The sequence below is a fragment of the Oncorhynchus keta genome, chromosome 6 (assembly GCF_023373465.1).
Source record: "Oncorhynchus keta strain PuntledgeMale-10-30-2019 chromosome 6, Oket_V2, whole genome shotgun sequence".
NCBI classification, from domain to species: Eukaryota; Metazoa; Chordata; class Actinopteri; order Salmoniformes; family Salmonidae; genus Oncorhynchus; species Oncorhynchus keta.
In genome coordinates this window covers 33,331,452-33,403,540 of record NC_068426.1, presented here as the reverse complement: position 1 = coordinate 33,403,540, position 72,089 = coordinate 33,331,452, and the positions used below count along the sequence as shown (strand labels likewise).

General features: G+C 42.3%; 1 protein-coding gene across 1 annotated transcript; it reads right to left on the bottom strand.

Moving 5' to 3' along the window:
- Positions 1–25,910: 25,910 nt before the first annotated feature.
- Positions 25,911–45,796, bottom strand: LOC118385409 (protein CutA homolog). Its single transcript, XM_035772533.2, has 7 exons — positions 45,662–45,796; positions 45,344–45,508; positions 40,222–40,370; positions 34,237–34,296; positions 27,053–27,098; positions 26,895–26,944; positions 25,911–26,733 (listed from the first exon to the last, which is right to left on the bottom strand). The coding sequence occupies exons 2-7, from the start codon at positions 45,422–45,424 to the stop codon at positions 26,631–26,633; spliced, it is 489 nt and encodes a 162-aa protein (XP_035628426.1). The 5' UTR covers positions 45,425–45,508; positions 45,662–45,796; the 3' UTR covers positions 25,911–26,630.
- Between the last annotated feature and the right edge of the window lie 26,293 nt (positions 45,797–72,089).

Below are 72,089 nucleotides of genomic sequence, written 5' to 3'. Positions count from 1 at the left end.
GGACGCAAAGGACGGAATTCAGATGCGCTGATGAAGCCTTAATTATTAAGCTGTAAGAAACCTTTCCACTTGAAGGCTTACAAACATTACGAGTAATGGAGATCTCCGCTGACAGAATTGAACCCCCTGTACTGAGAAGAAGACAAAGCAATGAACACAGTGTGCGCTAGACGTACACTGTAGGCTGGATACAGTGATACCTAAAGACTTGCTTGTCGTAAGTTGTAACAATATTAATTTACCTTACCCTCAGTAGAATTCTATACTCTACTTTCCCCAAGTAACATTTATTTTCTATGAGGTAATGATAGAAGTAGTCGATGCCAACGGGCTACAAGTACACTGATAAGACAATTCAAAGGGGGAAATACATATAACAGCGATATAAAACGTAACATGTAAAGTGTCGGTCCTGTGTTTCACGAGCTGAAATAAAAGATCCCAGAAAAGTTGCATACGCACAAAGAGCTTATTTCTGGTTTACATCCCTGTGAGTGAGCATTTCTCCTTTGCCAAGATAATCCATCCATCTAACAGGTGTGGCATTTCAAATGAAAATCAAATTATATATGTCACATGCGCCGAATACAACAGGTATTACCATGAAATGGTTACTTACAAGCCCTTAACCATCAATGCAGTTCAAGAAATAGAGTTGAAAATATTTACTAAATGAACTAAAGTAAAAAACAAAATAAAAAGTAACACAATAAAATAACAATAACGAGGCTATACACATGGAGTACCGGTACCAAGTCAATGTGCGGGGGTACAGGTTAGTCGTGGTAATTTGTAAATGTAGGTTGGGGAAAAGTGACTATGCATAGATAAAAAAACAGTGAATAGCAGCAGTGAAAAACAAAGGGGGAGGGGTGTCAAGAAGCTGATTAAATAAAAGGATCATTACACAGGTTCACCTTGTGCTGGGGACAATGAAAGGCCACCCTAAAATGTGTAGTTTTGTCCCACAACACAATACCACAGATGTCTCAAGTTTTGAGGGAGCGTGCAGTTGGCATGCTGACTGCAGAAATGTCCACCTAAGCTGTTGCCAGAGAATTCTATGTTAATTTATCTACCTTATTGGGAATGATGTTACAAGCTTGGCACATCTATATTTGTGGAGTTTCTCCAATTATTATCTTAAGCTCTGTCAGGTTGGATGGGGAGCGTGGCTGCACAGCTATTTTCAGGTCTCTCCAGAGATGTTCGATCGGGTTCAAGTCCGGGCTATTGCTGGGCCACTCAAGGACATTCAGAGACTTGGCACGAAGCCACTCCTGAAATTCCTTGGCTGTGTGCTTAGGATTGTTGTCCAATTGGGAGTTGAACCCTCACCCCAGTCTGAGGCCCTGAAAGCTCTGGAGCAGAGTTGGAAAAAGTCCTCAATTGTAATACTAGAGTAAATGTAAAGATGCCTTAAAACTTCTTTGGGGTGGGGGGCAGTATTTTTACGTCTGGATGAAAAGAGTAAACTGCCTGCAACTCAGGCCCAGATATAAGGATATGCATATTATTTGGATAGAAAACACTCTGAAGTTTCAAAAACTGTTTGAATGATGTATGTGAGTATAACAGAACTCATATGGCAGGCACAAACCTGAGAAAAAAAATCCAACCAGGAAGTGGGAAATGTGAGGTTTGTAGGTTTTCAAGTCTTAGCCTATCCAATATACAGTGTCTGTGGGGTCATATTGGACTTCCTAATGTCCACTAGATGTCAACAGTCTTTAGAACCTTGTTTTAGGCTTCTACTGTGAAGTGGGAGAGAATGAGAGCTGATTGAGTCATGGGTCTGCCAGAAGGCCATGTGCTCAGTCAGGCGCGCACCGTGAGAGTTAGCTCCGTTCCCTTTAATTTCTAAAGACAAAGGAATTCTCCGGTTGAAACATTATTGAAGATTTATGATAAAAACATCCTAAAGATTGATTATATACATCGTTTGACATGTTTCCACGAACTGTAATATAACTTTTATGACTTTGTCTGGACCTAGTGTGTCACGTCCTGACCTTAGAGATCCTTATTTATTCTCTATGTTTGGTTAGGTTAGGGTGTGACTCGGGTGGGAGAATCTATGTTTTCGATTTCTTTGTTGTTTTTGCCTACTGTGGTTCCCAATCAGAGGCAGCTGTCTATCATTGTCTCTGATTGGGGATCATATATTAGTTGTGATTTTCCATTTGGGTTTTGTGGGAGTTATTTTCTGTTTAGCTGTTTTGCTGCCTGACAGAACTGTGCGCTTTCGTTTTTATAATTTGTTACTTTCTTGCGGTGTTCAGTTTTATTAAAAATCATGAACGCCTACCACGCTGCACCTTGATCTCCTTCTTCAACCCACGAGAGCCGTTACATAGTGCTTGCGCATTTGGATTACTGCACTAAATGCGCGAACAAAAAGGAGTTATTTGGACATAAACTTTATCGAACAAAACTATAATTTATTGTGGAACTGGGATTCCTAGGAGTGCATTCTGATGAAAATCATCAAAGGTAAGTGAATATTTATAATGCTATTTCTGACTTTTGTTGACTCCATAACATGGCAGGTATCTGGTTGCTTGTTTTGGTCTCTGAGCGCTGTACTCAGATTATTCCATGGTGTACTTTTTCCGTAAAGCTTTTTTGAAATCTGACACAGCGGTTGCATTAAGGAGAAGTATATATTTAATTCCATGCATAACAGTTGTATTTTCAACATTTATCAAACAAAACATGTATTGTGTAACATGAAGTCCTATGAGTGCCATCTGATGAAGATCATCAAAGGTTAGTGATGAATTTTATCTCTATTTCTCTTTGGCTTGAAAAATGGCTGTTTTTTGTGACTAGGTACTGACCTAACATAATCGCATGGTATGCATTTGTCGTAAAGCCTTTTTGAAATCGGACACTGTGGTGGGATTAACAACAAGTTTATCTTTAAAATGGTGTATAATACATGTATGGTTGAGGAATTTTAATTACGAGATTTCTGTTTGAATTTGGCGCCCTGCACTTTCACTGGATGTTGGTCAGGTGGGGGGTTAGCGTCCCACGTACCCTAGAGAGGTTAATAGAAAATAATACTTGAGTAAAAGTCTAAAAGCATCTAGTTTTAAATGTACAGTGGTGTATTTAAATATACAGTGGTGCAAAAAGGACTTAATTGTCATCAAATAAATGCTATGAATCAAATTCCTTATATTAAGCAAACCAGATGACACAATTTCCTTATTGTTATTTGACAGCCAGGGACACATTCCAACACTCAGACATAATTTACAAACTAAGCATTTACAGTTGAAGTCGGAAGTTTACATAGTTAGGTTGGAGTCATTAAAACTAGTTTTTCAACAACTCCACAAATAACTTGTTAAAAAACTATAGTTTGGCAACTCAGTTAGGACATCTACTTGGTGCATGACACAAGTAATTTTTCTGTCAATTGTTTACAGATAGATTATTTCACTTATAATTCACTGTATCACAATTCCAGTGGGTCAGAAGTTTACATACACTTAGTTGACTGTGCCTTAAACAGCTTGGAAAATTCCAGAAAACGATGTCATGGCTTTAGAAGCTTCTGATATTGAAGCAACATCACAAGACATAAATCAGGAAGTTAAAGCTTGGTCGCAAAATGGGTCTTCCAAATGGACAATGGCCCCAAGCATACTTCCAAAGTTGTGGGAAAATGGCTTAAGGACAACAAAGTCAAGGTATTGGAATGGCCATCACAAAGCCCTGACCTCCATCCTATAGAAAGGCGAATAAATAAAATAACAAGTAATTAAAGAGCAGCAATAAAATAACAATTGCGAGACTATATACAGATGGTACCGGTACAAAGTCAATGTGCGGGGGCACCGGTTAGTGGAGGTAGTATGGACATGTAGGTAGAGTTATTAACGACATCACGCTACCACGTTCCCCAAGGGCACCCCCCCCCCCACACTCAACTCAAAAGGTGGCGCACAGAATGCAAAAATATTCTTAGAAATATTTAACCTCCACACATTAACAAGTCCAATAGCTCAAATGAAAGATAAGATAAAATCAGATTTCTAAAATGTTTTACGGCGAAAACATAGCACATATTTATGTCAAACCACCACCAAAGACACAGCTAATTTAAATAGCCATTTTGTCGAACAAAAGATGTAATCACAAACGCAGGATTAAAAGAAAAATAATTCACTAACCTTTTGAAAATCTTCATCGGATGACAGTAATAGGACATGTTACACAGTACATTTATGTTTTTTTCAATAATATATCATTTATATCCATAAATCTCTGTTTACAATGACGACATGTTCAAAAACTGCTACGAAAATGTCCGGAGAAATTATGATAACTCCACCAGATAACAGCAATACACATCATAAACTTTGACTAAATATACATGTTCTACATATAGTTAGAAAGATACACTGCTTCTTAATGCAACCGCTGTGTTACATTTATTTTTAACGTTACAGAATTCGTTCACGAGGCAATAATCTGAGACGGCGCTTAGACATTAGCAATATTTCTCCGCTATGTTGGGGTCAACAGAAACACAAAATTACCACATAAATATTCCCTTACCTTTGATGGTCTTCGATCAGAAGTAATGGAAGGAGTCATACTTACCAAAAACAGCGTTTGGCTTTCAAGTCTGTGTCTTTGGGTTAACAAACGCAACAAATTCCGGCTGAAATGCAGCCAAAATTCGAGGAGTTGCGCATCAAAACTTCAAAATTACATATTATATGTCGACTAAACTGGTCAAACTAAGTGCAGAATCAAGCTTTAGGATGTTCTAAACGTGCAAAACAATTCTCAACTCGAACAGACAAACTCACATCGTGTAATGATTCCTGGAAGAAAGGGAACTTCAGGCACGACGCGCGCATGAGAGTGCATGTATTTTCGGTGACCCGAAGGGTTTTGCCCGCCAAAGGGTGATCCCAGATCCATAGCTGGTTGGGAAGGGTGGAGCGATGACGTAAAAGTTGGCCCAACTTTCCTGATGACAGAGAGAGTTTGGGAGAATGGCTGCCCTGTGAGTTCTGCTTTACATACAGACATAATTTGAACGGTTTTAGAAGCTTTAGAGTGTTTTCTATTCAATTATTATTATTATATGCATATATTAGCAATTTTGGACAGATTTGTTTTCTGTTTACAATGGGCACGCAATTACTCCAAAGGGGGCAGTATTGTACATAGCCTTAACAGGTTAAGAGGGGGGGGGGGGGGGCAATGCAAATAGTCCGGGAAGCTATATGATTTGATGTTCAAGAGTCTTACGGCTTGTGGGTAGAAGCTGTTTAGAAGCTTCTTGGAGCTTGTCGTGGAAATTTCCTTAATTACCAAATGATGAGAGAGCAAATCACACGAGTCAGAGTTATGCTTAATCTTCACCTTTAATAATAATGAAGCTTTTGCAATAGCATTTTGACTTTCAACAGTTAAGTATCTCTAATGAAAAGTTGAGAGTGCTCAACATAATGGCAAATGGGATCCTTTATAGCAAAGATCCACCCCCTCCTAGACGACATGACAAAACACAGGTCTTAGGAACTTACACAAAGAAAAACCTTACTTCAGAGAGAATATCCCCGAGTCAGACAGGGTGGGCTATAAATTATCGTTCAGTTTGGTCTCCTAAACAAAGCTCTTATCTCGTCCTTGGTACAAAATGGTACCAAGACATTACCCCCACCCTATGATATATATCAAATTGTCATTTAGATAGAACCAATTCTAAATACAACCAATCCTGGACAAACTCACGGAGAGGAGAGTGACCCTATAGGTCAACAAAGAGGGAGCATAGAATGATTCCAGACACTGCCACCCTCCTTTCCCCGATGAAAAAAGTAGGGAGTCACTGGCACACAGAAAAGATATGTTTACACATGATGACCCCTTGACCTCTCCCTTCTCTGCGGCCCATGCAACTTAGTCTTGACATAGAACAGAACTGCCTATGGCCACCACTATAGTACAACAAAATACATTCTTATGAGAAATAACTCATATCATGAAAATAAAACATCTTATCTATGTTACCCAACTAATTCTGATCATTCCACAACAAGCTAGACTTGGCGCTCCGGTAATGCCTGCGTGTGGTAGCAGAGAGCACAGTCTATGACTAGGGTGGCTGGAGTCTTCGACAATTTTTAGGTCCTTCGACGCCGCCTGGTATAGAGGTCCTGGATGGCAGGAAGCTTGGCCCTTGTGATGTACTGGGCCGTTTGCACTACCCTCTGCAGTGCCTTCCAGTCGGAGGCTGAGCCGTTACCATACCAAGCAGTGATGAAACCAGTCAGTATGCTCTCGATGGTGCAGCTGAAGAACCTTTTGAGGATCTGAGGACCCATGCCAAATATTTTCAGTCTCCTGAGGGGGAGTAGGTTTTGTCTTACCTTCTTCACGACTGTCTTGGTGTTCTTGGACCATGTCAGTTTGTTGGTGATGTGGACACCAAGGAACTTGAAGCTCTCAACCTGCTCCACTGAGAATGGGGGCGTGCACTGTCCTCTTTTTCCTGTTTCCATTGATCTTAAGGATGGTGCCAGGTTTTCTCCAGACGTGACGATTGGCATTCAGGCCAAAGATATCAATCTTGGTTTCATCAGATCAGAGAATCTTGATACTTATGGTCTGAGTGTCCTTTACGTGCCTCTTGGCATATGATGCATTTCTTGCATATTTCTAGTACTTCTTCTCTAGTATAGAAAATGCCCTCGTTTGTTAGCCTTTTCATGAATATTCGGGACCCCAAGTGGCCCCAATCCTCATGGAGTGCTCTCAGTTTGTCTGTTTCACGTTTATAGAGAACTATTCTTCCCATCTGAATTAGTTAATCTACTTCTCTGTTTCCTAGTTGGTTAAAGTCTGATTCTGCCGGCAGTGTGAGCCTTTTGGTGACTTACCACTATATCCATTTTATCCATTAACTCATGGATTTTCCTCCATTCTCCCTCATTGTATTGGCTTATTTTTGGCACCTCTGTACCTGATATTTTACCAAATATTTTTGTCTGAGGTCATGGCTTGTGCACAATAATAACTATCCGTTATTACTTCAATCCTTTTTAGGTTAGACCCTATGCAGTGTAGGAGTGCTTCCAGTACTGCCATCACTTCTGCTTTCTGGGCTGTTCCTATGATTGTTCGACTTTGTTTGGTCAGGGTGTCCCCCGTGGCTTTATTTTTTGCAATAAAGCCCCATCTTGTCTTTTCCGTTTTTTCACTACCATCCGTGAACACAACTATGTCCCTAGGCTTTTCTGTGGGTTTTTTATGTTTCATTTTCTCCAATTTTGGGGGTTCACCTTCCGGATCCCAACCTTTATCCGCAACAAAAAGTACTCCCTTATTTCCCACTACGTTCCTCCATTTGACCCATGTAGTGGTGGTTACTCCTAACATTTTTTTTGTGTTGTTGGCTGCCCATAGTTTGTTGAACTCATCATCTTTAACGATAATTTCCTGGCCTTGGGCCAAAGCTACTATCTTGTTCCAGTATATTTCCAGCAGCGCCATCTTCGCTCCTTCTGAAGAGTATTTCATTACTGGGCCCTTTAACTGTTTACTGTAGCACTTTACTGTCCTTTCTGCGCTCTCATTGGATACCCATAGGTACCCATCTCTGTCTACTTCCTCTCCTTCTAGCTTTATACAAATCCATAGGGGTAGGTCTGGGTTCCTTGGCTCATTTGTTTGTGCTTGGCCTGCCATATCTTTAAGTTTTCCCCAAGAACTTTCCATTTTATCCGTCCAGACTATCGGTTCTCTTCCAAACTGTTTATGGGATAAACCTATCTGATCCTCTCTTCTTGTGATACCCTTATAGCAGTGTTTTGCCACTCTGCTATAGCCTGGTATATGATTTTTAATGTAGCCTAGTTTGTCCAGGCCCTTCTGCACTTCGTTCACAGTCTGTGGTTTCTCCATTTTTTGCAACTTTTCTAAGTACCCCTTTCTTGCTGTTATTCCGTCACTGATTGTGAAACCTAGAAAGCTGACTTCCTTCTAGCCTATCTGGCTTTTGGTCAGATTCAGTTTCCTGCCTGCAGTATTCAACTTGGTTAAGGCCTCTTTTGTGTCAGGCTATTTTGCATTGCTTCCCTGGCTTATGTACTCCTCCAATTATTTTATGTGTGTTCTCACTCTCTCTATTTGGTCTGGAACAAAAAATGGTGACTCCCCTTACTTAAAATAATTTAGCGTCCGATAACCTGAGGAGATTTTCTTCTCCTTGTAGCATATTTATCCCGAAGTGGTTTATTATTTTCACATCTTTTTTAAAGTCCATCCTGAAATTGTACCCTGAGGTGTCCACTCTTTGCATTATTTACTTCCCTGTAAAGTCCCATTCCCCTACTCCTGTGTCAGTGTCTAACTGACCTAATACATATGCACATGGGTCACTATCTGTCTCAGCTCTTTCAATGTAGTTATGTCTATGTTTAACGTCCTCTTAACTGCTGCTTTAATGGCTGTGGTTCAAAACCGGCCTTTTTCGCCCCCGCATCTGCTTCCTGTTGCCGCAGCTAATACTGTCAGTACCAGATATGGTCTCTGTTTCCAAATATTGACTGACTGTCTCACTGTCTCCCTGTTTACACCAATGAATTTTATAGAACTCAACATTTCTATGTAGTAACCTATAAGATAATTATATAGTTCAACTTAATTAACCCGATACTCTCAATGACCCGGGGTCACAACAGATGCCATATATTCTTGCCATCTTTCTACTATTTGAAGACAAACCTTCAAATGATTAGATAAGGCCAAAACGCTGCTAAACATAGCATATGTTTTCTGTACTAATGAAATCTCTCTTTCGGGAGTCCACTGTATTTTATCTAACAATAATCTGGGTTAATCTTAACTCAGTCTCTTCAATAATTGTATATATGTTGCATAGTATGGGATCCATTACCTACAGTACTTTATTATCCATAAGAACTGCAACATATTTATTTTCAAAATTACATTTAATGCTTTTATAAAATCACTCTATTTCTACCTTCATCTTTTCTCTGCCCTGTTGGCTTAAAATATATCCTAAATATTTAACATAAGTCTTCCTGCATGGCTCTCAACATTACACTAGTGTCTCTTAGATTCATTGGAGTCCCGTCTTGTAGCAGGGCCATTGCCATGGGGTACCAGGGCTGTGCATAGAAGGCCACTTTGCCACAATACACACTTACATCCTCTGGTCCCCCTTCTTTTTCTGGGATGACTTTTATTAGAACCCAATTTCGTATTACTACGAGGTCTGCCTGCCTTGACGGCGTTGAAAATAATTCACTCCCGTTGCCATATCTTCACCTTGAGGTTTTGTATAAATGTCATATTTTAGTTATAAACTCTATAGTATTTTCTAGTTTCCTCTGGGAAACTAGACTCTTACCCGCCATTGCTCTTTACCTTGAGATTTTATTTAGATTTCCTATTTAGTTATAAACTCTATAGTACTTTTTTTATTTCTCAGGAATTTTTTTCTCATACAACGCCCATAGTGACACTTACGCACTATGTTATCTTTACTTTCCCAAGGAAATAATACAATTTCAAAGTAGTTCTACACTTTGAATAGAGACTGGTGTTCCTTAATCATTTAATAATGAATTTCCACCTGTTCCAACAATTTCTAGTGAAGTTGATCAGTCTTCACGTCAAATTCTTAGGATTCAGGGCTATTTGCCTAATCCTGTTATTGGAGGGGCCGTCTGTTCCCTCTTGGTCGGCGGCCCCAGGGTATTCCTGGTACGCACATTGCCAGCCTAGTGCTGTGTAGGCCTGCCTTTTGCCTGCGTATCATTTCCTGTTCTGTACCATTATTTTCTACCCTACTTTGCTCCTCATGAGCTGCCGTAGTATATATGGTAGTTGCCATGGTTTTCTTTCTCTGGGTATATAGGTCCTTAACTTATTTAGTTTTCAAAGTCTTATTACTATCGGTGCCCCACGTTGGGCGCCAAGTGTCACGGGTTCACAAGATTCAACCAGCTTCTTCAGAGTATGACCCAATAAGTACTTAAGCACAAATATCCGGTTCTCAAAATATTGTTTTACTCTATCAAAAAGCGTATAGTGCAATAGTAAATTTACCTATGATGATTCTCCATATGAAGTCTGTTTCATATGTTAGTGAGGATCATGCTGTCTTATGATCTCTGTTCTCTTTATATATCTTTTTAAAGGGGAAGTTCCCACTGGGGCTGTAGACCTACGTAATCTTAGGCCTGTGTGTTAAACGGAAGCTTCCTATTATTACCCTTTAAGGTCATGCACTACTGACTCTCACATTGCTGCTTCCGTGTTACTGTTGGCTGATTCCACTCAATCATACCAGCTGGTTGTTTCTACCACTGGAGGTGGCGTAGGTGGTATGTCAAGCGTCAGCTGGGAGAAGTCTATGATAGGTATCTCCTCTGCTTCTCCCTGTTGTCCAGTTTCTGCAGGTGCGGTCCATGGTTCCATGAGGTCCCGTGGATGCCCTGTGTTGTTGCCCCCACTGCTTGATGGAGTGGGCAGATTATTTTCATCTCTTGTCACACCTCTTATGTTTTGTATTGAAGTCAATGTACCTAGAGGAGGACGGAAGCTAGCTGTCCTCTGGCTACACCATGGTGCTAACCTACAGAGTGCTGTTGAGGCTACAGTAGACCTTCTTTGCAAAATAGTGTGTTTTAATCAGTTATTAGGGTGACGTGATTATATTTAGTATAGTTTACTCTAAAATGGATAATTTACATTACAATTTCAATTTGTATGAAATTCACTGAGGAGAATGGTCTTCCCCTTCCTCCTCTGAGGAGCCTCCACTGATCCTCTGTGATTTATGTTTCATTCCTGTGGTACATTTGTAGAAATGGTTGAGCAGAGTAATCATTTGGTAAAGCTTCAGCTTCAAGCACCTCAGTGAGAGTCACTACTACATAACCCGCAGCATTTGAGCCATCTGGGTTCTTTCTGGAAGACCCATCAACAAACAGTTATTTCAGCATCTGGCAAAGGCAGATCAGTTAGATCTGGTCTGGGGAGAACTACTTTCTCCGTCTCTGCTACACAATCATGGGGACATCCATCGTTAGCTATAGAAATTAGAGTGGTAGGGTTCAAGGTAGTACATCGCTCAATTGTTATATTTGGCATATTGAAGGTATACGGGACGCTTGCGTCCCATTTGGCCAAAAGCCAAGGAAAATGCAGCACAGCAAATTCAAATAAAATGATGTAAAAATCAAACTTTCATTAAATCACACATGTAAGATACTAAATTAAAGCTGAATCCAGCCACTTGTAAGATTTTAAAAAGGCTTTTCGGCGAAAGCATAAGAAGCTATTATCTGATGATAGCACAACAGTAAACGAAGAGTAGCATATTTCAACCCTGCAGGCGCTACACAAAACGCAGAAATAAAATATGCCTTACCTTTGACGAGCTTCTTTTGTTGGCACTCCAATATGTCCCATAAACATCACAATTGGTCCTTTTGTTCGATTAATTCCGTCCATATATATCCAAAATGTTCATTTATTTGGCGCGTTTGATCCAGGAAAAAAACAGCTACCAATTTACGCAACGTCACTACAAAATATCTCAAGTTGCCTGTAAACTTTGCCAAAACATTTAAAACTACTTTTGTGATACAACTGTAGGTATTTTTAAACATTAATAATCAATCAAATTGAAGACTGGTCTATCTGTGTTCAATACAGGAAGACAACAAACCAATGCTACTTTTCAAGTCTTGCGCAACTCTCAACAGTGTTACCCATTTCCTAGATGACCGTACTTCTTCATTGCACAAAGGAATAACCTCAACTAAATTCCAAAGACCGGTGACATCCAGTGGAAGCGGTAGGAACTGAAAACAAGTGACTAAGAAATATCGTTTCCCAATGAGAAATCACTGAACAGACGGAGACCTCAAAAGAAAAACATCTGAACTGTTAGTCCTCTGGGTTTTACCTGCTACATAAGTTCTGTTATACTCACAGACATGATTCAAACAGTTTTAGAATCTTCAGAGTGTTTTCTATCCAAATCTACTAATAATATGCATAACTTATATTCATGGCATAAGTAGCAGGAAGTTGAAATTGGGCACGCTATTTATCCAAAAGTGAAAATGCTGCCCCCTATATCTTAAGAAGTTAACAGAATGATCATACAAGACAAGTGTCTAGCTGGTAACATGTATGCCATTTTACGTTCCAATAACGAGATTGAGACTGCACGTGGTACCCTCAAAGTCAAATCATGGTAAAGTACTACAGACGCAGAGTCCTCCACAGCCCGTGCTGCAGCCACCACTGACTGCAAACACAGGGGCATTGCTTGCGCCACCTCATCGAGACGGGAGGAATAATAGACCAACGGCTTATTCTTCCCTCCATGTCTCTGGGTTAACACTGATGTCATGAACCCCTCCCTGCAATCCACAGTCTGTGTGAATTCACGGCCATACCTAGGGAATGCCAGAACAGTGTCAGATATCAATAGCTGTTTAATAGCCACAAACTGTTTCTCCGCCTCTTTTGTCCATACAATTTTGTATTTTGCTGTCATAGCCTTACCATAGAGCAAATCACTAAGTAACCCTGTATAAAATGCTAAGTGTGGGACCCATGCCCTACAATAGTTAATAATTCCCAAAAAACTCATCTGTTTTTTGTTAAGTGGTTTGGGTGCTTCTAAGATAGCTGTCTTTCTGGTTGAATTAAGCGATCTCCCTTCCTGAGTTATGATGTGTCCTAAATTGATGACCTGTTCCTGCCAGAGATGTAATTTCCTCTTATTAACTTTGTGACCGTGGTCTGCTAAGAAGAGGAACAGAGCAAGAGTATCTGCTTTACAGGCCTCCCGTGAGAAATTTGACAACAGAATATCATCAACGTATATCAAAATTTGACTCCCCTGGGGACGGTCAAATTTTCCAAGATTCCTGGTAATAGCCTGACTATAGATTGTTGGACTTTCCAAATAGCCTTGAGCTAAATGGCTATACGTCCATTTTTGTCCTAAAAAGGTGAACCCGAACCACCCCTGGCTGTCTGGGTGTATCGGAATACTAAAGAAAGCATTAACAAGGTCTATCACAGTAAAGTAAGCATTCTCAGGCTTCAACTGGTTTAACAGAGTGTGCGGATCCGGTACATAATGTGTTCTTGGTATCACACTGTTATTGACCCCCTGTAGGTCCATTACCATTCTCCAGTCAGTGCTAGGAAACGCCTTCTTTACTGGAAAAAGAGGAGAGTTACAGAAAGCTCTGTCCCCAGGGGCTTTAATGGGTACTGTTTTTGGTAAGGTCCATAATTTGATTTTGGAACTACTTGCACCGGAGTTACTCCTTTAAGCCTACATTAGCGGGGCCCTGAGACCAGAAATATTCAGGTATCCATTTTAAATCTTCCTCCTGTTCTATGGTTAAGAGGTACTCTGCCTCTCAAAAATCCCCCCCACTCTCACCCATGTGCACTGTGGGGGTACAGTTAGCCCGACCACAGACAGACACAGATGCAAACTGAACTGGAGAGCAATGTTGCAAACCTCCCTCCCCCGTTACCCAGTCCGTTAGCCTTTTCCCCTTTGTCACTCAATATCCCATATCCTTCCACTGCCCAGATGGCTCTTTAGCTAGGGACACACGGGGGCTTGATTTTTCTCTGTAAAGAGCCTGCATATGAGTAGGCAGTTCTGCTTCCACGGCTGCATGAGTAGAGTCATAGTGAAGCCATTTCAGACCGATGGTTCGTTCAGTGGTTTTTAGAAGTGCCCTCTCATATACAGGGTCAGGGCCGGGGTGTCTGTTATAAACCACAGAGTACAGTGCAAGTCATCTGGAGACATTTTAGTGGGTCCTGGTATGACATCATCTGTTAGTTCCATCAATGCTTTGGGTATGTCTGTCAAACCTCCCCTCTACATCTTGACTATACCAGTAATACGGCTCCCCTTCCCCACAGATTACCATGTTATATTTAACAACCTGGGCTTTCATACCTTTGTCTGTCGGTGTTATGGCAATATTCAAGAGTTTCATTACGTCTCTCCCCAACAGATTCACAGGACACAATTTTGATATGAGTACTGAGACCGTCGCCTCCCCCTCAGTCATTTCATGTCTGAGGGTTATGGGAGTAGAGAGTCTTTCTACACAATGGTTGCCAGACGCAGAACGAACAATATATATTTTTCCCGAAGATTGAATCCCTTTCGGTGCATCCTCACTGCATATAGCTGTCCTACATGCCCCCGCATCACACAGAAATTTGATTATTTTTCCCATAACTGTAAGTGTCAAAAAGGGTTTCTCTTCTTGAGCGAGGGCAAGGTCTACTGTTGCTAATTCAAACACCTCAGTCTCAGAGTCCATCTTATCCAACATATCATGGTATAAATTGTCACTACAGTCACTGTCGTTTTCGCTGTACCAGTCCACTAACTCCTTCCTGACTATCTTAGTGGTATCAGTCTCTCTTCATCATTGTCGCTGCCTGAGTCAGGTTTCGGGCGCCTCTCTCCCTTTTCCTTTTTACCCCACTTTTCATGTGGTTTCTGTTAACAATCGCGGTGATAATGGCCCTTTTTATCGCAATGTACGCAATGTGCTTTACATTCTCTGGCGAAATGTCCTTTTTTGTTACAATTAAAACATACTCTCTCCACTTCTCCCTTCCCCTGACTTCCCCTTTCTGTCTGTCCAAGTCCTGTTCTCCCTGTCCTTATCTCCGGTAGCTCTGTCTTCTAGTCCTGCCATTAACTTCTTTCCGTCGAGCCATCCCGGATCCGGGATCGTGACTACAGCCTCAAGCCCATTACCATAACGCAACGTTAACTATTCATGAAAATCGGAAATGAAATTAAATAAATATGTTAGCTCTTAAGCTTAGCCTTTTGTTAACAACACTGTCATCTCAAATTTTCTAAATATGCTTCTCAACCATAGCAAAACAAGCATTTGTGTAACAGTATTGATAGCTAGCGTAGCATTTAGCATTAGCATTCAGCAGGCAACATTTTCACAAAAACCAGAAAAGCATTCAAATAAAATCATTTACCTTTGAAGAACTTCGGATGTTATCAATGAGGAGACTCTCAGTTAGATAGCAAATGTTCAGTTTTTCCTGAAAGATTATTTGTTTAGGAGAAATCGCTCCGTTTGGTGCGTCACGTTTGGCTACCAAAAAACCCGAAAATTCACAAACTTTTTTCCAAATGAACTCCATAATATCGACTGAAACATGGTAAATGTTGTTTAGAATCAATCCTCAAGGTGTTTTTCAACATATCTCTTCGATGATATATCGTTCGTGGAAGTCTCCTCTCTCCCCTGAATCACATGGATGAGTGCGTGCAGTTTGGGGATTACGCAGCAATTTCGACAAAGGATACCGGGCGGACACCTGGTAAACGTAGTCTCTTATGGCCAATCTTCCAATGATATGCCTACAAATACTTCACAATGCTGCAGACACCTTGGGCAAACGGCAGAAAGCGTAGGTTCGTTCAGGGCACATTCACAGCCATATAAGGAGACAATGGAAAACAGAGCCTCAAAAATTATCCTGTTTGAAGTTTCATATTGGTTTCGCCTGTAGCATCAGTTCTGTGGCACTCACAGATAATATCTTTGCAGTTTTGGAAACGTCAGAGTGTTTTCTTTCCAAAGCTGTCAATTATATGCATAGTGAAGCATCTTTTTGTGACAAAATATTGCGCTTAAAACGGGCACGTTTTTTTTTATCCAATAATGAAATAGCGCCCCCATAGCTTCAAGAGGTTTTAAGAACTCATCCTTCCTATTCTCGCTTTTTCTTTTTTCTGTCTGTCCTTGCTGTTCATGGTGGACAGCATATCTTTTTACCTCCGCTAGGGTTGCCAACCCCCATCCCACTAAGTTCTTTTTTTTTACCTCCTTACTGACTTCAATGCGCATTCCGGTTAAAAAGGGTATTTTTAATTGCTGATGATAAGGGGTATTTTGATCACCCCCAGGGTCTGGTTCTGGTGTACCAATGTTGGCTTTGAATAAATCTTTTAAATGTTCTAGGTACTGACTGACTGTCTCACTTTCTCCCTGTCTACATTCAGTTACCTTAGAGAAGTCTGCATGTCTGTGGTAATATTCCGTTAAGTTAGTGCAGAACTTTTGCTCGGAATTGCTCCCCTGGTCCCGCGCAGCAAACCAGTCCTTCCTACAATAGTTCTAACTGCTCTTTCCACCTCCCCTGTGTTTAGTCTGAAACTGGACTCTAATCTAGTCTTTTGGTGGGGGATTCATTCTACTGCCTTTTCTACGTCTCTCTGCGTCCAGGTCCTATAGGTTCATGATCACCCTCCCCCGCCTGGGGATTGGGTAATTCTATTAGGGGATACTGGTCCTCTCTCTCTCTGCTCTGTTTTTCTTCCCCATTATAATACTGGAAATCTCTCCTAGGCCTCAATCTATTTTTCTCTCCTATATCGGAGATTTTTCTGTCTGATATTTTCCCCTCCCCGATCTATCTATCTCCTTCACTGCCTGAACCTCTGCCCATGCCCTTTCCAACACCGCTTTCCTCAATGAAGTCCTAACCAGTTCCTGCTCCCTCTCCAGGTTTCTTTATCCCTCTGGCCCCACACCATCCGCTCCCAGATCATAAGCTGGGGGAGTCCCAGCACGGCGTGGCAATTGCACTCTTCTTTGAGCCATCACCACCTCATCGTTGGGATTACCTCTGTATGCTTGGTCTATTAGAGAAGGATATCGTTTTTGACCCCCACCCCCGCCCGATTGGCTAACTTCTTCAGCTGCGGGAGCAGAGGGTAGCTTTTCTTGGTTATTCGAAGTAATTTGTACATGTAAAGTTAGTGTAAAAACAAAGGTGAGGGAATTTTTAACTAGGATTAAATGTCAGGGATTGTGAAACTGAGTTTAAATCGACAATTGACGTCTGACGGTTACATACTGTAAACCTTACATACTGTAAGCCAAATACATTTAAAAACTCAGTTTTCACAATTCCTGACATTTAACCCAAGTAAAAATTCCTCGGCTTAGGTCAGTTAGGATCAGAACTTTATTTCAGAACGTGAAATGTCAGACAAATAGTAGAGAAGGATTTTTTTCAGCTTTTATTTCTTTCATCACATTCCCAGTGGGTCAGAACTTTACATACACTCAATTGGTATTTGGAAGCATTGCCTTTAAATTGTTTAACTTGGGTCAAACATTTCAGGTATCCTTCCTCAAGCTTCCCACAATAAGTTGGGTGAATTTTGGCACATTCCTCTTGACAGAGCTGGTGTAACTGAGTCAGGTTTGTAGGCCTCCTTTGCTCGCACACGCTTTTTCAGCACTGCCCACAAATATGCTATAGGATTGAGGTCAGGGCTTTGTGATGGTCACTCCAATACCTTGACTTTGTTGTCCTGAAGCCATTTTGCCACAACTTTGGAAGTATGCTTGGGGTCATTGTCCATTTGGAAGACACATTTGCGACCAAGCTTGAACTTCCTGACAAATGTCTTGAGATGTTTCTTCAATATATCCACATAATTTTCCTACCTCATGATGCCAACTATTTTGAGAAGTACACCAGCCCCTCCTGCAGCAAACCACCCCCACAACATGATGCTGCCACCCCCGTGCTTCAAGGTTGGGATGTTGTTCTTCGGGTTGCAAGCCTCCCCCTTTTTCTTCCAAACATAACGATGGTCATTATGGCCAAACAATTCTATTTTTGTTTCATCAGACTGGAGGACATTTCTCCAAAAAATACCATCTTTGTGCCCATGTGCAGTTGCAAACTGTAGTCTGGCTTTTTTATGGTGGTTTTGGAGCAGTGGCTTCTTCCTTGCTGAGCGGCCTATCAGGTTATGATGATATAGGACTAATTTTACTGTGGATATAGATACTTTTGTACCTGTTTCCTCCAGCATCTTCAAGGTCCTTTGCTGTTGTTCTGGGATTGATTTGCACTTTTTTGCACCAAAATACAGTCATCTCTAGTAGACAGAACGGGTCTCCTTCCTGAGCGGTATGACGGCTTCGTGATCCCATGGTGTTTATACTCGCGTACTATTGTTTGTACAGATGAACGTGGTACCTTCAGGCATTTTGAAATTGCTACCGAGGATGAACCAGACTTGTGGAGGTCTACAATTTTTTTCTGAGGTCTTGGCTGATTTCTTTTGATTTTCCCATGATGTCAAGCAAAGAGGCACTGAGTTTGAAGGTAGGCCTTGAAATACATCCACAGGTACACCTCCAATTGACTCACATTATGTCAATTAGCCTATCAGAAACTTCTAAGGCAATGACATCATTTTCTGGAATTTTCAAGCTGTTTAAAGACACAGTCAACTTAGCGTATGTAAACTTCTGACCCACTGTAATTGTGATACAGTGAATTATAAGTGAAACAATCTCTCTGTAAACAATCGTTGGAAAATGTATTTTACAACAATTGTGCCAAAACTATAGTTTGTTAACAAGAAATTTGTAGAGTGGTTGAAAATGAGTTTTAAAAACTCCAACCTAAGTGTATGTAAACTTCCCACTTCAACTGTATACACTTTGGGAAACGCATGCCTGCATGGTGGTGCGTGACAGACCGTGACAGACCACCGTAGAAAGTTATTGACCATGGCTGCTGTATTCCCCATGCTTGTCCAGCTCATATGGCCTAGGCTACTGGCCTATCTGTTGGCCAGAGAGAAAAACAGGTAGCCTATTAGGTGTGAAAAAACAAAAGAGAAGCATAATTGATAACAACATAGAGAGTTGGAGACAGCTTCAGATAAATACTAAAGGTTGTCGGGCCTCCTGCGATTCCCCTGCGGAGTTTTCTCTGTCTCCACGTGGATTGTAATTGCTCTGTCGCTTTATTTTATCCTATTTTTAACGAACTCAGCGGGAATGCTAAAGGCGCTTAATTACTGTGTTCTATTTCTGCTCACAGAATGTACTTTTATCACACGCAAAGACAAATAACATTGAGCCATATGTCATATGGTTTTATTATTGACAAATGGGTGTTAAAGATAATTCCAGGATTTGAGCATGACAGGGCAAGTGCAAGTATTTTATTAATTTCAAGTAAATTATAAGAAAGTATAGTTGCTCGCAGAGTTGGGTAGGTTAATTTCAAAATGTAATCCGTTGCACTTACTAGTTACCTGTCCAAAATTGTAATCAGTCAATTTTGGATTACCCATTTCAGAAATGTAATCTGATTACCTTCTGTGACTTTTAGATTACTTTTCCCTTAAGCGGCATTAGAAGACAAAAATGTATGTTACCAATTGGACAACATCTATTGCAGCATAAATCAATGTTAAGGTTTACGTAGCTGGCCATATATCGATGTCAAGTGTTACCTTATGGGTTGGTTATGTAGGCTTCTTCTAACCCATCACTTTCTACTAAATATAATAATACGATTAAATTATATCAAAAACAAAGTCTATTAGAATTCCAGTCATTCCAATAACTGGTATACCTCTTGATCTTCAAGAATAGGACTGGGAAATATGGAACTATAGATTAGCCAAATGATTTTACCTGAGCATGTCCCCAAAACTAAGGATTTATTAGCCAGCCCTACTCTGTTGTATATGTTTTTAACCATGTTATGAGACTATACAGTGGTTGTTTACATTTACAGTGTTTACAAACATTGGAGTAAAACAAGCTCATATTTTGGGTTCTCGTGGACTGTGATAGTTGAACTAAGCTCATGGGGCATTTATAAGGTATATTCTTCAAGAATCAATGGAGATATATATGGTACAAGTCGAACTGTTTGGACAAAAATACTACTTCAATAGTTTTTCTTTATTTGTATTATTTTCTATATTTTACAGTGGCTTGTGAACTATTCACTCCCCTTGCCATTTTTCCTATTTTGTTGCCTTACAACCTGGAATTAAAACCATTATTAAACCATTATTGAGTTCAAATACACATTTAGATTTGTGAACAGCCGTCCACACCAACTACAATCCGTAAGACGCAAATAGCTAAATGAGAGAGCAGCAGTGTGATTGTCATCAATGCGCTATGTAACAATCGATAATAAGTGATAGCCGTATGGCCGAATGACTACATCACTGCTGTCATCCTTTATCTCCAAGCGTTTATTCAAGTTGGATAATCTTTGGATGCCGACAGCAGTCGCACTATGTGAAGAAATAGCTTGGACTGTAGCCTAAAAAATTCCATTCCTACTCTTTTCCCGCGATCCATCAAATACATTCGGTGTGTCATATAGTGGTCTCTAACTTGTGGTCAGACTCGCTCAGGTGGAACAAACATTTTCAATGCTCTTTTGATTGTTATTGAGTAAACTGAGTAGTGTGAAAGATATTTTCCATCTCGTTTTTTCAAAAGTATCTGTAATCTGATTGCAATATTTTTGATGGTAACGGATTAGTTACATTTTTGTTGTGATCCATTACTCCCCAGCCCTGTTTGCTAGTAACTGAATGTTGAGATCCTTTATTGAATGTAGTTTGCCAAAATAGAAGGTAGGCCTATCCATCACAATACAATAGTGGTGAACACAATCTTTGATCCCCCTCACCGTAAATGGTCATCAGTATGCAGTCCACTCAGTGATAACCTCCAGTGGGCATGATCAGTCAGCAACATATTACGCTGACATAACATTATGTGATTTAGTCTCATAGGAACTCAATCCACTATTCATGACCCTGATCGTAACATCAAATAAATAGTGATGACATACATCATAGCTGTACATTTTTTCAGGTTGTTCATTAATCCAATGGTGAAAAGGAAAAATGTGAGTCCCAAATGGCAACCTATTTCCTATATAGTATTAGTGCACTACTTTTGACCAGAGACCTATGGGCCCAGGTCAAAAGTAGTGCACTATATAGGGAATAGGCTACTCGCTACTGCCCTTTCCTCTGTCTTTGGGGGTAAAGTGGATTATGGGTAAATCCACGGGAACAAAACCTTGCTTAACCATGTCTGCATTTCCTTTGTGAGGTTCTGATGCTGGAAACAGTTTTCCGATGGGGGACTAACCCCCATTCTAACTTCAGCGAGTTAAGCTTAACTATGCTGCATCAATGGTTTTTACCAGCATTCGTCTATTCAAGACTATGAGGAAGCAAACTAAACTGGCTCTGAAAACGGTACCATGATAAATCACTCCACTCAAACTGTAGCTGTTTGACATCTGTTTGACATCTTCTCATTCTCATCTCATTTATTACAGAACATTGTTCAGTTAGTCCCTTAGGTATACTATGTTCACTGTGTATGTATGAGCAAGAGAGATGACCCTCAGAGGATGCAGGGTGCCAAGGTGTGAATGTAACTGTGTGTGTGTATGTGTACATAAACTAGAGCTCAGTAATCTACAGCATGCAATGTAAACAGTGACCTAACCGTGTGGCTGTCTTAATGTGTATACACAACAGGCCCTGCTTTCACCAGGCCCGGATCCATCTGGGCCCTGAACAGGTGGACCTTTCTTCTCTGTGCTCCATGTACCCAGGGGAACAGGTTTAATGTGGACACACAGCTTCCTCTCTGGATCTAACAGTCAGGGATCACGGGCTAAAGATTGGTGAACACAACACGCTACAGTATACAGAGTACTAGTGCATGCACCAAATCTCCTCTTTCCATGTAAGGCAAAACCCGGAAATATGTGTAAAAGCCTTCACCCCACCCTAAAATTCAAACATGTAAGGGCTCTATTCAATCCGTACCACGGAAGTTCAGCATTACAGCATGATCGGAATTGAAAGGCAATATTCCAGTGTTAGCGAAGACTGCATTCACAGAAACACTGTATATGTCGGCTCAATTGGAATTTACCTTAAATTGTATATTCAGGGATACAGATTGAATAGAACCCTAACTGGTACAAAGCATCATGTATCACCTCAAGGAAAAAGGAAAGTATTTTTGACCCATTATATATTACAAAACGCTATGCTTAGAGCAATAATTTCACACTCAGCTCAATAATCCCTACTCAAAATGCAGTACTATCAAATTTCACTTCACATTGAAACGATAAACAGGGGTGCTGTGCCAGCTTTACGGAAACCAGATAAGAAAAACAAACGTGTTAATCATTAATCTGATGTTTTAGGAATACAATTCAATGGAAATAACTTATAACAAATACAAAATCCCTTTTTTAGGACCCTGTCTTTCAAAGATAATTCCTAAAAATCCAAATAACTTAATTGTAAAGGGTTTAAACACTGTTTCCCATGCTTGTTCAAGGAACCATAAACCATACAATTAATGAAAACGCACCTGTGGAATGGTCGTTAATTGCCTACCGTCTGTAAGCGGTTTGTGTATTAAGGTCACAGTTATGAAAACGTAGGACACTAAAGAGGCCTTTCTACTGACTCTGAAAAACACCAAAAGAAAATGCCCAGGGTCCCTGCTCATCTGCATGAACGTGCCTTAGGCATGCTTTAAGGCGGCTTGAGGACTGCAGATTTGGGCAGGGCAATAAATTGAAATGTCCATACTGTGAGAAGCCTAAGACAGCGCTACACGGAGACAGGACGGACAGGTGATCGTCCTCGCAGTGGTAGACCACGTGTAACAACACCTGCACAGGATCGGTACATCCGAAAATCACACCTGTGGGACAGGTACAGGATGGCAACAACAACTGACCGAGTTACACCAGGAATGCACAATCCCTCATCAGTGCTCAGACTGTCCGCAATAGGCTGAGAGAGGCTGGACTGAGGGCTTGTAGTCCTGTTGTAAGGCAGGTCTTCACCAGACATCACCGGCAACAACCTCGCCTATGGGCACGAACCCACCGTCCCTGGACCAGACAGGCCTGGCAAAAAGTGCTCTTCACTGATGAGTTGTGGTTTTGTCTCACCAGGGGTGATGGTCGGATTCACATTTATTGTTGAAGGAAGGAGCGTTACACCGCGGTCTGTACTCTGGAGCGGGATCAATTTAGAGGTGGAGGGTCCATCATGGTCTGGGGCGGTGTGACACAACATCATCGGACTGAGCTTGTTGTCATCGCATGCAATCTCTATGCTGTAAGTTACAGGGAAGACATCCTCCTCCCTCATGTGGTACCCTTCCTGCAGGCTCATCCTGACATAACCCTCCAGCCTGACAATGCCACCAGCCATACTGCTCGTTCTGTGCTTGATTTCTTGCAAGACAGGAATGTCAGTGTTCTGCCATAGCCAGCGAAGAGCCTGGATCTCAACCCCATTGAGCATGTCTGGGACCTGTTGGATCAGAGGGTGAGGGCTATGGCCATAATCCCCCAGAAATGTCTTGGAACTTGCAGGTTCCTTGGTGGAAGAGTGGGGTAACATCTCACAGCAAGAACTGGAAAATCTGGTGAAGTCCATGAGGAGGAGATGCACTGCACTACTTAATGCAGCTGGTGGCCACACAAGATACTGACTGTTACTTTTAATGATCTGATCAGGCCCTACACCCAAACAAGGGCACTGCGTTCATCCACCTCTGGCCTGCTAGCCTCCCTACCACTGAGGAAGTACAGTTCCCGCTCAGCCCAGTCAAAACTGTTCGCTGCTCTGGCCCCCCAATGGTGGAACAAACTCCCTCACGACGCCAGGACAGCGGAGTCAATCACCACCTTCCGGAGACACCTGAAACCCCACCTCTTCAAGGAATACCTAGGATAGGATAAAGTAATCCTTCTCACCCCCCTTAAAGATTTAGATGCACTATTGTAAAGTGGCTGTTCCACTGGATGTCATAAGGTGAATGCACCAATTTGTAAGTCGCTCTGGATAAGAGCGTCTGCTAAATTACTTAAATGTAATGTTAAATGTTAATTTTGACCCCCCCCTTTGTTCAGGGACACATTATTCCATTTATGTTAGTCACATGTCTGTGGAACTTGTTCAGTTTATGTCTCAGTTGTTGAATCTTGTCATGTTTATACAAATATTTACACGTTAAGTTTGCTGAAAATAAATGCAGTTGACAGTGAGAGGACATTTTGTTTTTTGCTGAGTTTATAATGTTATGTAGTATACTATAATACCTTGAATAAACACATAACATTACTGTTTCAAGCCTAATGCTGTTTCCAGGCAATTATTTTCAGATTTGGAGTTACACATTCTTTCAGGTCTAACAAACGGACAACAAACATTACAGAGGTCATATCAAACACATGACAAAACACAGACCTGTATAACACAGAGCGCTAACAACAAGAGTCTAACAACTCTGAGTCTGACTTAATCTCAATGTCCAGAGGGGTACAAAGGAGGATCAATGAGTTAGCAAGCTAACTTGCCTAAATATTCTGACACAACTTTTTTTTTTTTATGATAACCTTGAAATGGACATATCTAGTTGACTCAACAACGTAAAACATGTTTACATGTAGCTTTCTTAAATTAATTACACAAAAATAAGGCTATTTCTGGTTGTTCATCAATGTTAGCTGGCTAACTCATTGATCATGCTTTGTAGTACAGTGGCTTGTGAAAGTATTCACCCCACTTGACATTTTTCCTATTTTGTTGCCTTACAACCTGGAATTAAAATAGATTATTTTGGGGGGTTTGTGTCATTTGATTTATACAACATATCTACCACTTTGAAGGTGCAAAATATTTTTTTTTATTGTGAAAGAATCAAGAAATAAAAAACTGAAAACTTGAGCGTGCATAACTATTCACCCCCCCCAAAGTCAATACTTTGTAGAGCCACCTTTTGCAGCAATTACAGCTGCAAGTCTCTTGGGGTATGTCTCTATAAACTTGGAACATCTAGCCACTGGGATTTTTGCCCATTCTTCAAGGCAAAACTGCTCCAGCTCCTTCAAGTTGGATGGGTTCCGCTGGTGTACCGCAATCTTTAAGTCATACCACAGATTCTCAATTGGAATGAGGTCTAGGCCAATCCAAGACATTTAAATGTTTCCCCTTAAACCACTTGAGTGTTGCTTTGTCAGTATGCTTAGGGTCATTGTCGTGCTGGAAGTTTAACCTCTGTCCCTGTCTCAAATCTCTGGAAGACAAACACATTTCCCTCAAGAATTTCACTGTATTTAGCACCATCCATCATTACTTCAATTCTGACCAGTTTCCCAGTCCCTGCCGAGGAAAAACATCCCACAGCATGAGATGGCCACCATGCTTCACTGTGGGGATGGTGTCTTGGGTTGATGAGAGGTGTTGGTTTTGCGCCAGCCATTTTTTCCCTGGTGGCCAAAAAGCAACATTTTAGTCTAATCTAACCAGAGTACCATCTTCCATATACTTGGGGAGTCTCTCTCCCTTTTTGCAAACACCAAACATGTTTGCTTATTTTTTTTCTGGTCAATCTTCCATAAAGCCCAGCTTTGTGGAGTGTATGGCTTAAAGTGGTCCTATGGACAGATACTCCAATCTCTGCTCTGGAGCTTTGCAAGTCCTTCAGCGTTGTCTTTGGTCTCTTTGTTGTCTCTCTGATTATTGCCCTCTTTGCCTGGTCCGTGCTTTTTGGCGGGTGGCCCTCTTGGCAGGTTTGTTGTGGTGCCATATTCTTTCCATTTTTTTTGCAATGGATTTAATGGTGCTCCGTGGGAGTTTCACAGTTCTGGATATTTTTTATAACCCAACCCTGATCTGTACTTCTCCACAACTTTGTCCCTGACCTGTTTGGAGAGATCCTTGGTCTTCATGGTGCCACTTGCTTGGTGGTATTGCAGAATCTGGGGTCTTTCAGAACAGGTGTTCATATACTGAGATCATGTGACACTTAGATTGCACACAGGTGGACTTTATTTAACAAATTATGTTAATTCTGAAGGTAATTGGCTGCACCAGATCTTATTTAGGGGCTTCATAGCAAAGGGGGTGAACACATATGTGTAACGGTTGTCGTTGGTGGAAGAAGGAGAGGACCAAGGTGCAGCGTCGTACGTGTTCATTATCTTTTAATTACACTGAACACTAGAACAAAAATAACAAAACGGAACAAACAAAACAGTCCTGTCTGGTACAGAGACGGAAAACAACTACCCACAACTCAAGGGAGAAAACAGGCTGCCTAAGTATGGTTCTCAATCAGAGACAACGATTGACAGCTGCCTCTGATTGGGAACCATACCAGGCCAAACACATAGAAATACAAACATAGAACAAAACATGGAATGCCCAACCCAACTCACACCCTGACCAACCTAAAATAGAGACATTAAAAAAAGGAATTAAGGTAAGGACGTGACAATATGCATGCACGACTTTTCCATTTTTTTTATATTTTTTTTAAACAAGTAATTTTTTTTCATTTCACTTCAGCAATTTTAACTATTTTGTGTATGTCCATTACATGAAATCCAAATAAAAATCAGTTTAAATTACATGTTGTAATGCAACAAAATAGGAAAAACGCCAAGGGGGATGAATACTTTTGCAAGGCACTGTATGCCCCTCTGGTGGGAGCTAATCCGTTATCATCTGTGGATTGAGAGTTCAAAAGCATGAGTTAAACTTTGGACCCCTCGATCTAATCCAAAGCTTCCTGGTTCCTAGCCAATCCCTGTGGCCTAACTTTCCTGTTAATCAACCGATTGGAGATTCACATCCAATAAGATCACAGTCCATTGGGGATATTATGCTCCCTCATTCGTCAGTCGTCAGGAACGGCCTCGTCCATCCATTTCATATATGGCAGGCTCCCGTCCTCAACTGGAAAACTCAGCACCTCTGGAGTCTCATAGGGATGGACAGATCTGGGTTGGAGGGAAGGAACAACATAGACATTAGGCAAATTAGCATCCCTACTGCCTTCCTGAGACCGGAAGTACTGTTGCCCTGGACCCAGAAATGCTTTGGATTTACCTGACATGTAACTGCTTGGGATGATTTCTAAAGGAACCAAAATGTAACTTACTTGACAAAGTCTGTGACCCTCTGAATCTTAGAGGTCCTTGTCTTCACAAACTACAATGCAGAAAAGTCCCTGTTATCACTCTGGAAAGTTGGTTTCAACTCACAGCGTAATTCTGAATGACTGGCCAGAGACTTAAAAGCACTGCCAAATAACCTCACCATCAGAATTTCTGTCGCTTCTTGAACCTCTCCTTTCCAGTAATACCTATGGACAAAAAACAACAACTTTGGGACATGCAGTAGGAAATTGTACACACACAGTGAAAAGTATACTTCTGTGTAGTGCATCACATCCGGCCATGATAAAGAGTCCCATAGGGCAGCACACAATAGGCCCAGCGTAGTCCGGGTTTTGCCGGGGTAGGCCTTCGTTGTAAAGAATAATTTGTTCTTAACTGACTTGCCTAATTAAATAAAGGTTAAATAAAAAAATAGATAAAAAAAAATGCACACAAATATAATGGTTCTAAATAGTACCAGATAGAGGTTCTTTGGCTTGCAACCAGGACCTAGAAATGAACATCCACCACCTGCCAAATGCAGGTAGATTTTGACAATTCATGCTTGATCCGAAAATGTGGTTGGAGGTGCTAGGGTGGCAGGGTAGCCTAGTGGTTAGAGCGCTGGACTATGAACCGGAAGGTTGCAAGTTCAAACCCCCAAGCAGACAAGGTACAAATGATTTAAAAATACAATAAAATTTGACGCAAATGAAGAGCATCAAGGCAATCAAAGGCCAAAATGAGCTTTGTACCGCATCGCCATGCACCTCTCATATTTGGTAACAATGCGGAGGGCTCCACAGATCCTGCATAAACACAAACTCACTTCCTTGACAACTACCCTCACAACAGCTCTGAGCTGCGAACCGCAAGAAGTATGAATGCACTGACTTGGACAGCAGTGGACATATGTGACCCGATTCAGGAAACTAGCCAGGAGAGACGTTTGAACGTAAAAAATATTTTTTTATCAATATGCGTTTTTTTGGCAGAATTGTCTTCTCGATAACAAACTTTTATGTCATCTGTAAATATGAATAAAGTTGTTAAATTACAAGCCCTGTGGGATTAGCCAAAGAAAAAGTCAGGAAACTTCCCACTAGCCATGATTGGCTGAGAAACTGAGTCGGCTGGACATTCAGAGAAATTAGTTTCAGATTGGTCTGCGGTGTAGCATCTTGAGTCTATAAAATTAGCTGGTCATTATGTGTAGAAATTGCTTTCTACTGCAGTTTTTTAAAAATATATAATGTTAGCCATGGAGAACTGCAAATATGTTGCTACTGCTCTCAATAACTTTGCTGCCCTGCATTTATCGGGCGCTATTGACAAAGGTCAACGGGAAAAAGTTGTGGACTAATTTCTGGTTGTGGCATGCTGACTCTTTGATTATGAAAATGAATCAGATGAGAAATGTAGGTTAAAAGCATTCCCTGATTTAGGTACAAACAATTTCATTGAAGAAGACATTGTAGATTAATTTACGTGTACTTTATAGCTAGCTAACTAGCTAACATTGAAACTATTTGGTTAACTTTAGCTAGCTATGACAATCGGTTTGTATTGCTAGTAACGTTACTTTATGGACTCGGATTCAAGTAAAAAAAATTAGCTAGCTAGCTAAAGTTAACATTACATGTCTAAATTAGCTTAACATTAGCGGTGGCTGGCTTGCTAGCTAACATTAACTTACGTGTATGAAATGTGTGTAACGTATGGATGAAACGGTTACCGGTTTCACGATAAACCACGGTAAAATTCCCGAAGATTAGTATTACCATTTCAAATATTAATTATCATTAAAACCATGTTTGATTACCACGGTTTGAAAAACTCACTGTAAATACGGTCCAGCATCAACCAAAGTTAGCAACAGTCTGACGCAGGCGCAGCATGCAACGTGGGTTTTGTTGTTTTGTGTGAAAACATGGCAGAAGGCAGTGATAGGGCACAGAAGATTTTTAAGCCTTCTAAGAGGACCAAATCTGAAGTGTGTTCGTATTTTGGGGTTCATAAGAGTGCTGGGGGAAACTTAATCGAAGATGGTCACCCTGTCTGCAGAACATGCAACAACAAAAAATTGATGCGAAAGGGGGCAACATTTAAAATCTTTTGAGTCATCTTGGTGACCACCACCCACTACTTTGATAGCGAATGCAAGGTAAGTTAACTTTTAGCTCAATGCATGATGTGGGGACTTCGGAATGGGGAAAAATGTTAAGGTTAGTCTAACTCGCTAATAGAAGGTCAATAATGTAAACTGAATCTTTCAGTGTTATTTACTCTTGTAAAAACAATACATGTTGTTCTGCTGTTGTATGCATCGTGTGTCTGCAGACTCTATTTGCCCATTGCACACGATAACACGTTAGGTAGTTTAGTCACCCGCCAACATATTTTGTTAATTTAAAATCCGGCAGACGTCGACTTGGTTGTAAAAGTGTTCCAACAGGAGAAACACTATACAAGACTCCTGTATTTATGTCAATTGTTGGGCTCATTACAATTACTATCACGGTCTTAAGACTCATTTGTGTTTATGTAAATTGTCCATTGGGTCATTGCATATACTCAAATGCAACACCGAAGATAGACTGTGTGTAAGTGAATAATAATCATAAAGTAACAATACTAGTAATAATAATACATTTGCTATTCCCTTGTTTACAGAGTGGGCGTGCAGCAGGCAAACCCAGTGATGCTACTGGTCCCTCATCTACAGTTGTGACACAGACACTCGGGCAAGCATTTAAAAAGGCAGGCTGCTTATGCACCCACGTCAAAAAAATGCTCAAGACCTCACTGCAGTCCTTTTCATATTACATTGCAAAGGACATGATGCCATTTCAAATTGTTGAGAGGGCAGGCTTTCTGAGGCTGACAAAGGTTGCCTCAGAAAATACTTTAAAGTACTATAAGTATTTGGGGGGGGTTATCTGTGCATTACTTTGCTATTTATATTTTTGGAATCTTTTACTTCACTACTTATCAAGGGAACATCCCTGGTCATCCCTACTGATTTGATCTGGCAGACACACTAAACACAAATGCTTCGTTTGTAAATTATGTTGAAGTGTGCCCCTGGCTATCTGTAAATAAAAAAATGGTCTGTCTGGTTTAATATAAGGAATTTTAAATTATTTATACTTTTTATACCAAATACTTTTAATCAAGTATTTTACTTTGAAGGTTTCTATCATTACATTTACTCAAGTATGACAATTTAGTACATTTTCCACCACTGGATGTGGCTGGCGGTTATAGCATTTCTTTCACATGACCCATCAATTTAGACAACGGTGTCTGTGCTAGCATCACCTAATATTTCTGAAATATTTTCATCTGGACACTTTCTGTTTACCTGGAATTTTTCCTTTTCCCTGTAGGCTAATACCACTTTTAGTCTTGTTCTTGTTTAGCACATGACCTCACATGTGAATCCTTAAAGAGATAGGTGGGGGTAAGGCTTAAGAGAGTGCGAACAATGATGAATGGGTGTAGACAAAGGAGAGCTCTCCAGGAGGTACCGAAACATTCAAAGGCCCTTTTCTCAAAAGTGAGTTTATCATCTTTCAAATTTTGCTACATAAGACTGATTTGAGCCGGTCAATCATATCACTGTAAACGCTGCACGGCAAATCCAGCGATCGGAATGACCATGCAGTGCCTTTCAGATGTTAATTTCACCAGCCACATTAGCGGGTTGTCAGGGCCCCCCAGCGCGAGCATTTCACTCATATTTGTTAATAACAATAGTCAAGTATTATCATAAATAGTCAAATAAATGCTGCAGGAGCTGTTTTCAAAGTATTTCTGACGTTTTGTTTCATAGCTGGTTAAATAACCTTTAACCTATTCCACCTCGCACTGCAACACTGCCTTGCAGGGGGCTGGCTGTGCACACATAAAGAGCTGAGTAAAAGATGAATTTTTAGAAGCGCTGAGCACAGGCATAAAAGTTGGTCTAATTTACTTGAAGTGAAAGTCTACTGAAGTGAGACTTTGTCCTTGTGTTTCTTGGCTATTTAAATGTTTTTCATCACAAGCTAAGTTTTTTTTTCCTAAGTTTGAGTTTCAACTGCTCGGGAAGAAAAGACAATGTTTCTACTTGTCAAACTCAATCTCACAGGCACAAACATGTCTCTGGTCACGCAACCACGGTATCCTTCCGCCCTTACACTGGCAGATTAACATTTTTGTCTCATCTGTGATATTTTGGTTAAAATAATTAGGTCACAAAAATGTAAATAAATTAAACAATATTGCACATTACTTCTTACTAGTAATACATTTATTGTTTTATAAACATTACAAAGCGTGCTCATACATTTTGGGGTTGTTGGTGTAATATTAGCAGGAGAAAAAATATTTTGGGTTGTAAAAAAATCTGAGTTGCTGCCATCTTCCTGGACTAAAAAGTCTGTTATGCCCTGCTTGTAACCACAGAGTAACCCTTTTTGGTGCTATCAAGAACTATACATTTTTTCTAAAAAGGACCAAAAATGGGTTCCACTATGATTACCTTTTGTGGGGCTATATAGAACCCTTTTTTTATGGTTCTGTCATGACGTTGGTCTCTGAGTATAGCAACCCCATCCCCCCCTCCCTGCCGCCCCCCTTTCCTCCTTCAACTAGGCTGCTGTGGTCAGAGGTCGTAAATTCCTGAGAAGACCCTGCCTCATGGCCACACAGTATTAGAGGGTAAACTTTCACAGAGGACAAAGGAAATCCTTCCACCTCACAGAACTTGAGGTACGAACAAATTTCATGTTCCAGAGAAAGTGTAAAAGACCGGTGAAGAATCCAGCTACGAACTGGTGCGTTTGTCACAACTTGGGAAGCTCAAGAGAGACGGTGTGGCCACATTACCATAACACTGTTTATATAATAGCCTCAGATATGAGGTTTACATCTAATTGTTGTATAAAATGAATGAGTGAGTATGCTACTGTTTGTATAATGGTGTAATATCATTGTGGACTGTTTAATGAAGAAAATTACAATTCCCAATTGGATTTGAACTAAATCAGAGGACTGCCCCTGAGCCCAGTTAGGGTCAGACATCCTGGGACAGCCCTTGTCTGCCATTCCGAATAAAACCCAACTTTCAGAAATTACCAGCAGACCATGTTTTTCTCCATTAGGGGAGGACAAAGGTTGTAGACCACACATGTTATTATTGTGTTAATTGACACATTGAATGAAGTGAATTACATCTGGAACAGCTGGGGGTCCCTGAGGAGAGAATTGAGAACCACTGACTGACACAAGGCCACACGTGACTCTTTCACAAGAGACCATCTTTGCCCATAGTCATAGATAATGTAATTTCATAACACAACACATGAGATGAACTGGAATAAAACACTCTCACTCATGGTTGCACAAAAAGTTAGTCTCGAGTCAAGCAGGACATTCAGTAACAGACACAGCCACTTTGACTGACAGCTGGCCAATATCCACAGTTTCTCTACAGTGACACAAGTCACACAATGGCCTGCTAAGTTGAGGGTTTGGCACTTGTTTCTGGCCTGGTGGCTGTTGCTATATCTTACTCCATCTAGCTTTCTCTTATCTTAGGCCATGGATAAGAATGTATGTTCTGTTCTCATAGAGCCTTGTCAATGTTTAAACAGCTACTTAACGAGGTGTTACTGAAGTTACACTTTCAGGAAATAGAACAACCTGACCTGCTACTAAAATAGTTATGTATCAATCAGTTGAATACTGAGTTAACTTCTTCGAGATAGGGGGCGCTCTTTTAATTTTTGGATAAAAAACGTTCCCGTTTTAAACAAGATATTTTGTCACGAAAAGATGCTCGGCTATGCATGTAATTGACAGCTTTGGAAAGAAAACACTCTGACGTTTCCAAAACTGCAAAGATATCATCTGTGAGTGCCCCAGAACTAATGCTATAGGCGAAACCAAGATGAAATTTAATACAGGAAATGGTCCAGATTTTGAATGCCCAGTGTTCCAATGTCTCCTTATATGGCTGTGAATGCGCCAGGAATGAGCCTGCACTTTCTGTCGTTTCCCCAAGGTGTCTGCAGCATTGTGATGTATTTGTAGGCATATCATTGGAAGATTGACCATAAGAGACTACATTTACCAGGTGTCCGCCCGGTGTCCTCCGTCAAAATTATTGCGTAATCTCCAGATCCATGCGCGTTCCATTTTCTTCAGAGGAGAACGTCAACTGCCACGAATGATTTATCATCGATAGATATGTGAAAAACACCTTGAGGATTGATTCTAAACAACGTTTGCCATGTTTCTGTCGATATTATGGAGTTAATTTGGAAAACAGTTTGCGTTGTAATGACTTAATTTTCGGGCTTTTTCTTACCCAAACGTGATGAACAAAACGGAGCGATTTGTCCTACACAGATAATATTTTTGGAAAAACTGAACATTTGCTATCTAACTGAGAGTCTCCTCATTGAAAACATCTGAAGTTCTTCAAATTTAAATGATTTTATTTGAATGCTTTTCTTTTTTGTTTTTGTGAAAATGTTGCATGCTGAATGCTCGGCTTAATGCTATGCTAGGCTAACAATACTCTTACACAAATGCTTGTTTAGCTATGGTTCAAAAGCATATTTTGAAAATCTGAGATGACAGTGTTGTTAACAAAAGGCTAAGCTTGAGAGCTAATATATTTACGTCATTTCATTTGCGATTTTCATGAATAGTTAACGTTGCGTTATGGTAATGAGCTTGAGGCTATAAATAGGATCCCGGATACGGGATTGCTCATCGCAACAGGTTAAAGGAGAGTTTATGGCGATACCCAGCAGGTAGCCTAGTGGTTAGAGCATTGGACTTGTAACCCGAAATGTTGCAAGATCGAATCCCTGAGCTGACAAGGTAAAAATCTGTCACTCTGCCCCTGAACAAGGCAGTTAAACCACTGTTCCTAGGCCATCATTGAAAAAATGAATTTGTTCTTAACTGACTTGCCTGGTAAAATAAAATGCCATTCATTGCACTCTGACCGTCTTTTGGTGGCTCAATGACATTGTGCATTCAACTTGTAGATAAGTAACTATTTTAGTAGCAGGTCACTGCTGTTCTGTTTCCTGAAGGTGTAAATCCAGTAGTACCTTGTTGAGTAGCTGGTAAAACATTGACAAGCCTCTATGAGAACAGAACACACTTTCTTATTCATGGCCAATGCATTTACAGGCTTACACACTTTAGATTGAAACTTTCTCACTCTCTTGTGGTAATGTGAGTCATTTACATTCAGTCAAGTAACCACAATAGTGATTTCCTTAGCAACGGGTACCCATACTCAAGAAGTGCATGTGTGCCAGCTAGCCAGACAGAACTTACATCGTAGAAGTCCTGGGCAGAATATTGATGCATGCTGCCATCCTCCTCTCCATAAGGGCTCTGTGGACGAGAGTGGGAAGGAGGAGAGAGACATCAATTAAAACACTTATGGATATGATCTGGTTATTTTCAGGATATGTTGTTTCTAATTTTGAAAACAATTGAGAACATTTCCTCAATGCTCCTGCAAACTGAAATCTGTCTCACCTCATTTTTTTTTTTACCAACATGCCAGCTGCGCAACTAGAGGAGATAAAACTCTAGATCACCTTTTTTTTTCTCTCGCCCTCTAACAAGAAGTACCAGTGATGCGCTCAATACGGATGTGCCTCTATGAAGTGGATGCAAAGCTACAGGACTGTTTCATAGCACAGTCTGCAATATGTTCCCGGGATTCATCCAAAAACAGAGGCGTTGACCACATCAGTCACCGCCTTCCTTAATAAGTGCATTGACGACGTCGTCCCCACAGTGACAGTAGGTACATATCTCACACAGAAGCCATGGACATCCCAACATCCCAAAAATGCCAAAGTAACCACTCTAAAATGACTACCTCATAGCGCTCACGTCTGTAGCCATGAAATGCTTTGAAAGCCTGGTCATGGCTCCACATCAACACCATCATCCCAGACACCCGTGACCCCATTCCAATTCGCATATCTCACTAACAGATCCACAGGTGATGCAATCCCTATTGCACTCCACACCAGAACTGGGCAGAAAATGTGCATGAGTTTCAGGTCCCTCCCTGTATTAGGGTAAAACTAGGTCCTTAAAATAAGGCCTTGGGAAATATATGTATTTTGTATTTTATTCACTTTGGATCTCACAGATCCGTGAAATCCATCGGACAGAAAATGGATGAACCCATAACAAATACAGTCATGGGTGGTAACTCCACAATTTAACCGAAAGGCAAGGCACGGTGGGAAATATTTGAATACGGCTTTAGACTAAGCAGTGTATTAATTTAACACTGTTCCGGTGTCTATATGTCAGTGTTAATTTGTTTTATTTCAACAGTGGAGAATTTGCTGTGCTGCATAGTGTCAAAGCTTATTTATACTTATCTGTACACAATATCATTGGTTGGTTGCTTGGGTATACTTGATTATCTACACCTGGGGTATGTTCAGGAGAATGGAAATGAAAGTAATATTCATATAGAAACAGACGTCATCTGTCCCAATCCAACAGACAGACGTTAAACTCAACTCCGTGGCCCATGGGAGACTGGACACTCACAAGGCGTAAGAGATTGGGGAGGCAGTCTGGGCACCCTTCATCTATCCAAGAAGATACAATCCAGTTATCAAACTGGTTTGCCCCCCTTGGTGCCGGACCTACCAGCCCCGGGAGTCAGCACGGATCCTGGATGTTTCCCAACAGCCGGCGGCCGCCCAGTGGCACCTCCCTCACGGCCATGGCAACCACAGTTCAACAGGTTGCTTCCCCATCGGATTCCATCACGACCAACATCATGGTGGGCAGCTTGATGGTGAGAGATTTTGGCCTGCCTATGATCTGTGGACCGACCAAGGTCCACTGTCACCAAGGAGCCTGTGTCCATGACATCAACTCCCTCCCGCCCACGGTTCTGGCCAACTACTCTAACATTGAGACCATCATCACTCACATAGGTTTAACGACCTTGGTTTTAGGTGATCTGAGGGAGGACTACAAACATGTTTTAAACATGCTCGCTAGCACAGGGAATATAATAATAATCTCTGTTCCCCTCCCGTGATACCGAAGGGGTTTGGAACGTTTCAGCCGACTCATCAACAAGTACCTGATGAAACTTTGCAACTTTGTGTGACAACTTTGATTTGCTGTGGAAGAAACCAGCACTTTTTAACAGAGACAGGATTCAGCCTAACCACAGGGGTTCCAGGATTATTTCCAGCTGTTGGATTCTAGCTTGAAATATACTTATTCATGTTACCATACTAGAATGTATCGATTCATTTACATGTACACTACCCGTCAAAACTTTGGGGTCACTTAGAATTGTCCTTGTTTTTGTCCATTAAAATAACATCAAATTGACCAGAAATATAGTGAAGACATTGTTAATGTCGTAAATGACAATTGTAGATGGAAACGGAAGATTTTTAAATGGAATATCTACATAGGCATACAGAGGCCCATTATCAGCAACCAACACTCCTGTGTTCCAATGGCACGATGTGTTAGCAATCCAAATGTATGATTTTAAAAGACTAATTGATCATTAGAAAACCATTTTGCAATTATGTTAGCACAGCTGAAAACTGTTGTGCTAATTAAAGAAGCAATAAAACTGGCCTTCTTTAGACTAGTTGAGTATCTGGAGCATCAGCATTTGTGGGTTCGATTATAGGCTCAAAATGTCCGTAAACAAATAACTTTCTTCTGAAACTCGTCAGTCTGTTCTTGTTATGAGAAATGAAGGCTATTCCATGCGAGAAATTGCCAAGAAACTGAAGATCTTTTACAACGCTGTGTACTACTCCCTTCACAGAACAGCGCAAACTGACTCTAACCAGAATAGAACGAGGAGTGGTAGGCCCCGGTGCACAACTGAGCAAGAGGACAGGTACATTGGAGTGTCTAGTTTGAGAAACAGATGCCTCACAAGTCCTCAACTGGCAGCTTCATTAAATAGTACCTGCAAAACACCAGTCTCAAAGTCAACAGTGAAGAGGCGACTGGGATGCTGGCCTTCTAGGCAGAGTTCCTCTGTCCAGTGTCTGTGTTATTTTGCCCATCTTAATATTTTTCTTTTTATTGCCAGTCTGAGATATGTACTTTTTCTTTGCAACTCTGCCAAGAGCATCCCGGAGTCGCCTCTTCACTGTTGACGTTGAGACTGGTGTTTTGCGGGCACTATTTAATGAAGCTGCCAGTTGAGGACATGTAAGGCGTCTGTTTCTCCAGCTTGGTTGGAGTCCACTTGTGGTAAATTAAATATATTGGACATGATTTAGAAAGGCACACACCTGTCTATATAATGTACCACAGTTGACAGTGCATGTCAGAGCAAAAACATTTACATTTACATGCCACGAGGTCGAAGGAATTGTCTGTAGATCTTCGAGACAGGATTGTGTCGAGGAACAGATCTGGGGAAGGGTACAAAAAAATGTCTGCAGCATTGAAGGTCATTCTTAAATGGAAGAAGTTTGGAACCACTAAGACTCTTCCTAGAGCTGGCTGCCTGGCAAACAGAGCAATCGGTGGAGAAGGGCCTTGGTCACGGAGGTGACGAAGAACCCGATGGTCAATCTGACAGAGCTCCAGAGTTCGTCTGTGGAGATGGGAGAACCTTTCAGAAGGACAACCATCTCTGCAGTACTCCACCAATAAGACCTTTATGGTAGAGAAGCCAGATGGAAGCCACTCCTCAGTAAAAGGCACATGACAGCCAACTTGGAGTTTGCCAAAAGGCACCTAAAGAACTCTAAGACCATGAGAAGCAAGATTTTCTGGTCTGATGAAAGCAAGATTGTACTCCTTGGCTTGAATGCCTACGGTGAAGCATGTTGGTGGCAGCATCATGCTGTTGGAATGTTTTTCAGCAGCAGTGACTGGGTGACAAGTCGGGATCGATGGAAAGATGAACCTGCTCCAGAGCGCTCAGGACCTTAGACTGTGGCAAAGGTTCACCTTCTAACAGGACAACGACCCTAAGCACACAGCCAAGACAATGCAGGAGTGGTTCCGGGACAGGTCTCTGAATGTCGTTGAGTGGCCCAGCCTAAGCACGGACTTGAAACGAATGGAACATCTCTGGAGAGATGTGAAAATAGCTGTGCAGCAATGCTCCCCATCCAACCTGACAGAGCTTGAGAGGATCTGCAGAGAATAATACAGGTGTGCCAAGCTTCTAGCATCATACCCAAGAAGACTCAAGTCTGTAATTGTTGCCAAATGTGCTTCAACAAAGTACTGAGCAAAGGGTCTGAATACTTATGTAAATGTGATATTTTTGCAAACATTTCTAAAAAAAAATGTTTGCTTCGGCATTATGGGTTATTGTCTGTAGATTGATGAGGAAATATAACAATCTATTCCATTTTAGAATAAGGCTGCAACGTAACACAATGTGGAAAAAGTGAAGGGTTCTGAATACTTTCTGAATGCACATTACGTACACTCATGACCAAAAGTACGTGGACACCTGCTCTTCGAACATGTAATTCCAAAATCATTGGCATTAAAATGGAGTTGGTCCTCCCTTTGCTGCTATAACAGCCTCCACTCTTCTGAGAAGGCTTTCCATCCAAAGTTCTTAAAAGGTAAATTATTTTATTTGAATGCTTTTCTTGTTTTTGTGAACATGTTGCCTGCTGAATGCTAGGCTTAATGCTATGCTAGCTCTCAATACTCTTACACAAATGCTTGTGCAGCTATGGTTGAAAAGCATTTTTTGAAAATCTGAGATGACAGTGTTGTTAAGAAAAGGCTAAGCTTGTGAACCAATATATTTATTTCATTTAATTTGAGATTTTCATGAATAGTTAACATTGCGTTATGGTAATGAGCTTGAGGCTATAATTACGCTCCCGGATACGGGATTGCTCGTCGCAACAGGTTAAACTAATTATGTGACTTCTGAAGGTAATTGGCTGCACCAGATCGTATTTAGGGGCTTCATAGCAAAGGGGGTGAGCAAGTAATTTTTTTCACTTCACCAATTTGGACTATTTAGTGTATGTCCATCCATACAACAAAATAGGAAAAATACTTTTACAAGGCACTGTATAAGTACATATCTACCTCAATTACCTCATACCCCTGTAAATCGACTTGGCTGTTACTCCATGTATATAGCCAAGTTATTGTTACTTATTGTATATTTATTCCTTGTTATAATTTTGTTCTCTTTGCATTGTTAGAAGGGCTTGTATAAATAGGCTTTTCGCTGTTAGTCTACACCAGTTGTTTGACGAAGCATATGACAAAAAAACTTGATTTTACTTGATTTGACTGCTCTAACCTGTGAAGACAGGAGGGAGGATGGCCATTTACATTTTGGCAGAAGATCGTGGCTTGTTTGAAAGCTACTCAGTGTTCTCTCCAGGCAGGCACACGGTAAACAGAGAATAGCTCATCTACATGCACCACAGATGCAGGGAGAGAGGAGGCTGCACTCACAGTAGTACTCCACTGGCTTATGGCTTTCACAGCTTACTCACTTATTTCCCATAAATGTAGAAAGAGAAAGCAATAATAAGAGCTTAGGTCTGAAGTGGTATATTTCGGTATTCCGGAATGCTCCAAATAAGTATTTATTTATTAATTTATCCTTAAAAAAAAAATGTATGAGTCATCTACAAATAGGAGAGAACTGACGCATTGTGGAAATACTAATTACCGAGCATATATTCTAGTTAGTGGTCAGATATATCACATGGGTGATATTAATAGGGCTAGGAGTTTTTCCTGGCCAAGTGTCCTCACCAGGAAAAACTCTGGGCTCTATACCGAGACTGGTCTTGAGTACAACAACACTGGAGAGTAGTATTCTGTTGTGGTAATGGTATGCTGTCCCAACCTGGTCTCAGAGCATTTTGTATAATTCTGTATCTAAATCAGAGAAACTCAGTTTAGTATGATGTGTTACGATTGGTATGGTATGTATTAATATGTGGATGTCCATCACCCATTTCGATGTCCATCACCCATTTTTTGTAATGTGCTACAAATTACAATTTGTATTATATGTTACGAATTTGAAAATGTACAATATGTAAAGAATATGCAAAACGTAGGATATGTTACGATTGCTATGTGGGTGCTAATGTTAGCTAGCTTGCTAATGTTAGATAGGCTAGGGGTTAGGGTTAAGTTTCAGAGATAGGTTAAAGAGTTTAAGTAACCATCTGTCTTATGTAACCATACCAAACGTAACATATCATACTAATTTGAGAACCCTGCTTTTCCATTTACTATATTATGTCTCGTCTATGAGACCAGGCTGGCTGTTCGGTAGCCTACCTGCCTATGTCCTTGGCTGCCTGTTCATTGGGGCAGTTGATGAGTAGGACCGAGTGGTGTCCAGGTACGTAGCTCCCCGTGAAGGCAGAATGGAGCTGGACACACAGGGCCCTCAGCATGGGATACATGGACATGGTCAACACCATTCCCTGGAGAAGAGGATGGAAGGGAGAACAGCAATACAATTCACTTTAATACAATCGCAAGATGTCACCCACACAGTAACAAATTCCTGTAAATTTACAGCAACATTTCACTGTGGGGTACTGTAATTCTAAATTACAGTACCCGTGCTGTTCCGCTACACTGATTTAGAATTACAGCAGCATACTGTGAATTATGGTGCATTGTGGGAAAATGTTGTGGGGCGAAATCTCAGGCTCATTATCATATTTTGAGGATTGCTTTGAAAGGGGCTATAATTGTTGCACCCATTAGCGAGAATTATCTATTTCGCCCTGTAGTCAGTGCCAGTTTAGAAACTTTTGTTAAGGCCTCTACAAGTGCAAGTGATATATAACAGTAAATATTAATTGGTATACTGTAATATACAATTACATATTCACTGTTAGCAATTGCTGTAATTGTATTACAATACAATTTAACAATAAAGTACTGTAATACTGTTTTGCTATATACAGTGCCTTGCGAAAGTATTTGGCCCCCTTGAACTGTGCGACCTTTTGCCACATTTCAGGATTCAAACATAAAAGATATAAAAAGGTATTTTTTTGTGAAGAATCAATAACAAGTGGGACATAATCATGAAGTGGAACGACATTTATTGGATATTTCAAACTTTTTTAACAAATCAAAAACTGAAAAATTGGGCGTGCAAAATTATTCATCCCCTTTACTTTCAGTGCAGCAAACTCTCTCCAGAAGTTCAGTGAGGATCTCTGAATGATCCAATGTTGACCTAAATGACTAATGATGATAAATACAATCCACCTGTGTGTAATCAAGTCTCCGTATAAATGCACCTGCACTGTGATAGTCTCAGAGGTCCGTTAAAAGCGCATAGAGCATCATGAAGAACAAGGAACACACCAGGCAGGTCCGAGATACTGTTGTGAAGAAGTTTAAAGCCGGATTTGGATACAAAAAGGTTTCCCAAGCTTTAAACATCCCAAGGAGCACTGTGCAAGCGATAATATTGAAATGGAAGGAGTATCAGACCACTGCAAATCTACCAAGACCTGGCCGTCCATCTAAACTTTCAGCTCATACAAGGAGAAGACTGATCAGAGATGCAGCCAAGAGGCCCATGATCACTCTGGATGAACTGCAGAGATCTACAGCTGAGGTGGGAGACTCTGTCCATAGGACAACAATCAGTCGTATATTGCACAAATCCGGCCTTTATGGAAGAGTGGCAAGAAGAAAGCCATTTCTTAAAGATATCCATAAAAAGTGTCGTTTAAAGTTTGCCACAAGCCACCTGGGAGACACACCAAACATGTGGAAGAAGGTGCGCTGGTCAGATGAAACCGAAATTGAACTTTTTGGCAACAATGCAAAACGTTATGTTTGGCGTAAAAGCAACACAGCTCATCACCCTGAACACCCTATCCCCACTGTCAAACATGGTGGTGGCAGCATCATGGTTTGGGCCTGCTTTTCTTCAGCAGGGACAGGGAAGATGGTTAAAATTGATGGGAAGATGGATGGAGCCAAATACAGGACTATTCTGGAAGAAAACCTGATGGAGTCTGCAAAAGACCTGAGACTGGGAAGGAGATTTGTCTTCCAACAAGACAATGATCCAAAACATAAAGCAAAATCTACAATGGAATGGTTCAAAAATAAACATATCCAGGTGTTAGAATGGCCAAGTCAAAGTCCAGACCTGAATCCAATCGAGAATCTGTGGAAAAAACTGAAAACTGCTGTTCACAAATGCTCTCCATCCAACCTCACTGAGCTCGAGCTGTTTTGCAAGGAGGAATGGGAAAAAAATGTCAGTCTCTCGATGTGCAAAACTGATAGAGACATACCCCAAGCGACGTACAGCTGTAATCGCAGCAAAAGGTGGCGCTACAAAGTATTAACTTAAGAGGGCTGAATAATTTTGCACGCCCAATTTTTCAGTTTTTGATTTGTTAAAAAAGTTTGAAATATCCAATAAATGTTGTTCCACTTCATGATTGTGTCCCACTTGTTGTTGATTCTTCACCAAAAAATACAGTTTTATATCTTTATGTTTGAAGCCTGAAATGTGGCAAAAGGTCGCAAAGTTCAAGGGGGCCGAATACTTTCGCAAGGCTGTATTTACTGCAGTGTTTCGTAAAGGATGGAGCATTGTGGAAAAATGTTGTGGGAGAGGAAAGAATAGCTGGCTCATTAACATATTTTAAGTGGCTATGTTTGTTGTACCCGTTAGTGAGAATTCTGTACCAATTGAACTGATTTAAAGTACAGTATATTGGGTAAAGATCACAGTGACAGTGGGTCTTACACCTATAATGGTTGAATATTAACCCTCCTGTTGTGTTCGTTTCATGTTCATTAATTCTGTGTTCCCGGTCCAAAATGACCACCCCCTTATAGCAGATTATAAATCCATAATAATACATATATTATCACCTAATGTTGTGTTAGATCTTTTTATAAACTTATGTTCTTGTGAACATTACTAGTTCTGAATTTCTATTTGCAGTTTATGGCCTGTAGGCCTCATTGACCTGAGCTCATACAACTAGTTTTTGAGTTTAAAAAAAGCATAATGTATGGATTATTTTGACTTGAACAAATGAAACATATTGTGCTATTTATCACAGACTACTTTGTGTCAAAATATAACAAGGACTCTCTCCTCCTTACCAGTGTCATGATCAAAGATATGATCAAGAACCTCACATTCAGTATATCGTTTGGTCATGTGCTGCCACAGAATGAATTGTGAGCAAGGCCTCAAAAAAACTGTACATATCAGAGTTGCGAGAAAAGTTATATATATTATTGAAACGATGTTGCAATTGTTTGTGAGAATACCAACAGGTGTGGTTCCCGTAGGGGAAAGATTATATTGGGGAAAGGTTCCTGTTGGGGTTGCCATGGAAGCCAAGAAGGGGAGTGAGGTGTGTGTGTGTGTGCGCTCAAACACACATGCATGTGGGGGTCTGGGAGACGAAGTGTGCCCATCTGATGAATGGGCATGTGCCTGAACTCAATTTTACACACTAATTGTAGTCTCACCTGTTCATTTCAAATACCGTCATTTTTGTACACCACAAGTGTACAAAAGTTAAATAAAACACCCAAAATCTTATGAAAAGCATCGAAATGTATTTTGTGTGTTCAGATGCCCTGTGTGGACAAAGTCATGGAACCTTATGACAATCAGATTAAATTAACTACATTTTTCAGAGAGAAAACTTGTAAATTGGTCCAATTCGACCGGAACACGGCATGAAGGTTAAGCAGTGTCCTTTTGATTTGTTTTGCCTTGTAATCACTGCCAGTTTGGAAACCTTTGTTTAGTTATTAACTTAAAGTTATTAAACACCAAATATTAGTAAATATGCTGTAATATACAAATACCTAGCAGCCAACCTGCTTGCACTCATCCCATGTGATTACCGTAAAATACCAACATGATTACAGCAGCATTTATTTTCATACATTATACTAGGCTCATTTCACAGTTTTGTACTATGTCAGTCATTGCTCTGCATTTTACAGTTACCTACAGGAAGCTGGTGGTAAGTTCATGTGAATATTACAGTAACGTACTTTGCACTAGCCAGAGATGGGCAAAGATACATCCAAAAGGTATGTTATTACAAATGCAGGATATTTTGAAGACCAATGTATCCTTTAACTAAAACAACATTCCCAGTAACGGATACAGATTTGTTTTACTTGCGATGACTGTGACATGCGTTTTCTTTAGCACCCTTAGATGACAGCACTGACTGGAAGTTGCCCTGGACAAGAGTGTCTGCTAAATGACCAAAATGTATTTTAGGCCAGTGACATACAAAATGACAAAATAAGTATTGGAAGTATTGAAATACCTATTTCAAATACATGTAACACAAATACTGCCTATCGTTGGCATGAGCTACCTGCACTATAAATCTGCAACATTTTACTAACCCACTGTGCTTCCAGTAATGTACTGTAAATTCTAGAAATACAGCATGTTACTGTAGTCAGGTGTTCCAGTACTATGCTGTAAATTTGTGTTACAGTAAAAGTCCTGTAAATCTATGGTAATTTACTGTACAGTAATTGACTGTACATTTACAGCAACCTTCTGGCTACTGTACTGCCTGTAATTTCCTTGAAAAATTACAGGAAATGTTTTACAGTGCACCTTGAGGTGGTAGTAATGATGATGACGTAACAATTTTTTAAAAACATTTATTTACTCAGAATACCTTTTTCCCAAAGGGAGAAAGAACCATGTTGCCCTTAGTCACATATCTAGTATTAGATACAGTACCCTACCGCAACTCCTAATCTTAACCATTAGTGAGCTGAACAAAACCTAACCCTGCATCAGTGTTTATAGGGACATATATCACATATCTCTGAGTTGAGGTCACATCAGGACAAGTGGTGAAAGGAGTTAGGACACGGTCCTGACCCTGACGGTCATTCATTGGTAGCGAACAAAGCCAGGTATTATCCATATAACTGTCCTCTCAGAATGCTGGAATGCTGTGTCCGGGATACAGCTTGGTGACTCTCTCTGTCCTCTATCCTCTTATCATTGCACTGCCACAGCCGAATGGTTAGTTGGAACAGATAGCGGCCAATTTATAATCCTCTCTCTCTCTCTCTCTCTCTCTCTCTCTCTGCAGCTCCTGTCCCTGCTTCATTGCAAGCGGCATGGTATGAGATGGAATGATTGGCATTTCAAACAATATTAAAGTGCCCCCCCCTCCCCGTCCAAAACATCCGCCAAAATGTTTTATAATTAAACATACGCATTTCACCTAGGCTAATTCAATAAATATGTGACTAGGCCTATTTGGTGAGGGTTGCCCCATATAATTTAACTGATTTTATATAGCTAATGTGTTACTTATTACTACAAAACTGCATCCAGCGCGAAAATAATTAGCCACCTGCTGGATACAAATCATTTTATTCAACAAAATAATGAACTTACCATACAGATCACGAACAATCCCAAACGACAGAGAATTTGAGCTAGGGACTCCTTGTGAAATCGTGGGTACAGCCAGTCCATTTTACTCTGACCGAGTTCTTCAAACTGTCAGGTCCGGGAGAGAGTGCGTTCGAGAACAGAGGCACCTTGTGCGCTCAATTTGTCCTGGAGAAGGGGAGAGTAGGCTACTAACTTCTACGCAGCTATGTGCTTACCCTCACCTACCAATAAAGTTCTCACTTCATAGTCCGTGAGTAATTTCTGGTGAATAATAGTCTATTTTGAATGTTTAAAATCTGCAAAGTTAACCTTACTCACTTTTCTGCTGGATAAACCATATATCGGTGGATCAGCGCAGTGGAAACAAGAATTCGCTTGTCATTGGATGTTTGACACTTCCTGATACAACAGCGTCCAACCAAACACCGGTTTCGTCCAAGGTCGCTACCCGAAACCCTGTCATAAACAGTTTTTGCACTGTCATAAACAAGCGTTTTTCACTGGATGCGAGATAGTGAATAGAGAGTGGGAAGTATGTTGTGCGCAGATTAGGAATAGTTTGTTTGACAGGTACAATTGAGTAAATCTGCCAAATATATGCACAAGGAAACAGCTCCATTTACCTGCAGATCCAACATCAGGGTCATGGCATCAACAACACAATAATGGTTGAGTTTATTGAACACGCAATTCATAATTATAAAATATATAAATATGTTATGATAAACAAAGACATAATGACATGTCCTAAAAATATTGCCACAACCTAATCCCACACTGTGAATATATAGATCATTTGAGGAACTTGGTTTTCTTTATCATAGGCATCAGACATCTTCCTACATTAATCAAGACACTGGCTTCTTTCAGATTCTCTACCCTGGCTTCACCCAGTTTGGGGCAAGGGTAGATCATTGGAATATAGCCACATACTTCCTCCTATAAGGGCACACCCACAGAGGACATAGTGGTGGACTTTGACAAAATAAAATAAAATGTATTTATGAAGCACTTTTTACATCAGTAGATGTCACAAAGTGCTAAACAGAAACCCAGTCTTAAAAACGTATTCGGGATCGGAGTCCCTTTCACGGGACGGTTGAGCTAACGTAGGCTAATGCGATTAGCACGAGGTTGTAAAATAACAAGAAAATTTCCCAAGACATAGACATATCTGATATTGGCAGAGAGCTTAAATTGTTGTTCATCGAACTGCACTGTTCAATTTACAGTAACTGTTACAGTGAAAGAATACCATGCTATTGTTTGAGTGCACAATTTTGAACATGAAAAGTTAATAAACAAATTAGGTAGGTATTAGGCATTTAAGGTAGGTAATTAGGTATTTGGGTAGGTATTAGGTACTCAAATTAGGCATTTTTGGTAGTGTCACTTTCTGTCCATCGTTCGTATGTGTTTTCCTTGTTTTAGTGTTGGTCAGGACGTGAGCTGGGTGGGCATTCTATGTTGTGTGTCTGGTTTGTCTATTTCTATGTTTGGCCTGATATGGTTCTCAATCAGAGGCAGGTGTTAGTCATTGTCTCTGATTGGGAACCATATTTAGGTAGCCTGTTTTGTGTTGGGTTTTGTGGGTGATTGTTCCTGTCTCTGTGTTTTGCACCAGATAGGGCTGTTTTTGGTTTTCCACGTTCATTGTTTTGTAGTGTTCATGTTTATCCGTATTTGATTAAACATGAGTCAATATAACCATGCTGCGTTTTGGTCCTCCTCTACTTCACCACAGGAAAACCCTGACAGGTAGTCTTGATACAACATTTTGAACAGAATTTAAATGGTTCATTGGATCAGTCTAAAACTTTGCACATACACTGATGCCATCTAGTGGCCAAGATATATATTGCACCTGGGCTGGAATAACACATTATGGCCTTTCTCTTGCATTTCAAAGATGATGGTACAAAAAAATACAAAATGGTTATTCTTCTTTGTTTAATATTTTACCAGATCTATTGTGTCATATTCTACTACATTCCTTTCATATTTTCATAAACCTCAAACTGTTTCCTATCAAATGGTACCAAGAATATGCATATCCTTGCTTCAGGGCAGTTAGATTTGGGTATGTCATTTTAGGCGACAATTGAAAAAAAAAAGAAGTGCTAATCCTTAAGAGGTTTAAACAGCAAGCAATGCAGATGTAGAAGCACAGTGAGTAGAAAGGCAGAAACCTAGGAAGTGGAACCAGGCTCTGAGGGGTGGCCAGTCCTCTTCTGGCTGTTCCGGGTGGAGATAAGAGTACATGACTGTTAAGGCTCGATTGCTCTTCAAGATGTTCAAATGTTCATAAATGACCAGCAGGGTACAATTTTAATCACAGTGGTTGTAGAGTGTGCAACAGGTCAGCACCTCAGGAGTAAATGTCAGTTGGCTTTTCATAGCCGAGCATTCAGAGGTCGAGACAGCAGGAACAAGAGAAAGAGAGAGAGACAAACAGCAGGTCCAGTGAACAGGTCTGAAACTGGAGCAGCAGCACAACCAGGTCGACCGGGGACAGCCAGGAATCATCAGGCCAGGTAGGCCTCAGACACTGTGGCCCCGTCCGAGGGTACCCCCGGACAGGGCCAACCGGGCAGGATATAACCCCACCCACTTTGCCAAAACACCGCCCCCACACCACTGAGAGAATATCAACAGACCACCAACTTACTACCCTGAGACGAGGCTGATTATAGCCCCCGAAGATCTGAGAAGATGATAAATAAAAGGATTAAACAGCTCCATGATTGTGACATGGTTGAGCTGCTGTTGGTAGTAGACAGTCAACTGACTTCTGCTTCAGTTTAAGGACACATCTCTCAATAAAAACCTGTCAAACCTGTGGTGCCATATTGCATGGCCGCCACAAGATGGGGGTGTAGCTTCACATATCTTCTCCTTCATAATCTTGCCTTCAATGTGAAAATCAATAATTCAGGGCACTCGCTCAATCCCCATGTCATGATAGGCAATAACCAGAATATACTGTAACGAAACAGGCTTGTTGCAAGAATGAAAATAGTGTGACTCATCCGTCCAATTCAATCTCCCTCCCCACCCATGACCCCTCCACTTTATGTGTGTGTGTGCGTGCATGTGTACCTGCATGCGTGTGTGTGGCTGTCTAGCTGTCTCATCCTGCAACGGTGCAGATCAAAGAGTTCACAGCATTGGTCGCCACCAGGGTCACAGCCCCCAGAACCAACCAATTTACTTCCCCTCTCAGCCAACTCACACAGGCTTCATTTGAGAGGCCCGTCAGAAACCAATATAGCCACTTAAGCCACTATTCCCTAACATGAAAGAGGAACACCAAAATAGAGGGATGGGTGGAGAAAAAAATAGAGAAAGGGAAAAAAAGAAAGTTAGGGAGAGAGGCGTTTGATCTGCTCGTTCTGGGGCATCGCTCAGTGGGGGGGATGTTCCCTAGGAGTTCAGTAGACAGCATTTGTGGTCCCTTGGAATTTTTTTATTCTGTTTTTGTGTTTTTCATCTTTCTATTTTTTTTATATCAGCAGGCTTAAAGTGGAATGTGGAGAGGTAAATAATGAGGCCACAAGTCCCCATTTTTTTTTAAAATTATTATTATTGTTTTTTTTTTACAGTGGAAGAAGTTAAAGAGAGAATAGGGAAAGCGGGATGATAGGGAAAATGGTGAGGAGTGACAAAGGAGACGAGACAATAATAGAGAAGGTGAAGAAAGATACATCTAAAGAACGAGTGTGGGGAGTCAAGAGGCAGAGGGCGGCAAATGAGGGCTGAGAAAAGAGAGTAATAAATAATGAAGAGAGAGAAGAAAGTAAAGGAATCATGAAAAGAGCAGAAGAACAGTCAGAGGAGACAGGGTGAATAGCAAGATCGTGGGTGACCTTCAAAACGGTCTCCCTCCTCACTATCTGTGTGTAGGTTGAAGAAGGGAGGGATTTGGGTGTAAGGGCAGAGTGGTATGTAGGAGGGTCAGGTGAGGCCTAATGAGGGGTTTTCCCCGGTAGTGATTGGAGCTAAAGGAAGAGGAGACCCCTCCACACACACACACTCTTCATGGACAGAGTGAGTAAGCCATCCATCATGTGATTCCTGGGGTTGGTTGCTGCGTTGCTTCCTGTACAGCTAAAGTCCCTGAATGATGACTCAACCACATCCACAACCACTAACTGACTGGCTGTGACAATAACTGTTACAATAATGCCACTGCTCTCTCTGTGCTGCCTGTCTGCCTGCTTGTCTGGCTGGGACAATGACCACCAGGATATTCAATGATATTCCTCCCCAACCCTGCATACATTTGGTAGACCATTTCTTCATGTTGTTCTGAACTACATTTGTGCCATTTTCATGTTTTCTGGCCACAGATTCTAGCTGTGATTTGGTGATCATAGCCACAGCTTGAGAGAATCACCACCATCGTTTAAAAAAAACACCCTTCCAGGTATCCTTGCCAACGAGAAATAATGACTTTTTTTCCGTGGACAGAAGTGCAGATGAGTGACAGAGAATGAAGGTGAAAGGAAAAGAGAGAAAAAGAGATACAGGAACGTTTTGGTTGAGTGGTTTTGAGTTAAGACAGACAGCTCAGCAGAGGCACAAAAAAAGGTTCCATTTTTGGTTCTACTTGTGGAGTCTGCCTGCTGCCGTGGGCGTAGGGCTTAAATCGTGTCACACATGATCAGCAACAGACTAGGAGAGGAACCAGGGCTTAGAGCCAGCCCCTTCCTACCGCCATCAAGGAAAAATCCATACCCTCTCTTTACACTTCCATACCATGTCACCGCCTCACTCATTGCCCCCTCTGATGGCTGTGGAACGATCTCATTACAGCTCCACTTATAATATACGCAGCCTGCGCCAAAATCACACAGGAGGGGTGGGAGGGGGATGATATTTACCTCGGATTGAAAGTTTTAGTGTGCTGGCTTATTGATCGTTTGCAGTGGCGTGTACTGTGCCTTCAGGCGACAGAATAAAGGGAAAGCAGAGAGAAAGAGAGCGAGAGGGAGGGAGGGAGAGAGAGGCAGAAAGAGAGAGAAAGGAAGAGAGAGGAGAGACAGAAAGAGAGTGAGAATTACAATAAGCATCTTCATTCCCTGTAACTGCTCAAATGCTTTGGACCCGTGGGACTTTTCCAGCACATAATGATTGACACCTCAAAATCACTTATAAACACAATCTTAAACGCAAACACAAAAAAACACGCGTATGCACACACATTTAAAAAATCATGTGGAAACAATAAATGTGGTTTTCAGACACATTTATGAACACACGTTTGAATAAATGACATCTAAATAATATCACAGACACATTCACACAGATATTCACGTTTTGACATGTATTTAACCTCTCTGCACACCGAACCCGTTAGTTAGCGGGATTAAATTCGACAATATACGGTGATCGCTACATAAATAGTCATATTAAACATTCATGAAAATACAAGTGTCTAGAATCTTGCTAATCCAACTGCGTTGTCAGATTTAAAAAAGGATTTACTGCGAAAGAATACAATTGCGATTATCAGAGAACAAAGCCCCATAAAAAAAACTATTTCAACCAGCACAGGCGTAACAACATCAGAAATTTCATTAAATTATATAGTTTACATTTGACGATCTTCCTCTGTTTGCAATCCCAATGCTCATTGTTACACAATGAATGGTCTTTTGTTTGATAAAATCTATTTTTATAGCCTAACACGAAACATTTTGTGAACCTCTTGTGTCATGAATTCCATCTCATTCCATTTTTGACGACACGTTCGATGTAAATACACACACTAAACGTGACTTTATCCAGTCATGTTTGGTTTCATTGCAATCAACTGGTTTGTTTGTAACACAACCAAATGTGATGGGTCATTTCATACATTTACATTTACATTTAAGTCATTTAGCAGACGCTCTTATCCAGAGCGACTTACAAATTGGTGCATACACCTTATGACATCCAGTGGAACAGCCACTTTACAATAGTGCATCTAAATCTTTTAAGGGGGGTGAGAAGGATTACTTTATCCTATCCTAGGTATTCCTTAAAGAGGTGGGGTTTCAGGTGTCTCCGGAAGGTGGTGATTGACTCCGCTGTCCTGGCGTCGTGAGGGAGTTTGTTCCACCATTGGGGGCCAGAGCAGCGAACAGTTTTGATTGGGCTGAGCGGGAACTGTACTTCCTCAGTGGTAGGGAGGCGAGCAGGCCAGAGGTGGATGAACGCAGTGCCCTTGTTTTGGTGTAGGGCCTGATCAGAGCCTGGAGGTACTGAGGTGCCGTTCCCCTCACAGCTCCGTAGGCAAGCACCATGGTCTTGTAGCGGATGCGAGCTTCAACTGGAAGCCAGTGGAGAGAGCGGAGGAGCGGGGTGACGTGAGAGAACTTGGGAAGGTTGAACACCAGACGGGCTGCGGCGTTCTGGATGAGTTGTAGGGGTTTAATGGCACAGGCAGGGAGCCCAGCCAACAGCGAGTTGCAGTAATCCAGACGGGAGATGACAAGTGCCTGGATTAGGACCTGCGCCGCTTCCTGTGTGAGGCAGGGTCGTACTCTGCGGATGTTGTAGAGCATGAACCTACAGGAACGGGCCACCGCCTTGATGTTAGTTGAGAACGACAGGGTGTTGTCCAGGATCACGCATAGGTTCTTAGTGCTCTGGGAGGAGGACACAATGGAGTTGTCAACCGTGATGGCGAGATCATGGAACGGGCAGTCCTTCCCGGGAGGAAGAGCAGCTCCATCTTGCCGAGGTTCAGCTTGAGGTGGTGATCCGTCATCCACACTGATATGTCTGCCAGACATGCAGAGATGCGATTCGCCACCTGGTCATCAGAAGGGGGAAAGGAGAAGATTAATTGTGTGTCGTCTGCATAGCAATGATAGGAGAGACCATGTGAGGTTATGACAGAGCCAAGTGACTTGGTGTATAGCGAGAATAGGAGAGGGCCTAGAACAGAGCCCTGGGGGACACCAGTGGTGAGAGCGCGTGGTGAGGAGACAGATTCTCGCCACGCCACCTGGTAGGAGCGACCTGTCAGGTAGGACGCAATCCAAGCGTGGGCCGCGCCGGAGATGCCCAACTCGGAGAGGGTGGAGAGGAGGATCTGATGGTTCACAGTATCGAAGGCAGCCGGTCTAGAAGGATGAGAGCAGAGGAGAGAGAGTTAGCTTTAGCAGTGCGGAGCGCCTCCGTGATACAGAGAAGAGCAGTCTCAGTTGAATGACTAGTCTTGAAACCTGACTGATTTGGATCAAGAAGGTCATTCTGAGAGAGATAGTGGGAGAGCTGGCCAAGGACGGCACGTTCAAGAGTTTTGGAGAGAAAAGAAAGAAGGGATACTGGTCTGTAGTTGTTGACATCGGAGGGATCGAGTGTAGGCTTTTTCAGAAGGGGTGCAACTCTCGCTCTCTTGAAGACGGAAGGGACGTAGCCAGCGGTCAGGGATGAGTTGATGAGCGAGGTGAGGTAAGGGAGAAGGTCTCCGGAAATGGTCTGGAGAAGAGAGGAGGGGATAGGGTCAAGCGGGCAGGTTGTTGGGCGGCCGGCCGTCACAAGACGCGAGATTTCATCTGGAGAGAGAGTGGAGAAAGAGGTCAGAGCACAGGGTAGGGCAGTGTGAGCAGAACCAGCGGTGTCGTTTGACTTAGCAAACGAGGATCGGATGTCGTCGACCTTCTTTTCAAAATGGTTGATGAAGTCATCTGCAGAGAGGGAGGAGGGGGAGGGGGAGGAGGATTCAGGAGGGAGGAGAAGGTGGCAAAGAGCTTCCTAGGGTTAGAGGCAGATGCTTGGAATTTAGAGTGGTAGAAAGTGGCTTTAGCAGCAGAGACAGAGGAGGAAAATGTAGAGAGGAGGGAGTGAAAGGATGCCAGGTCCGCAGGGAGGCGAGTTTTCCTCCATTTCCGCTCGGCTGCCCGGAGCCCTGTTCTGTGAGCTCGCAATGAGTCATCGAGCCACGGAGCGGGAGGGGAGGACCGAGCCGGCCTGGAGGATAGGGGACATAGAGAGTCAAAGGATGCAGAAAGGGAGGAGAGGAGGGTTGAGGAGGCAGAATCAGGAGATAGGTTGGAGAAGGTTTGAGCAGAGGGAAGAGATGATAGGATGGAAGAGGAGAGAGTAGCGGGGGAGAGAGAGCGAAGGTTGGGACGGCGCGATACCATCCGAGTAGGGGCTGTGTGGGAAGTGTTGGATGAGAGCGAGAGGGAAAAGGATACAAGGTAGTGGTCGGAGACTTGGAGGGAGTTGCAATGAGGTTAGTGGAAGAACAGCATCTAGTAAAGATGAGGTCGGGTCGAGCGTATTGCCTGCCTTGTGAGTAGGGGGAAGGTGAGAGGGTGAGGTCAAAAGAGGAGAGGAGTGGAAAGAAGGAGGCAGAGAGGAATGAGTCAAAGGTAGACGTGGGGAGGTTAAAGTCGCCCAGAACTGTGAGAGGTGAGCCGTCCTCAGGAAAGGAGCTTATCAAGGCATCAAGCTCATTGATGAACTCTCCGAGGGAACCTGGAGGGCGATAAATGATAAGGATGTTAAGCTTGAAAGGGCTGGTAACTGTGACAGCATGGAATTCAAAGGAGGCGATAGACAGATGGGTAAGGGGAGAAAGAGAGAATGACCACTTGGGAGAGATGAGGATCCCGGTGCCACCACCCCGCTGACCAGAAGCTCTCGGGGTGTACGAGAACACGTGGGCGGACGAAGAGAGAGCAGTAGGAGTAGCAGTGTTATCTGTGGTGATCCATGTTTCCGTCAGTGCCAAGAAGTCGAGGGACTGGAGGGAGGCATAGGCTGAGACGAACTCTGCCTTGTTGGCCGCAGATCGGCAGTTCCAGAGGCTACCGGAGACCTGGAACTCCACGTGGGTCGTGCGCGCTGGGACCACCAGATTAGGGTGGCCGCGGCCACGCGGTGTGGAGCGTTTGTATGGTCTGTGCAGAGAGGAGAGAACAGGGATAGACAGACACATAGTTGACAGGCTACAGAAGAGGCTACGCTAATGCAAGGAGATTGGAATGACAAGTGGACTACACGTCTCGAATGTTCAGAAAGTTAAGCTTACGTAGCAAGAATCTTATTGACTAAAATTATTAAAATGATGCAGTACTGCTGAAGTAGGCTAGCTGGCAGTGGCTGCGTTGTTGACTTTGTAGGCTAGCTGGCAGTGGCTGCGTTGTTGACTACACTAATCAAGTCGTTCCGTTGAGTGTAATAGTTTCTACAGTGCTGCTATTCGGGGGCTAGCTGGCTAGCTAGCAGTGTTGATTACGTTACGTTGCGTTAAAAGAACGACAATAGCTGGCTAGCTAGCCTAGAAAATCGCTCTAGACTACACAATTATCTTTGATACAAAGACGGCTATGTAGCTAGCTATGTAGCTAGCTACGATCAAACAAAACAAACCGTTGTGCTGTAATGAAATTAAATGAAAATGTGATACTACCTGTGGAGCGAAGCGGAATGCGACCGGGTTGTTGAGTGCGGAAGTTCTATTCGGTAGACGTTGGCTAGCTGTTGGCTAGCTAGCAGTGTCTCCTACGTTAAGGACGACAAATAGCTGGCTAGCTAACCTCGGTAAATTAAGATAATCACTCTAAGACTACACACTCTAAACTACACAATTATCTTGGATACGAAGACAGCAAAGACAACTATGTAGCTAGCTAACACTACACTAATCAAGTCGTTCAGTTGAGTGTAATAGTTTCTACAGTGCTGCTATTCGGTAGACGGTGGACGTTTGCTAGCTGGCTAGCTGCTGGGCAGATAGCAGTGTAGACTACGTTAGGACGACGAAATACGATAATTACGCAATTATCTTTGATACAGAGACGGCTATGTAGCTAGCTAAGAAGAAATTGCTAAGATTAGACAAATCAAACCGTTGTACTATAATGAAATGTAATGAAATGTAATGAAAAGTTATACTACCTGCGGACCGAAGTGCGGATGCGACCGCTCACTCCAACCCGGAAGTACTGTCATTTCACGGGACGTATTGACTGAAAGAACCCGATTTGAAGACAACAAGTAAAGACATCATTGTGCACCAATGATATGACCGCTGTTTCGTTGATTGACTGTATTTTAACCCAATGACCACTGATCGTCTTGAAATCTAGCTGGGTAGATAGCCAATGAGCTGAGGTAAACGGCAATATGTAATGTTTATGTGTTGGAAGACCAACCCATGTTGTAAACTCCGGTGTAAAGAGGGTCATTTGCCATTGAAGATTCGTACCGGAAGGAGCCACGCATGTTACGCACAGCATTATTTTGGTAAAGCGCATCTTCAGCTGTTTATATATCAATCAGTATGGCGACTAAGTCAGGGAAAGCTAAATCTAAGTCTAGATATACAGATGTACAAACAATTTTCGAAGAAATTGATCTGGAAAGTGAGACAGAGATTGTTGGAGGACGATTCATTTAGCGATTCCCAAATGGAGGAATATTTTTTGAACGGAGAGGACATCGTTTTGGACTGGTAAGTTCTTCTCGTGCTAATGCCGTTGTTTGAAATCATTAATATAAAATATTATTTGTGATTTTTTACAATTTTAGTAGCAATATATAAAAATGTAATGAAATGTGTAAAGTACACGTTGGCTATACATTGTGGGTGGGGGTATGTTTGTATGTACTGTATGTGTATGACCCATAGCCTATGTTTGTGTATATATATACATATTGTGGATTAGAGGGAGCATGGCTGAGATGGGTGTGTCTGCCGCTCCACCCCACCCCACCCCACCCCACCCCACCCCACCCCCACATGAAATAGCCTATTTGAGGCTGTTGTTCTTCCTTGCTGAGTGACCTTTCAGGTTATGTCGATATAGGACTCATTTTACTGTGGATATACTGTAGATACTTTTGTACCTGTTTCATGCAGCATCTTCACAAGGTCCTTTGCTGTTGTTCTGGGATTGATTTGCACTTTTCGCAACAAAATACATTCATCTCGAGGAGACAGAACGCGTCTCCTTCCTGAGCGGTATAATGGTCATGGTGTTTATACTCTACTATTGTTTGTACATATGAACGTGGTACCTTCAGGCGTTTGGAAATTGCTCCCAAAGATGAACCAGACTTGTGGAGGTCTACAATTGTTTTTCTGAGGTCTTGGCTGATTTTTTAAAATTTTCCCACGATGTCAAGCAAAGAGGCACTGAGTTTGAAGGTCGGCCTTGAGAATACATCCACAGGTACACCTCCAATTGACTCAAATGATGCCAATTTGCTTTCCTCAGTTGGTTTTGATATTGTAACATGCGTGCCATTGTCACATCTGGACAAAACCAACATGCACAGGCTGGTGCACACATGGCAAGTAGTTTCAGGTGTGCTTTTGTAATCAGCAGGATTAGTACCCAGGTCTCACCACAGGAGAAGCCAATTACTTGACCATTAGGGACAACACTGGGTTTCTCTTCCAATGTGTATTTATTATCAATTAATCTTAATCTCAAACAATTGACTGTTCAATTCAAAATAGGGCTGTCAAGAGTAAAAATATGTAATCGAGTTAATCACATGATTTGTTGTGATTGCTTGATGATGGCGCCGGAGGGGATGGCTGCTGTTTTATGAGCTCTTAACCAACTATGCTATTTTTTTTGTTTTTTCGCATTGTTTGCAACTTATTTTGTACATAATGTTGATGCTACCGTCTCTTATGGCCGAAAAGAGCTTCTGGACATCAGAACAGTGATTACTCCACCAGAGCTGTTGCCAGAGAATTGAATGTTGATTTCTCTACCATAAGCTGCCTCCAATGTCGTTTTAGATCATTTGACAGAACGTCTAACCGGTCTCAATACAGCAGACCTCGTGTAACCATGCCAGCCCAGCACCTTCACATCAAGCCTCACAACCAAAGAATTTCTCAGGGAAATCTCCGGGAAGCTCATCTGCATGCTCACCAGTGTCTTGACAACACCCCATAATATCTGGCCCTCTGCTCTTCCTAAATCGTGGCATTGAACATTCAGCAAACTTTTAGCCCTCCAAAACTGGCTACGAGACTATTGCAGCACTGTGGGTGTAACATTTGTTGACAATTTTGATACAAAGCTCGAAAACAAACCTGGTATTATAAGGAGGATGGGATCCACCTAATTCATTTGGGTTCCTGGATTCTTTGACAGAAATATAATTCTGCGTTGAGACAATTACTTATCAATGACCCACGCCCAGCTCATTTAATCCCTACCATTGTTTCACTGAGTTCTCATAATGCTTCAGCAAATGTACATTATCCCAGGGGCATTGGAAGACACAATGTAAGTAACTTAATGTATGTCCCTCTTACTGCACTTAATGCCTTTGCTGATCCTACAGCTGTTGTATGCATGTATAATTTGTATGTATGTATAATTTGCTAGTAACAGATGGCATTCACATTCTGTGTCACACCCTGATCTCTTTCACCGGTCTTTGTGCTTGTCTTCACCTCCCTCCAGGTGTCTACCATCTTCCCCATTATCCCCAGTGTATTTATACCTGTGTTGTCTGTTTGTCTGTTGCCAGTGCCTTTTGTTTTGTCAAGCCTACTTGAGTTTTTCCCGTGCTCCTGTCTTTCTCTCGTTCATCTTTTCTAGTTTTCCTTGTTTTGACCATTCTGCCTGCCCTGACCCTGCCTGCCGTTCTGTGCCTTGTCACCTTGTCACTCCACCCTAGATTACTGACCACTACCCCCCCTGACCCTGAGCCTACCTGCCATTCTGTACCTTTCGGAATCTGCTCTGGATTACTGACCTCTGCCTGCCCTTGAACTGTCATTTGCCTTCCCCCCAGTTTTTGCAGTAACATTTTGTTACTTCGAAACTGTCTGCATCTGGGTCTTCTCCTGAGCCTTTACAGTATGAACTGTACGAACTTGCCTTCAACCCCATTCGATGTGTAGAATGGATGTGGGAGGGGCTAGGTCTACATAAGGGTGCACATTTCCCCAAATTCAAAAAGCTCTGACGAGGCCGTGAGGCCGATACGTACGCTTATTAAATATCAGTGATACTGTCAAGAGCAGTGTGCGGTTTCCTTTTTCCTTCACCTTGTTCAATTGTTGCCATGCACCTGCAAATTAGATTGCTCAGATGTGCGAGTGCCTTTTGAATTGTATAGTAATTTATTTGAATTTGGCGCTCTGCATTTTCCATGGCTTTTGGCCAGGTGCTAGCGTCCCACATATCCAAGAGAGGATAACCTCTTGAAGCTAGGGGGCACTATTTTTATGTTTGGAAAAATAACGTTCCCAAAGTAAACGACCAGATGCTAGAATATGCATATAATTGACAGATTAGGATAGAAAACAGTCTAAAGTTTCCAAAACTGTCAAAAATATTATCTGTGAGTATAACATAACTGAAACTCTGAGAAAAATCAAACCAGGAAGTGGCTTCTATTTTGAAAACGCCATGTTCCATAGCCTCCCATTGCTCCATTTAAAGGGATATCAACCAGATTCATTTTCCTATCGCTTCCTCAAGGTGTCAACAGTCTTCAGACATAGTTTCAGGCTTTTATTTTGAAAAATGAGCCAAAACGATAACATCGCATCAAGGGGTCACATGAGTTTTGCTCGCGCAACAGAATTTGGAAAGCTATTGTTTTTCCCTCTCCTACTGTGAAAGACATGCGGTTGATATATTATCGATTATATATTTTAAAAACAACCTGAGGATTGATTATAAAAAACATTTGACATGTTACTGTGGACATTATGGATATTATTTGGAATTTTCGTCTGCGTCGTGACCGCTCTTTCCTGTGGATTTCTGAACATAACGCGACAAACAAACTGAGGTATTTGGATATAAAAATAATCTTTATGGAACAAAAGGAACATTTGTTGTGTAACTGGGAGTCTCGTGAGTGAAAACATTTGAAGATCAAATGTAAACGATTAATTTGATTGCTTTTCTGATTTTCGTGACCGAGCTACCTGCTTAGTGTACATAATGTTTTGTTATGCTATCGATAAATTTACACAAACACTTGGATTGCTTTCGCTGTACAGCATCACTTCAAAATCTGAGACGACAGGTTGATTCACAAAAGGCTAAGCTGTGTTTTGCAAAATTGCACTTGTGATTTCATGAATATGAATATTTTTTAGTAATATTATTTGACTGTGGCTCTATGCTATTCAGCGGTTGCTGATGACAATTATCTCGCTTATCCATTTGTGACTAGGGGGCAGTATTTTCATTTTTGGAAAAATAACGTTCCTGTAGTAAACGGGATATTTTGTCAGGACAAGATGCTAGAATATGCATATAATTGACAGCTTAGGATAGAAAACACTCTAAAGTTTCCAAAACTGTAGAAATATTGTCTGTGAGTATAACAGAACTGATGTTGCAGGCGAAAGCCTGAGAAAAATCCAAACAGGAAGGGACTCTTATTTAGAAGGCTCTGCGTTCCTATGTGTCCCTATTGAGCAGTGAATGGGCTATCAACCAGATTACCTTTTCTATGGCTTCCCTAATGTGTCTAGTGTCACAATACGTGTTATGCGGTGGAGCGCACGGTGTCTCCAGTACGCGTTCTTAGCGCGGTGCGCTACATCCCAGCTCCCTGCATCTGCCGGGCTAAGGTGAGGATCCAGCCAGGGCGGATGGTGCCAGCCCTGCTCTCCAGACAGTCGGTGAGTCTCCTCGGGCCAGGATATCATGCGTCGGCTCTGCGCACTGGGTCTCCCATGTGTCTGCACAGCCCAGTGCATCCTGAGCCTGCGCCCACACGTGCCGGGCTAAAATCCCCATCCAGCCAGGACGGGTTGTGCAGGCCCTTAGTTCGAGACCTCCAGTGCGCCTCCACGGCCCGGTGAATCCTGTGCCTCCTCCAAGGACCATGCTTTCTCTCCGTCTCCTTCCTCCAGGTTCTCCCTCCTGTCCGGAGCTGCCAGAGCCGCCCATCAGTCAGACGCTGACAGAGCCGCCCGTCACTCCGGAGCTGCCAGAGTCGCCCTTCACTCTGGAGCTGCTAGAATCGTAGCCCCTCAGTCCAGTGGCGCCCTCTACGAGGGTCTTCAGTCTGGGGCCCGTTGCTAGGGTCCCCGCTCCAGAGGCGCCACCTAAGTGGTCCAAGACTGAGGTGGAGCGGTCCACTGAGGGTCCACGTCCCGCACCTGAGCCGCCACCGTAAGAAGGCCCACCCGGACCCTCCCCTTTAGAGTCAGGTTTTGCGGCCGGAGTCCGCGCCTTTGGGGGGTGGGGGAGGGCGTCACTGTCACGCCATGGCCATAGAGGCTTTTTATTCTCTATTTTAGTTAGGCCAGAGTGTGACTAGGGTGGGTGTTCTATGTTTTTGGCCGGGTATGGTTCTAAATCAGGGACAGCTATCTGTCGTTGTCTCTGATTGAGAACCATACTTAGGACAGTAAAACAAATACTATGTGCTGCACATGTGAAAAATACATCTGCAAAGTCCATGAACACGCATACTGTCCAACATGTGGTAATTAGAGTTGATTTATGTACTTCACGTTTAAAACAAATCTATTATTTTATTGTTATTTATTGTTTATACACCTTGTGAGTGGAGGTAATGGTGTGATGGTCGTCATTGGAATGAGGTGAGTACCAAAGCACAGTGTGGTTAGTGTTCATCATATATTTATTGAACCGAGAACACTAAACAAAATAACAAAGGAGAAACGAAATGAAACAGTTCTGAAAGGTGACATACACATAACAGAAAATAAATCATCCACGAAACACAAGTGGGAAAAGGCTACCTAAGTATGATTCTCAATCAGAGACAACTAACGACACCTGCCTCTGATTGAGAACCAAACCAGGGCAAACGCAAAACACAACATTGGAAAAGGAACATAGACAACCCACCCAACTCACGCTCTGACCATACTAAACCAAAGACATACAAAAAGAACTAAGGTCAGAAAGTGACAGTAACCCCCAGGGTCTGGGTAGGTGTCTCTGGCGCGGGACGTGGACCCCACACCACCATAGTCTTTGTCCGCCTCATTACCTGCCTCCGTGGCCTCTTTTGAGCGACGACTCTCGCCGCCGACCTCGGACAAGGGAACCTAGCCACGGGTCCCGAAAGTACGGGAGATTCCAGCAGCACCGGACAGGCGGGAGACTCCGGCAGCTCAGCAGGTCAGGACAGACGGGCGGCTCTGGCAGCTCTAGACAGGAGGGAGACTCTGGCAGTGCTGGACAGGAGGGAGACTCTGGCAGTGCTGGACAGGAGGGAGACTCTGGCAGTGCTGGACAGGAGGGAGACTCTGGCAGCGCTGGACAGGAGGGAGACTCTGGCAGTGTTGGACAGGAGGGAGACTCTGGCAGCGCTGGACAGGAGGGAGTCTCTGGCAGCGCTGGACAGGAGGGAGACTCTGGCAGCTCAGGACAGACAGGTGGCTCTGGCAGCTCTGGACAGACAGGAGACTCTGGCAGCGCTGGACAGGAGGGAGACTCTGGCAGCTCAGGACAGACGGGAGACTCTGGCAGCTCAGGACAGATGGGAGACTCTGGCAGCGCTGAGCAGGCGGGAGCACCTGTAGGGAGGAGATGGAGAGACAGCCTGGTGCGGGGGGCTGGCACCGGAGGCCTGGTGCGTGGAGGAGGCACCGGATAGACCGGACCGTGGAGGCGCACTGGAGGTCACGAGCACCGAGCCTGTACAACCCTACGTGGCTGGATGCTCCCCGTAGCCAGGCCAGTGCGGCGAGGTGGAATAGACCGCACTGGGCTGTGCTGGTGAACCGGGGACACCATGCGCAGGGCTGGTGCCATGTACCCTGGCCCAAGGAGACGCACTGGAGACCAGATTCACTGAGCCGGTTTCATGGCACCTGGCTCGATGCCCACTCTAGCCCGGCGAGGCGCTGCTATGTAGCGCACCGGGCTATGCCTGCGCACCGGGGACACCGTGCGCCTCACGGCATAACACTGTGCCTGCCTGGTCCACCTCTCTCCACGGTAAGCACGGTGAGTTGGCACAGGTCTCCTACCTGACTTAGCCACACTCCCCCTGTGCCTCACCCCCAATAAGTTTTTGGGTCTCGTCCCAGCCGCGCTGCCTCCTCATACCACCGCCGCTCAGCTTTAGCTGCCTCCAGCTCTGCCTTGGGGCGGCGATATTCCCCAGCCTGTGCCCAGGGTCCCTTGCCATCCAACATCTCCTCCCATGTCCAGGAGTCTTGCGATTTTGTTGCTGCCCGTTACCAAGCTGCTTGGTCCTTGGTTGGTTGGCGTGACGGTCGCCGTTGGAATGAGGTGAGGACCAAAGCGCAGTGTGGTAAGTGTTCATCATATATTTATTAAACCGAGAACACTAAACAAAATATCAAAGGAGAAACGAAACGAAACAGTTCTGAAAGGTGACATACACATAACAGAAAATAATCACCCACGAAACACAAGTGGGAAAAGGCTACCTAAGTATGATTCTCAATCAGAGATAACTAACGACACCTGCTCTCTGATTGAGAACCATACCAGGCCAAAAGCAAAACACAACATAGAAAAGGGAACATAGACAACCCAGCCAACTCACGCCCTGACCATACTAAAACAATGACATAATAAAAGAACTAAGGTCAGAACGTGACAAATGAATATTTTGTAGTTGAATTCCTCATTGTACAGTATATAAGAACATATCACTATGTTGCCAAAAAAAATCAAGACTGTTATTGTTTATCTTCAATAAAATGTTCAAAACTACTTTCTGCACATTTCTGCTACTTTATTATGCTATACAAGTGCTGTCTCTTGCAAAAAAATATATGTTTACACTTATGCAGTACCTTTAGCAATAATAATAATAATTAGAAACCTCTACTTTAGTAAATAAAACAATGATGACCGGTGTGTTGTAATAAAAATGAGTGGTATCCACTGATTAAATGCAGTCTTTCTTCATTGTAAAGAGGAAAAACACAGATATTCACAAAGTTTGTGATGAACGACAGGTTGTTTTTTCATGCAAAATAGATTTGGGGTTTAAAAGTAAATTAAGATGCTTTATTTTAGAGGTTTTAGTGAAGGCGGGTCATTTTTTACCCTTAAGGACAAGGGTGTATGCAGAATGTTAAGACGAAACAAGGGTTAATGGGAGAGAAAAAAACTGGATATAATATTTGGAGACACAGAGATATAACTTCTCTGCTCTTTTCACTGAGCTTTTTCCAACGGTTCGCTGACCAACATATGAAAAAGAGAAGGTTGAGCGTCTGCAGCAGTAACAATCTCCCGAGTGGTAGCACTAAGTATACATGCATATCAATGCAACACCATGGATGACTACATAATGGAGTGGGTGGCTAAGAAATAAGAAATACTTTATACTCAGGCAGTCTAAGTAACTTTTATACAGAATGGCACTACATAATTTGCAATTGAAAAGTGAAAATTGCAATTCCACACGTGAGAGTTAGATTTTCAAATGGAGTTTTCTTATATGTGAAACTGCAAATGTGATTTGCACGTTATTGTTTTTCGCATGTGAACTTGAGGTGAAAACATGCTATTCTCATCACATGGGAAAAGGTGGAGTTAAAATTAACACGTGAACTCTAAATTTAATAAATGTGAAAATATGATTTCACATGTGAAATTTAAGCTCAACATGTGAAAACATTGTCCAAGGCCTTCACAGAGTGCAAAAACACCTATTAGCAAGGTAATCTTTTAAAACTTGGGCTTTACTGTTTCTATCTATGTGTGTATTTTTGTAACAGTATTAGCTTCCATCCCTCTCCTCACCCCAACCTTGACTTGAAGTCAGGGACCCGCTGAACACATCAACAACTGCCTCCCACAAAGCATCATTAGACATGGCACTTGATTCAAGGACTCAGAGCAAGGCTTGTCACCAATTTATACACTACTAGCACACACTGCTAACTAGCTAGCCATTTCACACCGGTTACGCTCACCCCCTTTCAAATCAAATGTATTTATATACCCTTCGTACATCAGCTGATGTCTCAAAGTGCTGTACAGAAACCCAGCCTAAAACACCAAACAGCAAACAATGCAGGAGGTGAAGCACGGTGGCTAGGAAAAACTCCCTAGAAAGGCCAAAACCTAGGAAGAAACCTAGAGAGGAATCAGGCTATGAGGGGTGGCCAGTCCACCCGGCACAGCCAGAAGAGGAGATTATAACAGAACATGGCCAAGATGTTCAAATGTTCATAAATGACTGGCATGGTCAAACAATAATAATCACAGGCAGAACAGTTGAAACTGGAGCAGCAGCATGGCCAGGTGGACTGAGGACAGCAAGGAGTCATCATGCCAGGTAGTCCTGAGGCATGGTCCTAGGGCTCAGGTCCTCCGAGAGAGAGAAAGAAAGAGAGAAAGAGAGAATTAGAGAGAGCATACGTAAATTTACTGTCACGTTCTGACCTTAGTTATTTTGTTATGTCTTTGTTTTAGTATGGTCAGGGCATGAGTTGGGTGGGTTGTCTATGTTCCTTTTTCTATGATGTGGGATTTCTGTGTTTGGCCTGGTAGGGTTCTCAATCAGAGGCAGCTGTCAATCGTTGTCCCTGATTGAGAACCATACTTAGGCAGCCTGTTTTCACCCTTGATTTGTGGGTGATTATTTTCTGCTTCAGTGTTTGTTCCACACGGGACTGTTTCGTTTGTTTCGGTTATTCACGTTGTTATTTTATAGTTTAGTGTTCGTGTAGATAAAGTATCGTTATGGACACTTACTACGCTGCACATTGGTCCTCCGATCCTTCCTACTACTCCTCCTCGTCAGAGGAAGACAACCGTTACAGAATCACCCACCACCAAAGGACCAAGCAGCGTGGTAACGGGCAGCAGCAGCGATCTCCAGACTCCTGGACATGTGAGGAGATCCTGGATGGCAAGGGACCCTGGGTACAGCTGGGAGGTATCGCCGCCCCAAGGCAGAGCTGGAGGCAGCGAAAGCCGAGAGGCGGTGGTATGAGGAGGCAGCACGGCAGAGCAGGACACCGGATAAGACAGGAGAAGTACTCCAGATATAACAAATTGACCCTAGCCCCCCGACACATAAACTACTGCAGCATAAATACTGAAGGCTGAGACAGGAGGGGTCAGGAGACACTGTGGCCCCATCCGATGATACCCCCGGACAGGGCCAAAGAGGAAGGATATAACCCCACCCACTTTGCCAAAGCACAGCCCCCACACCACTAGAGGGATATCTTCAACCACCAACTTACCATCCTGAGACAAGGCCGAGTATAGCCCACAAAGATCTCTGCCAAGGCACAACCCAAGGGGGGGGGGCAACCCGAATATGGAAAGATCACATCAGTGACTCAACCCACTCAAGTGACGCACCACTCCTAGGGACGGCATGAAAGAGCAGCAGTAAGCCAGTGACTCAGCCCCTGTAATAGGGTTAGAGGCAGAGAATCCCAGTGGAAAGAGGGGAACTGGCCAGGCAGAGTCAGCAAGGGCGGTTAGTTGCTCCAGAGCCTTTCCGTTCACCTTCACACTCCTGGGCCAGACTACACTCAATCACATGACCCACTGAAGAGATGAGTCTTCAGTAAAGACTTAAAGGTTGAGACCGAGTTTGCGTGTCTCACATGGGTAGGCAGACTATTCCATAAAAATGGAGCTCTATAGGAGAAAGCCCTGCCTCCAGCTGTTTGCTTAGAAATTCTAGGGACAATTAGGAGGCCTGCGTCTTGTGACCGTAGCGTACGTGTAGGTATTTACGGCAGGACCAAATCAGAGAGATAGGTAAGAGCAAGCCCATGTAATGCTTTGTAGGTTAGCAATAAAACCTTGTAATCAGCCCTTGCCTTGACAGGAATCAAGTGTAGGGAGGCTAGCACTGGAGTAATATGGTCACATTCTTTGGTTCTAGTCAGGATTCTAGCAGCCGTATTTAGCACTAACTGAAGTTTATTTAGTACTTTATCTGGGTAGCCGGAAAGTAGAGCATTGCAGTAGTCTAACCTAGAAGTAACAAAAGCATGGCTACATTTTTCTGCATCATTTTTGGACAGAAATGTTCTGATTTTTGCAATGTTACGTAGATGGAAAAAATTGTCCTTGAAACAAAAGAGAGATCAAGGTCCAGAGTAACACCGAGGTCCTTCACAGTTTTATTTGAGATGACTGTACGTACAACCATTAATATTAATTGTCAGATTCAACAGAAGATCTCTTTGTTTCTTGGGACCTAGAACAAGCATCTCTGTTTTGTCCGAGTTTAAAAGTAGAAAGTTTGCAGCAATCCACTTATGTCTGAAACACAGGCTTCTAGCGAGGGCAATTTTGGGGATTCACCATGTTTCATTGAAATGTACAGCTGTGTGTCATCCGCATAGCAGTGAAAGTTAACATTATGTTTTCGAATGACATCCCCAAGAGGTAAAATATATAGTGAAAATAATAGTGGTCCTAAAACGGAACCTTGAGGAACACCGAAATGTACAGTTGGTTTGTCAGAGGACAAACCATTCACAGAGACAAACTGATATCTTTCCGACAGATAAGATCTAAACAGGCCAGAACTTGTCCGTGTATACCAATTTTTGTTTCCAATCTCTCCAAAAAATGTGGTGATCGATGGTATCAAAAGCAGCACTAAGGTCAAGGAGCACGAGGACAGATGCAAAGCCTCGGTTTGGTGCCATTAAAAGGTAATTTACCACTTTCACAAGTGCAGTCTCAGTGCTATGATGGGGTCGAAAACCAGACTGAAGCATTTCATATACATTGTTTGTCTTCAGGAAGGCAGCGAGTTGCTGCGCAACAACCTTTTCTAACATTTTTGAGAGGAATGGAAGATTCGATATAGGCTGATAGTTTTAAAAATATTTTCTGGGTCAAGGTTTGGCTTTTTCAAGAGAACCTTTATTACTGCCACTTTTAGTGAGTTTGGTACACATCCGGTGGATAGAGAGCCGTTTATTATGTTCAACATAGGGGCCAACATAGGAGGGCCTCTTTGACCTCCTCTTTCTCCGCAGCAACCGGGCAGAGCCCAACTGAGGGATCCGGGTCAACAGCAGCAATGTAGCACAGTGTTCCTTCATTCCTTCCCTCTCCTCGCCTCAAAACAGGGACTCTCTGAACACAACAACAACAAAGTATCGTTACATTTACATTTTAGTCATTTATCAGATGCTTGTATCCAGAGGGACTTACAGTAGTTAGTGCATACATCTTCATACTGGTCCCCCGTGGGAATCGCACCCACAACACTTGCGTTGCAAGCACCGTGCTCTACCAACTGAGCCACAAGGGTTCTTATTGCTCCACAAAAGCCAAGTGATGTCATCAGTTGAAACACTACTAGCGCGCAACGCTAACTAACACAGTTATATTTATGTGTGTGTGTCTGTGTGTGTGTACGAGCATGTGTGCATCCCCTGGAGGTGTCAGAGAGTGACGTGATGTAAATGAGTAGCATTAAAACCAGGGGCCTCAGGCTTACCTGAGGCCAAACCCCATCTACGTGAGCAACAACCTATTACCTATTGCCTATCATATATTGTATTCACCTAAACACATAGCGACCAACACCTCTTATATCCATCACCATTCGTCCCCTCTCCCTCACCCTCTTACCAAACAAACAAGTGCCCTGTCCCCTAAGTGGCACCTGTGCTGTTGGATATTTATGTAGCCTCTCTCTGTCAGGGAACTGATAACCTCTACTACTGTGTTCAAAATGGTACCCTATTCCCTGTATATTGCACTACTTTTTACCAGAGCCCTATGTGCCCTGGTTAAAAGTAGTGCACTATATTATAGGGTGTCATTTGGGAGGCAGACCTCTACCGCTGTGCACAATTAAACACACCTACCAGTCAGAATGAAAAATCACTTCAGAAAAGTGAGGGGAGGGAGAGGGAGAAAAAAGGGGAGACAGGCAAAAGAGAAGGAAGAGACAGAGGAAGAGAAAAAGAGATATAGAGAAAAGATATAGAGTGGAAATAGAGAGAGAGAGCAGTGAGAGAGAGGAGGGATGGTTATTCAAAGATAAATAAATGCTAATGAGTGGGAATGTTTATGTGGCCTGTTCATGTGGCCTGATGTGTGGGAATTTGGGTGTGTGTGTGAGTTTGGGTGTGTGTGTGTGAGAGAAAGGACTTCAGCATGGTGACTGATAAGGCGAGAACAGAGAATGGACAAAGTGACACTGGGACAGAGCAACACCAGTGTGTCTGCTATCTAGGCACATTAACCTGGCAACAGCCAGTAGAACGTGGAATGAAGCCTCTAGTGTGATGTGGGACCGGAAGGCAGCTATTTGAGTCACTGGTCTAGCAGAATGCCAGTTCCAGGTTACGCGCAGTAGTCATTATATCGCCTTGCGTTCCATTACTCTGTAGACAAAAACGAATGCTCCAGTTGGAACATTATTGTATATATATGATAATAACATCCTAAAGATTGTAATGCTCCGGGTGTCGTGGGTGTGGAGTCAAATGCAGGAGACAGAGTTCAATGCTGTGCGTCTTTTAATAGCACCAACGCACCACAGGGTATTACAGAAGTTACGTTCCCAAACACAGGGAATCAAAAAATACAATGGAAACAATCACGACCAGGCACAAACACGTACCTTTACAACAGAGCCGAAGGTTACAAAGAAATAATCCCGCACAACAACCAGGCGGGCCGGCTGTCTAATAAAGACAAACTAACTAACATGAACAGGTGCTACCACTAAACATACAAGGAGGGGGAGGAAAAACAATCAGTGGCAGCTAATAGGCCGGTGACGACGACCGCCGAGCTCCACAAGCCCGGGAAGGGGAAACACCCTCGGGCGGACTCGTGACAAAGATTGATTCTCTACTTGATCAGTTTATTCGACCTGGAATATAACTTTTTGAAGTTTTCGTCCGATTTCGCCTGGATCAGCGCCAGCTTTTCAACATGCAAACTAAACGTGCTAGCAAAAGTAGCTAATTGAACACTAGTAATGGACATTATGGAACAAAACAAGAATTTATTGCGTAACTAGGATTCCTTGCACTGCATTCTGATGAAAGATCATCAAAGGTAAGGGAATATTTTTTATGTAATTTCGTATTTCTGTTGACTCCAACATGGCGGAGAAATATATTTACGTCTGAGCGCATGGTATGCTTTTTTCATAACGTCTTTTTAAAAATGTGACACAGCGGTTGCATTAAGAACCAGTGTATCTTTAATTATATGTAAAACATGTATCTTTCGTCAAATGATGAGTATTTCTGTTATCTGACATAGCTCTCTGTAATTACTCCGGATAATTTAGAGGCATTTCTGAACATGGCGCCAAGGTAAACCGAGATTTGTCGATATAAATATGCATATTATCGAACAAAACATAAATGTATTGTGAAACATGATGTCATATGAGTGTCATCTGGTGAAGATTATCAAAGGTTAGTGATTAATTTTATCTCGAATTCTGCTTTTGTGACTATCTTTGGCTGGGAAAAATGGCTGTGTTTTTTTGGATTTGGTGGTGATCTAACATAAATATATGTTGTGCTTTCGCTGTAAAACATTTTTAAAATCGGACACGATGGGTAGATTAACAAGATGTTTATCTTAACAAGATGTTTATCTTTCATTTGCTGTATTGGACTTGTGTGAAAGTTAAATATTTCGAAAAAATATTTTGGAATTTCTCGCGCTGCCTTTTCAGGGTAATGTTTTGGGGGGGGGGTTCCGTTCGCGGAACCTGTGTCCGAGACAGGTTTTAAGGTTTGGTCACAATTTAAGACAAGGCTTTTAGGATGGGAAGGTTTTGATTGTCAACCAAGTGTAATAACCGAGCTGTGAGTCGGGAAGCAGGTGCAGGTGAAACGCTTAATAAAACAACAAAACCAGTAACGAGACAATTCCATAAGGCTACAAGCTGGTAAACAAGAACACAACCAACTGGTGAGAAAACACAAGGGAGTGACATATAAAGGGGAGGAAATGATGAAGGTAATGAAGTCCAGGTGTGAATCATAATTGGTTAACAGGTGCGCGCAATGATGAGTGCCAGGTGCGCGTAATGATGAATCCCAGGACCGGTAGTTAGCATTCTGGAGATGTCATATGCCGGAGGGGAGGAGCAGGAGAAGATGTGACTCCAAGCAGCAGTAGACTGGTGAAAAGGCCTTCTTACTTCCTTATGGTAAAGTGGTATCGACACACTCACTAAGCAGCAGACCTGGTTTTAATACAGTAGTATTTTGTTTTTTCAAACACTTGCAAGTGCCCGCATGGAATGCCAGATGGGCAGGTTTGCATTTATGGGACTATTTATTTGGTCCCATTATGCCAGCCAAAGCAAGATTAATCAAGTGCAGATCAATTATTTAAAGTACTTCTACCTACGCAGCCATAGCCTTATGGGCAGATGGGTATGGATTCTATTCAGAGACTCAGTCAATCTGGTTAACATGCCAATGTATTTTTTTGGTGATGAAACAGCCTTGTGTTGTATCGATGTAGATTTCAATCCAGAGGTGGCTCTTTCAGCTCTCTCATATGCCCTGCATCCAATTGACTCTATTGAGGTGCACACCCAGCTATTATTGGGGCCCATTCACATACTAAGAGAAAGAAATATCGACTCTCCCCTTTCCAAATGTACATTTAAACTTACGTCATAGTCATTTAGTGGCGATTTTATCCGGAGCGACTTTGGTTTTAGATCCCTATTGTAACAACATAATGTAGTCTGGTCCGATTAGAATGATGATCATGAAAAGTTTTAAATGAGCCGTTACGAGGGGCTGTTTTCTGCTGTGATGACGCTAATTACGGTGGGAAGGTGTGAGAGAAAACGGCTACAAACAAAGTGTTGTCTGTGCGAACGGATCTCCTGTGGGGAGATATCCACCATTTTGCGGGTTTGCTGAATACATATGTTTTTCTCTCGTCTGTTGACCTTGATGTGGCACGAGCTGCCTGGCTGCGACGCTCCCCAGCACCGGCATGAGTGATTAAACAAAAGGATGGAAAAGACAGGGAACGGTTGAAAGAGGAGAGTGGTTGTGATCAAACAGGTTTTTTTTTTTTTTCTGTTGTTTTGGGAAGAATGGGCCACTCTCTCTCTCTAGTTCTTCCAGGAGTAGTGCTCTAGATTCCCATATCCCTTCTTTCCTTTGTTTTCACTCGTGGTCCTTTGAAATATTTAGAGTGATCATTGTAGCTAGCTATCAACCCCTCCCCAATACATACATGTGCATGTACACACACACAAACAGTTAGGCCTTCTCACACACACACTCGCGTGCGCACACAAACTTAAGGCAACATTTTTCCGGTACCTTTTTCAAAGCAACAATCAGTCAACATGTGGACTTCAAGTTGACAGGCTGTCCCCAGAGCAGACTACTTCACACTTCAGATTTTCTGTTTTCAGCACCACTCTCTTCCCATGGTAGTACTTCTCAGGACCCTCAACCCTACCATTCATTCTCCTTCACTACTCAGAGGGTTCTCCTTCAGGTAACCCCTCTCACCCACCTCCCCCAAACCCTCACGACCAGCATCACTACCACAGAGAGCTCCCCCTGATTAGTCTCTCTGCCTCCCTCTCTTCTCTCCTCGGCTCCACTTTAAGATCTGAAGAGGTAGATCAGATCTCTAAATGCTTCCAGGCTTTAATGGGAAAGCAGATGGGTTAGCTGTTATTGGGGAAAATCTCAGAGGCTAGACAGTAGTCAACCTAAAACACTTTCAGAACAAACACGACAAGTGTTTATTATAAGTTCAAAGCAAATTGAATCAAAATAACATTGACCTGCTGCTGATCTTACTGAAGACAGAATGTAGTGAGATAC

Excerpts from the sequence above, each read along its gene's own strand:
- LOC118385409 (XM_035772533.2), bottom strand. The coding sequence starts at position 45,424 with ATGGACTGGCTGTACCCACGATTTCACAAGGAGTCCCTAGCTCAAATT. Across the intron at positions 27,099-34,236 it reads CTGCCCAGGACTTCTACGAT|GTATTACTGGAAAGGAGAGG; the intron begins GTAAGTTCTGTC and ends TTTTGTCCATAG. Across the intron at positions 26,945-27,052 it reads AAGCGACAGAAATTCTGATG|TTTGTGAAGACAAGGACCTC; the intron begins GTGAGGTTATTT and ends TCTGCATTGTAG.